The following is a 70,569-nucleotide window of genomic DNA, read 5'->3' on the forward strand; positions in this document are numbered from 1 at the left end:
TGAGGGTGCGCAGGAGGGCAACTTGTCAAGGGCTTTGAAAGCAACATCATTCCTGCTACGAGAGCTAATGTGTCAGGACGAAAATGATGCTCAAAGTAAATACTACTTTGGTTCAAAAGAAGAAGAAAGCTTTCGGGATCCCCCTTTGCCCATTCTAAACATACCTCGGTGTTCTACTTTCATCTTATGTACACATTTTCTTTATGATTATATTTCTATCCTATTGGTATTAGTTTTTTCATTTTTCTGCCCGAGTGTACACTTCCCAAGGACAAGAATCATGTCTAAATGGGATTGTAAACTCTTTTACAATTAGTGTTAGCTACAGTGTTTGAAAATCCAATGTAATAAATTAACTAATGTTGAACATTTGTAATGCTGGTATTTGTATGATGAATGATTAAGTCAGGATAAGAACTTATTCTAAAATACTAATTTCACCATTTTTGAGTGCTATACCTTCAGAGATTATAAAACAGTAAACACATTCTGATTGACTGGCAAGCATTTACTGTGGGTAGAGCATGGTCTCGGCACTACTATGGATGGTATGAAAGAATTGAGCTATGTTATTATTATTATTATTTTTCTTTTATATATCTTTATTGATTCCAGAGAGAGGAAATGAAAGGGACAGAGAGAGATAGAAACATCCATGATGAGAGATTCATTGATCGAGCCCACAACCTGGGCATGTGCCCTGACCGGGAATCGAACCGGGATCTCCTGGATCCCAGGTCGACGCTCAACCGCTGAGCCACGCCCAGCCGGGTTGAGCTATGTTCTTAACATAAGAGCTCCTGACCACTAGTCAGGGAGCCAGACATCCAAGAGCGACCTCAAAAACACACCAGGAAGTGCAAAATAACAGTAATAGTGTGAAATTAAATGCTTAAGAGCTAGGGGTATACTGGAAGAAGAAACTTGAGCCCTTTCCAAGTAAGGTTTTTTTGTTTGTTTTTAAATATATCTTTATTGATTTCAGAGAGAGGAAGGGAGAGGGAGAGAGAAACATCAATGATGAGAGAGTCGTGGATCCCTGCCTCCTGCACTCCCCCCACGGGGGATCGAACCCCGATCTCCTGAGTCCTAGTTGATGCTCAACCGCTGAGTCACGCCCGGCAGGGCGCCAAATAAGTTCTTAGGTGCAGTTCAACTTAAGTAGGTTATTCAAAGGTATTTATGCTAAATACTAAAGCTGCCCGTGTTAATACCGGCCCAGGATATCCCCAAGGAGAGTGCTGGCTAAAGGTCAGGAACTTTAACTCTTCGGAGTCCTCGGTTTAGCACATCAATCAGATGTTTACCGTGTTGCTTTGTTCCTTAGCTTAGCTCGGCAGCTGGGGGAAATCTGCACTTTAGTTTGCCTCGGGTGAAAGTGGGATCCACGATCCTAAATTAATGACTGAGCTTGCCTAGGTTCCACTCGGTCGCTCGTGGCCAAGCTTTGGTCGCCTCAAGGCTTTTCCTCCAGCGAGTTTAAACTCTCAACGCCTACGCTCCGCTTCCCACCCTTTTCTTATGGCTCTTCTTCCAGCCCAACATCCTTGACCAACTTCTTCCTAGGGCCTCGCAAAGCAGGCCCTATTATTTAAAACATCCATGCCTTGTTTTTTAGGCTCCAGCTTCATTAAAAATATTCCTTCCTCTTCTTCCCTCCCCCAACTCCTGGCTCAAGCATCTGATTTCCAGGGGTCACTTGGGCTAAAATGGGGTTTATCGCTTCTCCGATCCCGGTAGGGCACCCCGCCCCCGCGGGCCACCCAGGCCTCTCAGACCCATACGGAGTGGGGGAAGGGGGTGGATGCTCACCACAAAGCTAAATTGGGAATTGTTTGGAGCTACAGCTTCTGGCCAATGGTTCTGTTTCCTTCCGCGACGTGACTGACTTGCTGTTCGCTAAGAGCAAGGACAGTGTCTCCTCTACCAGACAAAAAATTTCCGGATTATGGACGCTACCCTTTCGTTTCGTTTACAAGCCTTCATTCTTACCACTCTGAGACACAAGACGACTCTTAAAAATAGTTTTTTGTGTGAAGTATCCCTTCTTAACTTTGAGTTTATATGAGAAAAGGAAATGTCCTTTAGCCAATTAGGCAACGAAGGGGTTAAATAACAACCTGATGAATTCTAAGGGATTCCTTCCTCGACTTCAGAACTTAAAACTACCGGGAAGAGGAATTTTGCCCAAGGTAAAGATGAGACCCGTTAACTTCAACTGTAAGGCTTCTGCCCCAAATAAGAATGGCTCCCCAGGCCCACAAAGGGTGCCATTCCCCTAACTAAAAATCGCTGGCCCCGTTTGTACTTTGTGCCCAAATCCAAAATGGCGCTCTCTAGCCTCACTATCAGAAGCGAACTTCCCAGCACACCATCTGGCCCGTAACGTCAGGTGACGCGAGCCTCAGCCGGAAGTGAAGGAAAAAGCGCCTCAGCCCGCGGCGCCTGCGCAGAAGGCTGTAGACGCTGTGGAGCAGGAGGCACTTGGGATCGTCCGCAGGATTGGGACTGCTACAGAGGCCGCCACGGAGCCCGCCGGAGCCACCGTTCCTCTTGCTGCTGCCGCCGCTGCCCGAATCGGAACCGTCGGGCCGCAGCCGCCGGCAATGCCGCGAAGGAAGGTGAGAGGAACGGGACCATAGGGATGGCGGGTGTCTAGGACTGTGGATTGAGCAACGTGACGCAGTTGGTCACGCTTCACAGCCCCTGAGTTCCAACTTCTCGCTCCCCCGCACCTATCTCGGCAACTCTCTCTTCAATCCACATCCAACAGAAAAATGTGGGCCCGACTCTGGCCTCGGCCTGTGCTTGCAACTATTCCCGCCCTCTGCTTGCCTGGCTCGGAGGCGTTCTTCTCGTTAATTGGTCGCTGAAACATCTAGGAGCATATTGATTGGCTGGTGACACCGCCCATTTGGGCCCAACGGTTACCTCCCCGCGTGCGGGGGAGGTGTCTGGACCTGGCCTACAGCTCTCGGACTAGCTGTAGAGAACGATACCTCCTCTCTTGATTGGCTGATTTTGGCAGTCTGTCCCGTGGGGGTGCGGTTTACCGTGACTAGGATTGGGTGGCACGAATCCCCGCCCTTCGGGCTGGTGATGCTGTAGATGGAGAGGCGGGGTTTTGGAGCATCCTTCCTTTCTGGGCGGGGGTCACAACAAAGCAGGGAGGACTGGGTGGTAGAGAACCAGCGCCTACTCCCAAGGGATCCCACCCACTGTGGCCTGTTGCACCCAAGCCGTAATTTTTCCTTATTTGCTTAATTGGACAGCGCCTAGCAAATGCAGTTTGTAAAATCAGAAACTTTGTAGAATTACATGGGACTTAGAGATCATCTTGGGACACCCCGACCCCTTCTTTTTACAGCTGAACAGAGGCATAAAGGAGAGCCCCAAGCTACTCAGTTAGGCAGTGGCTGAGCAGCACTATAGAACAAATGTAATTCAACAGATTTTTATTGACTACTTGCTATGTGCTGATTGCTGAGGATTCAAAAATTAGACATAATCCCTGGCTTTAAAAAAAAAGATCACAGTCTGATGGGGGGGAGGGGAGACATAAATAACTGTAGAAGGATCTAGTATATACTCAAGTGTGTGTGTGTGTGTGTGTGTGTGTGTGTATTTACATAGTGTTGTGGGAAGGAAGTGTGGGAGCAAGTAAATCTGCACTACTGTAGGATGAGGAGTAGATTGGTGAAAATCAGAGAGACAAGGTCAAGCCAGGAAAGGATGGTCAGAGGTGATAGTGATTCAGATACCTGGGTAACTGGACTAGATGACCTTTAACTACTACCCTCCCACCCCCACCCCCTTCATCCTATTGATTTACCGTGACACTGGGGCCTCCCATCATTTCTGGGCACATTACCCTTGAACTATTTGGAAAGCTGAGTGGTATTCTTGCTGATTTCTGCAGAAATCTTTCTCTTCACAGAGGCTTTCAAATAAAATATTTACACTTTTTAGTGTCTGCTAAAACAACCTACATTAGTAGGTGTTTATGTTAAGGCTCACCAAATGCAGGAATAGTATTGGTGCCTTGGAATAGGTCCACGGTCTCCCCAAATACAAAGGGCTCTTGAAAATGTAAGTTTGTTCTTTGTAACTTATTTGGTGGCAAGACCTGTCCTAAACTGTCCCAGGCTACTTACAGTTTTTGCATGTCTTCTTTAGTGTGATTGTTTACATACTTTGCTGCAGAAATAGTAATATATCTGATTATGGTGTGTTATTTGCAGGATATATGCAAAGTATTCCCTTTCCAAAAATCTAAAAGATTCTGAATTCTAAACACAAAAGGCCATAAGGGTTTTGAATGAAGATTAGGGGACTTGTAGTGTCTTTTTTTTTTGCAAATGCTCTTTCCTTTCTGGTTTAGTAAAGGGTATATAGTGTTAATGCCCAACTGATCAAAGTTATTCTTAAAATAATTATTAATTAAAAAGACGATAAAAAGTTTCTGTTTCTGAATACCTACAAGTTTTCTTGTACAAGCTGCCTTTTTTTTTTTTTTTTTTTATTCTCACCTGAGGATATTTTTTCCATTGCTAGTCAAACTGGCTAGGGCCTTTTTTTTTTTTTAAAGCCCTTTTGGTATTCATATGGAGAAGCTTCAAAGGCAGATAACATAAGGAGGAAGAACTTTACTCTTTTTCTGCTTAAATTCTTTTAGGATCAGAGTTGTGGACCATGATATTTTGAATTAGTGTATGAATTTTTAAACTGTGATAGACATTCATGGAGACTTTGAACAAAAACTACCCTAAAGTTAAATGGAGCCAAGCACTAACATATTTCTCATTACCTTGGACTTTATATATAAATGAATGGGTGTTATGTCAGCCAGGCCATTTTCAGTTGGATACTTTTATTTCCAGTTTATGATACTGACCTCCAAATGGACTTGTTTTAGAATTAGTCTTTTTTTTTTTTTTAAACATATCTTTATTGATTTCAGAGAGAGGAAAGGAGGGGGAGAGAGAGAGATAGCAACATCAATGATGAGAGAGTCACTGATCGGCTGCCTAGCCCGCAACCTGGGCATGTGCCCTGACCGGGAATTGAACCCCGATCTCCTGGATCCTAGGTCGATGCTCAACCGCTGAGCCATGCCCGACCGGGCTAGAATTAGTCTTAATACAGGAAGAATTAATTCTCTTTCTTCAATTATTTAATAAGGATACATTATTTGTAGGTTATTCATTTAAACATTCTAAATAAAGGGAAGTTGACTGTTGAATTCTTTCTTAGGTTTGAACTTCGTGTTTTCAGCATCACGGTTCGTTTTATTTCCAGTGTTAATACAAACCCACAGAGTAAATGCTTCTGTGCTAATGTCTGGATCTATGGTGTTACAGAGGAATGCAGGCAGTAGTTCAGATGGAACCGAAGATTCCGATTTTTCTACAGATCTCGAGCACACAGACAGTTCAGAGAGCGATGGCACATCCCGGCGATCTGCCCGAGTCACCCGCTCCTCAGCCCGGCTGAGCCAGAGTTCCCAAGGTAAAAGGCATCCTTCTTCCTGACCAGGCCTCACAACCTACTAACTGATCATCACATTATTGTGTTAATGTGGAAACTGGTCCCTTGACTTGATGTAGATGACAGAATCTGGTGAAGTGCAGAGTAAATGACAACAGAAATATCAGATCCTTAAAAAATGGTTCTGTTGGGGAGTAGGGAGGGCAGGGGCAGGGTGAAGGTGGGCAAAGGGCTGCAAATGGGAGACATCTGTAATAGTGTCAACAATAAAAAAAAATTAACAAAAACATAAGAATGGTTCAGTTTTGTTGGGGGTGCTGTCCAACTTTGAGATCCAAAGGAACTATGTCTGGTATAATGGATGTGTAGCACATGTATGCCTTGAATTTAACTTTTTTTAGATTACAGTTTTTCTATCAGTAAAATGGGAATGTTATGTCACTTTCTGTTAGAATGGTTTAGACTTAGGGACTTAAAGTAGTCTCCTGACAATTGTTACTGGAAGGGGGGCCTGATACTTCTAAAACTACATTTAATTCCATAATATAGTCAGATACACAATTAATAGATATAAATAGTTGACTGAATTTGTAAATACCCAGAATTTTGCTTTGGTAGTAAAGAGTAGAGAATCTTGGTGTTAAAAGTTTCTTTAGTGCAATTAGCCATCTGGGCTTAGATTTGGAAGGTACCTCAGACCCCTTCTGGTTCTGCTTGAGATTCGCTGGAGAAGAAAGAAGATTGCAGTTAATCCAGAAAGCTGATGATCAATAGTTGATTTTATATATATATATATATATATATATATATATATGTTTTATTTTTTTAAAAGATATATCTTTACTGATTTCAGAGAGAGGAAAGGAGAGGGAGAGAAAGCGATAGAAACATCAATGATGAGAGAGCCCCCGATCGGCCGCCTCCTGCACGCCCTTGACTGGGGACCGAGCCCACAACCTGGGCATGTGCCCTGATCGGGAATTGAACCCTGATCTCCTGGATCCCAGGTCGATGCTCAACTGCTGAGCCACGCATGGCCGGACAGCAATAATATATTAAGGGGGGAAAATGTAATATACTTTGAGCCATTAAATAGTGCTGATTTGGTTATCACTTGTGAGCATGAGAGAAAAACATCAGTTTTTCAAGCAAGAAAGTGGGAATATTCTCTTAACAACTGTTCCTAACTTTACTTTTCAGTTTAACATTTCAGTTGAATTATAGCTGTTTTTGATTTCTCAGCTTTTAAGTTTTATTGCTAGCACAAAAGGAATATTGATAAATGGCTACTGTAATTCAGGTACTTTGTTATGAACTGGAATGTCATGATAGAAAAATCAGTTTCTGCCCTCAAGGACTGCTCAGTTTAGTGCAAGATATAGATATGTAAATTGACCATTGTAATGCATTGTGGTAAGGACTCAGAGGTTTACTTGGATTACTAAGGAAGCTAAGAAATGGGGCAGCCGGATGAGGGCAGGACTCCCAGATGGAAATTTTAAAGAATTTAGTAGAAATTTACAAGTTAAAAGGTGGAAAAGTGTTGTTATAGGCTAAAGGAACAGTATATTCAAAGGAAAGGGCACAGTGTTCTTAGAAAGTATAATTGGTCATGCCCTGGATACTTAAAAGTTTTAAGTATTCAAAACAGCTAGGAAACACATGAGCTCTGGCTCTCTTCCTTGTTATACTTCATGACCACAGAGTGGTACAACTCCTGGGGACACCATTCACAATGTAGTCTATGTAAGGCGGCCCTCTCTAAGGAAAATGTAGACTATGTTTTAAATGTAGCCCCCTGAAGGTGTGCAAACTGATAACCTGTGTGCTGACTTACACAAAAGTTTGAGAATTTAAGTTTTCTCCTTGTTTAAAATATGCTTTAATTTTAGCTTTGAATTTCTTTTATTCCTTTTTCAAGTGTCATCAGTTTGGAAATATAGAAAGGCTGCTGAGTGCTTCAGAATAGGTTTTGCCATCCAAAAGAATTTAAAAAGCTGTATTATTGCATTATCCTTTATGAATCTACTATGATTTCTCTTCAGGGCTTCAGAGAGGGTAATCAGGAAGAAAAAAGAGATCCCTAAGGAAAGGAAGTACTTGTATATTGTTATACTTTTAGTAATAGAATATCTGTTTTATGGTGGGTTAGAGTAAGGGAAGAGAGGATGCAGCTATTATTTATAAAGCACTAGATCTATGTACCAGGCATCACATTAAGTCCTTTACATAAATTATCTCACATTCCTCACAACAAACATGAAGAATATGCTGCTAGTATTTTCCCTTTTTTTAAGGATAAGGAAACAGGGTTGGAGAGATTAACTTGACCTAAGTGCCACAGCTGGTTGGTATGATAGAGTGGAATTGAATCATGTTTAGCCTTGATTTCACAACCTACATTATTAATTTTAAATGATATTTCATCTCTATGCCTGATCTAGGCTCTTTTGCTTATGTTTTATTTAATAAAATAGATATTTTAAAGATTTGTTGGATTTTGTGAAATATGAAGAGGAGTGCGTACATGCTAATAAATCATATGGATGTGAAATAGATTCCATGTTTTTTCTTTAATTATTTTATTATCTTTTCAGATTCCAGCCCTGTTCGAAATTTGCAGTCTTTTGGCACTGAGGAGCCTGCTTATTCTACCAGGAGAGTGACCCGTAGTCAGCAGCAGCCTGCCCCAGTGACTCCGAAAAAATACCCGCTTCGGCAGACTCGTTCGTCTGGCTCAGAAACTGAGCAAGTGGTTGACTTTTCGGATAGAGGTGAGTGGGTATGGTATGATTTGGACCCATTACAGAGAGGGTGTGGTCAACATCTTTGTAAGGAATGCTTGGGGCCCACTGCAGATAGATGCCTAATACTGACAAAATTTCAGCTAGGTGAATGCGGTTTACCTGATTCCTTTCTTATGTCTTGCTGAGGACAGTTGGTACTGAAGTATTCTTGAGGTACAGAATAGCTGGATCTATTAGATTGGACCTACATTAGGCAAAGGGTGTAGGTACCTCTTACAGATGATGAAGGCTTAGACCAGATTTTCTTTTTTTAATTAACTTTAAAATTTTATTTTTCAATTACAGTTGACATTCAGTATTATTTTATATTAGTTTCAGGTGTACATCATAGTAGTTAGACAGTTATATAATTTACTAAGTGATCCTCCTGAACATTCTAGTACCCACCTGGCGTCATATATAGTTATTGAAACGTTATTGGCTATATTCCTTATGCTGTACTCTACATTCCTATGACCGTTTTCTAACTACCAACTTGTACTTTTTAATCCCATCACCTTTTTTCCCAGTCCCCCAACCCTCTCCCATCTGGTAACCTTCAGTTTGTTCTTTATATCTATGAGTTTCTTTATATTTTGTTTATTTTGTTCTTTAGCATCCACAAATAAGTGAAATCAAACGGTATTTGTTCTTCTCTGTCTGACTTATTTTGCTTAATGTAATACTCTCTAGGTCCATTGTGTTTATGGACCAGATTTTCTTACAGCCATGCTTATCAGTCCATTTATCTCTGAATCTCTGAGGTGTCCTTTAGTAATGGGGATGGTAAGCTATTGAGTTTGTGATTCACCAGCCCAAATCAGAGGCCTTTGAGCAGAGGTTATAGACTGGTGAGCTTCTAGCCTGCCAACATGGTTGTTTGGTTTACTTGCACAATATTTAAATTTTAAAAAAATCTGGCTCTAGCTTAGTGGTTAGTGTGTCGGCCTGAGGACTAATGGGTCCCTGGGTTCAATTCTGGTCAAGGGCATGTACCTCAGTTGCAGGCTCAAACACCTGCCCCAGTCGGGGTGCATGCAGGAAGCAACCAATTGATGTATCTCTTTCACATTGATGCATCTTTCTCCCTTCCACTTTCTCTAAAAAGCAATGGAAAAATATCCTTGGGTGGGGATTAAAAAAAAAAAAAAGTTGTTGCCAGTATTTGAAAATACAGAAATTTTATATGAAGAGTTGAGTTACTGGTTTCTTTTACAAAATGGAAAGCTCTGGGAACATTAGGTGGCCATTCACTCACAGTAATAATTGGCTGGAGCTTGAATGGTAGTTGTCGCTTGAGATTGACAATCATCTTTCTGTTTGGCCTTGCTCAGGCCCTGTAGGCATTTGATTTGCAACCCCTGATTTAGAGAGAGAGAAGGCGGGGGAGAGAGAGAGAGAAACATCGATGAGAAAGAGACACATAGATCGATAGCCATCTGTTCTCTGACTGGAGATCAAACCTGCAACCCAGGCATGTGCCCTGACCAGGAATTTAACCTGTGACCTTCCAGTGCACTGGACAGTGCTTCAACCAACTGAGCCATACCAGCCAGAGCTGCAACCCCTGATTGAGAATTTGGAATTGTTAGATTACCAATAGTTAAGAGTTAAGTCTATTTATACTTTCACACCAAGTCTGTTCATTGTCATCCAGAAAGACAAACATTTTCATTTGTTTTCCATCCTGTGTATCTCCTGGAAATAGAGTGGGATGGTAATGTTTTTAAAAATTTATTTCCACCCAGCTTTGATTAGCCATGATTGGGGGCTTAGGAGAAACACAGATAAGTGACATGTATTCAGGAAACCCCAAATTTAATTTTAGTCAGAATTTAAAGTTGCACAAAAGGAACAATGTTTGTTTTTCTTCATTTTCCATTTAGCCTTTGTAGCAGATAAATGGCTGAAAGTTACTGGTCAAATCATAGAGGATCTGGGAATATCATAAACTCTTCTGAATAGTAAACATCTAACTAAGTAAATCCTATTCACAAATTCTACCAATTGCTTTTACTTTAGAAACTAAAAATGCTGCTGATCATGATGAGTCTCCACCTCGAACTCCAACTGGAAACGCACCTTCTTCTGAGTCTGACATAGACATCTCCAGCCCCAACGTGTCTCATGATGAGAGCATTGCCAAGGACATGTCCCTGAAAGACTCAGGCAGTGATCTCTCTCATCGCCCCAAGCGCCGTCGCTTCCATGAAAGCTACAATTTTAATATGAAGTGTCCTACACCAGGCTGTAACTCTCTAGGTAAGAGTACCACAACTTTATGACATCTTGTGTTCTGTGGTTCTTTGTCCCTCTGGGATTAGGATCACCCAGAAATGTTTAGTGTTTTGTTGTGATCTATTTTTTTAAGGCTCTTCAGTGATCACATGCTCAGAGTAACAGTGAATTGCCCACTTGTATAAAAGCATTTATACATGCTTTGTGGCCTATTTTCCATAATAATAGATCTGGAAATTAACTGTGATGCACATTCAGTTTCTTGAGAGCTTTTCCCAGTGAAAAATTCTCTCTTTTTTCTAGCAGAAAATGAAAAAGAATACCAGGTATCTCCCCAAATCTTATTGTATATTAAATAGTACAAGCTTAATGAGGATTAATAGAGTATAAACTAGTGCAGAATAGTGGTTGTATGGCCATAGCTGATAAGGAAGTGAGAAAAACAGATGACTATTTTATCAAGAGGCAATGAAAATAATAGATTACAGCTGAAACTCTGGCCTTTTGTGACCAGTAGCTTTAGCTCTTGTGCCTTTGTGTACTTAGTAATTATAAACTAGATAAATATTTCTTCTCAGATACATGAGTATTTTATTGTTTTCTTATGACAGACTTTGAACCCTTACTCAAGGATTTTACTCTTGTCATGGCTTTAACCTTATTTGTGCTCCCTAGGTAAGCTTAGGTGCAAATGTTGGGCTTAAGCTTTTGTTGTCTAGAGTTGGAAGGTGTTGATTGGGAGATAAAGGACCTTTTACTACTGGGTCTACATCTCAGATTTAGCCTTTGAATGTGGCTAGCAGGTTCAGAAAAAAAAGGTAGAACTGAGTAAGTTGCTGCTTTGGAGGCTACCAGTACATTTTTTCTAGTATTTTTTTTATTTGGATTCTTTCCTGGTCTTAGCAGTTTCTCAAAAAAAATTCAACCCATCAAAATGCATAAAATAGAGCAAAAGTTCCTCTGAATGTCATAATAGTTGTTACTCAATATAACTGTTTCAGGCCTAAATCAGTTTCATGAAAACTAAGACTAGGTGACATTTTATAAACTCCAGTACAAGCAAGAGATAGCTGATGTACTTTATTATTATTATTATTATTTTAAATATATCTTGATTGATTTTAGAGAGAGGAAGGAAGAGGGGGAGAGAGAGAGATAGAAACATCAATGATGAGAGCATCGTCATTGATCGGCTGCCTCCTGCACTCCCCCTACTGGGGATTGAGCCTGCAACCTGGGCATGTGCCCTGACGGGGAACCGAACCGCTGTCTCTTGGATCCTAGGCTGATGCTCAACTGCTGAGCCACACCCGGCCGGGTGCTAATGTACTTTAAGAGGATTAAGGGGATCCACTTGCCACACAGCAAGGGAAGGAACTTTGCTCAGCTCTGCTAGTCACTGTCCATGTATTCCTAAATTGTACTTTTATTTTATGTGCTATGTTTAACCAGTCATTCAGTAAATACTTATTGAATATTTGCTGTGCGCCAGACACTTTTTTAAGTTCTGGTGATATAGCTGTGAATTTGTTGAAATCCCAGCCCTCTTGGAGGTGACTAACCAGGGAAGGCAAACCCGATAGATACACATTCATCAACTAGAAATACGTGCTTTGGGGGAAAGTAAGTATGGCATGCACAGAGGGTAGGGTATGTTTTGTGCATGTGCACACAGTAGGTTAGGGAAAGCCACTCTGACATTTGAGCAGAAACCTGAAAGCAGTGAGAAAGCCATATGCCTCTCTGGGTAATAAGCAATAAACTTAGAGGCAACAGCAAGTGCAGTGGGTCTGGGGCAGGAGAATTTTTAAGCAGTGAGGCATACTTTGGGGCCCATATGCCTGGGGCAGAGTGACCAAAGTGGAGAGGAGGAGAGGAGGTCAGAGTAGGGGTCTGATTGTGTGTTAGTTATGCCCAGGACTTAGCCCTCTTATTGAGATAAACCAGAGGATAAATATAAATCTCTTGTGTCGGAGGAAAGTTTATTTTTACTTTTGGTTTTAATGTACTGGCAGAGCTTGAAAAGTATGAACCTGAGCTTCCAAAATTATGCTTGCTCTTTTTCCACTCTTTAATTTAGGCAAAATAATGGCATTAACTTTAAAAAATATAATTTTGATATAAAAGTATTATTTGCCTGTGAAAAGTTAAAACCCTACAGGAGAACTTGAAATGCATAAGTAAAGTTCTTCACTCATATGCCCCAGGTGTAAAACTACTGTTGGTTATTTTATGAATGCTTCTGTTAAGTTTCTATACATGAATAAGCACACATGCATATGAACATAGATTTCTTTTTTGTTGGTATTCATAAGAAGGAAAATATACTATGGTTGGTTTGGCATCTTAGATATTTTCATTATGAGCACTCAGAGGATACAGAGAATTCCATTGTGTCAATAGTTCAGAAATTATTTAAATTGTCCTATGTTGAATGACATTTAGATTATTTCTCTTTTTTACCTATTGTGAACAGTGCAGTAATGGATAGCCTTGTATGTATGTATTTTTGTGTCTTTCAAGAAAATCTACTGGATAAATTCATAGCAGTGGAATTGCTAGGTCAATAGATCAGCTACCATTTAAACGTTTTTAATATAGACACATTAAATTAGTTTTAGCTTACCTATAAAATATGACTTGAATAATTTACTTAGAAGTTATAAATGTATAATATCTAAAAAGGCTCACCATATCAGTGACATTTTGTTTTATATATAGTGTTTGACCACTGGAGGTAGTTTTTTGTGCCCAAGATAAATCGTATGGATTTCTAAAATTGTATTTTTAATAATATAGTTCCAGAGAAATGGCAGCCTGTATATCATAACACCCCTCTCCCTCAGAACTTGGACTGTTTTTGCCCTTTAAAACTTATTCTATAAGTCATGTGTAGTTTTTTAAATCCTAGTGCCTCCTTTACTCAAAATTAAATGTTGTCTTTCATGAAAGAAAGATAAAGATATTTGTAGACTTGCAATTTAACTTAGCCAATTTATCTTTTTATCCCTAGCATTGTCTCACCATTCCTCTCAATCCTAGGTGTTTTATAAACCTTTGGTTGAGGAGACGTTTAAAAAGGAAATAATGTTCAGTTCCCTGTGTTTTCATCACATGAAAAATAGAAAAATGAAGAGATTCCCCTTTAGATAAAAAAGAGCCTTTCTGTATTACTATTCCTAACATTTTCTCCTCATAAGAGGGCCTTGTGCCAACTTTAAAAGTTTGATTATGGAAGAAGCCTAAATCTTTAAATAAACCCCCCCCCCCAAATGAATATATTTAATTTGGTCCAAAATTATCAAAATATGTTTACTTATAATAGAAAAGGCTATTTCCTTCTCCATTTTTTTATGTTTCTGTTGATTATTAAAACAAGTTCATCAGGTAGGATAGAATTGTGTAATAGAAAGTACACTTGTTACACAAATGACTTGATCAGTTTAGCATAGGAGAGTTAAATTCTACCAAAAGAGAATATCTCAGTGTGTGATTTTGTGCCTTATTATAACTGTATGGCTTTATGATATTTTGGATTTTTATTTTTTTTTAATCCTCACCTGAGGATATTTTTTCCATTGCTTTCAGAGAGAGTTGAAGGGGGAGAGAGAGAGAGAGAGAGAGAGAAACATCGATGTGAGAGAGACACATCGATTGGTTGCCTCCCACACGGGCCCCCGACCAGCGGGGGATCAAGCCTGCAACCAAGGTATGTGCCCTTGGCTGGAATGGAACCCAGGACCCTTCAGTCCTTGGGCCGACGCTCTAACCAATGAGCCAAACTGGCTAGGGCAATATTTTGGAACTTGAGAAATACATCAGAACAGGAGGAGTTACAATTTATATTGAATGTACACAAGTATGTTCAAATATTGCCAGATCTAACCTGTGGAAGAAAAGAATTTATTGTGCCCAACCTATGGCCCTTAACAGCACTTAACTTCTATGGATTCAGTCTGTTTGATTCAATCTCTTTGACCAGGCATATATTTGATAAAAATTATACAGCATTAAACCAGGTTTGTTGTGGAGAAAAATAGCACTTTCTAAGCTTAAATCTTCTATCTTGAGATTTAGTTTTCCCCTCCTTTAACAGGACATCTTACAGGAAAACATGAGAGACATTTCTCAATCTCAGGATGCCCGCTCTATCACAACCTCTCAGCTGACGAATGCAAGGTAATTGTGTTCTCATTTATTCAATATGTACTTATCGAGTGCTTACCATTTGCCAGGCACTTTGCTAAATAGTGGAGATCCAATGTGGACAATGGGCAAGGTTCTTGCTCTTAAATTCTAGTGGAGGAAACATATAAAACAACTGTGTTTTAAAAACAATAGTTAATGAAACAGATAAAAGAGTTAATTATAGTTTGTAATGAGTGCTTTGAAAGAAATTAACAAGATTATGGAATATTTGGAACATCACCCTCTAGTGCATTATTTTTCATTGAAAGTTATAAAGACTTGAATGAATGAAAAAAGTTACAAAGACTGCTAGAGACCTTTTTCACTAAGGACTTATTTGCATAAATATGTGGTCTCAATATCTATGTATTAGGTTCTTGTCTTATAAATCTATGAAGACATTTTACTTTTCAAAAGTTTTTCATAATTCTTTTTTTCTATTTCTGTGGAATACTCTTCCTTTTTATTACTCTCAATCACATCCATTCTTAGCTAAATCTTGTTTTAAATTCTTGAAAAATATAATCTTAAATAACCTTTGAGATTTTAGCATAATGGATTTAGGAGTAGAACCTAAGATCCTATTTTATATGTTTCCTTGTGGGTTGCTCTTACCAAGGATGGAACCAGAAAACTAATTCTGATTGCTCGGATAGTATTTTGGACAGGTTATCCAAGCCAGTTAAACCAAAGTTTTGTTTTTGTGGTGGTTATTTTATTAATAAGTCCATGGTCACAGGTTTATTCCTGTCTGAGGCAGTTTCATTCCTGAGAAAAAGTAGATTCCCCAGCTAGCGTTACTTCTCTCTGATTCAGGAATTTATTCTCATATATACAAGTCAACCACAGGATGGAAAGTTTCTTTATGTGTTCATTCTTTCAGCAAAGTAGTATACAGTCAATGCTTATATGGATTTTAAGGTTGAGGATACTTTCGTTTTTTTCATTCCAAATCTCTTGTGTAATAAGCAAGGCAATTTCTTCTGCTCTATGTAAGAGTGTTAGGTCTACCCATTAGTCTGAGACCAAGTCAAAACAGAAACAGCTCCCCCAACATCTGCATCAAAGCTGACAAAGCATTATGTACTTCTTTCTCTGAAAATAGCTGTGAGCTGTTTTTTAAGAGTTGTCCTCTATCTCTTGTTTCTAAATAGAATGATCTGAGACTGTCAATGGTTTTACATAAAAGCCTTCTTAAGGTATTACTTAAAATTGTTGGCCTGTAGCAATGTGAACATGCTACCTTAAGCAATTCATTTTTTAAAAGAAAAATAGAATTTTCCATTGTGGAAGAAAATTCTAAAAAAAAGGAAAGCATTACCTGAATTTTCCCTCTTTTGTGCTTTTCTTTTCAAGGGGAGTCAAGCTCAGCATAATCCATCTTTACCACTGGAACATGTATTGGAGGATCAGGAGACTTTCTGAAAGATACATATTTTTATTATATTTAGAATCCCAAATGGAAAGATTAGACTAGTTCCTGGCATTTATTAAAAGCTCTAGCATTTTGTAAAGTAATTGCATATACATGATTACTCTGAGTTTCCTGGTAAATGATTGCCATCAGTGATATGACCATTTTTATTCAGTCCTAGATTTCTGTGACTGCTTGTGCCAAACACTGTTGTTGGTATCTAAGGATTCTGTGAATGAGATAAAAGGCTACTGCATTCAAGGAGTTTACCTTCTCATTGTGGGAGGCAAAATCAACATATAAATTAATAAGTAAACAAGAATTTCTTGTAGTGAAAAATGGTGTGAAAAACAAAAAGACACTAACGATATAGAAAATGACTGCTTTGAGGATGATGAAGGGGTAGGTATGGCACTGCTTTTGCTTGGGTCATTAGGAAGACCTTTTGTAGGTTTTGGCATTTGATCTGAATCATGGCTGACGACAGAGGCAGTTGTGTCAGGATCTAGGAGGAGAGATCTAAGTAGAAGGTTGAACAAGCACAGAGGTCGTGAGGTGGGGATAAACTGTTGGTTTTGAGGGACCAAAAGTTGGCCAGTGTGGCTGGAGCATGATGGAAAATGAGGAAGCCGGATCCAGATCATAAAGGACTTGTAGGACTTGGCACAAGGAGTATGTTTGTATTCTGATGGCTGCGGGAAGCATCTGGAGGGCTTTCCCAGAGGCGTGATGCATTTTCATAAACGCTTTTCAAAGATCTCAGCTTGCTAGTGTGCAGAGAATGGACTGGAGGGGCAAGAGTTGGTTCAGGCTGCTTCATGGCTCAGGCAGTAGGTGGTGGCCTGGACTGGTGCTGTATAAGTGGAGATAGTAAACATTAGTTGGATTCAGGATATATTTTGGAGGGGAGCAGCCTAATAGACTTGCTGGTGGATTCAATGTGAGCTGTGAGAGAGAGTCCAGCATGGCCAAGTTTTTTACCTGATCACTTGTTTAGAAAGTGTTGCTCTTTATTGATGTAGGGAAGTTTTGGGTGGGGCAGATCTGTGGGAGAATGTCAGTCTTCTGTTTTGACCACGATGAGTTGTGTGTTGAATAAACAGTAGTATATGAGTCCTCAATTACTAGAAGATGAAACTGAAACTATTGGAGAGCTGATGTGATTTATCTAAGATCACATAACTATAGTTGTGTCGCTGTAGACTTGACCCCAGGTATCTAACCTTTTCTTTGTACTTCTTCACTCTGTTCTTACACTTCTTCTTTCCTGCATTGTTTCTTTTTCATTGTACAGTGGAAAGAGTCCAGGTTCAGAGTCATCAATTAAACTTTACATTCTTAGTTTTATCATGATTTAGTTGTAATTGTTTCACTTCTCTGATTCTCAGTTAATGGCTGGGATGATGGAATGTGAAGCTTGCCTTATCTATATCTTATAGATTTTGTGATAATAAATGTGAAGACTCTTTGAAAGTAAAAGTACCACATACATTCAGAGAATTTATTCTTGTGTTCTTATGCATTAAGTAAACATAGTTGTAGAAGCAGGTGGATTTATTGACGTTGTTGATGGTTGCAGGTGAGAGCACAGAGCCGGGATAAGCAGATAGAAGAAAGGATGCTGTCCCACAGGCAAGATGACAACAACAGGCATGCAACCAGGCATCAGGTACGGGCCTTGTTAAAGCTCTGGCCATTCCCAATTTGGGAGCCAAGTCTTGGATATCCTCTGCCCATGAGTGTCTTTAGGTATTCCATGCCTCTTGTTTCCTATGGTATGTTTAAATAACTGGTCTTTAGTCAAACTCAGAATCATATTTGTTTTTCAAATAGTAAATTTTTATCAAACACTTCTACATCATAAATGAAGGAATCATGCACTTTATAATAATCATCATAATAATATACTATTAATAAAATATAACCCTGACTATTTGAAAGATTATACCTGCTGCTTTATTTCCTCGTTTTGCATCTACTTTTTAACCCGTTGTAATTTACCTTCAAACCCTTCCACTCTGCTGGCATATTTCCAAGATCACCAGTGACTTTTCCTTGGTATTTGACATTTGTTGATGATGTAGTTTTTCTTCTACTTCTCTCTTCCCTAGAATTCCAGGATGCTGCTTTACCCTAATCCTCTGCCTGTCTGAACATTCATACCCATTGATTACACTTAATTCCTTGTTCCTCCCTGAATGCCTTTGGTCTTTACTCTTGCTGGTTTTCTGCCCCCAACTCTATACCTATACCAAGAAGAAATTGTATTTATCTTTCAAGGTCTTGTGCAACTCTCAGCTGTTGTAGGAATTCTTTTCAAAAATTCTCCTACCATTAATGAATTTCTTCATGCGTTCCCACTGTAATGTTCTCAGAATGTTAGTTTAGCTCTTGTCACGTGTTATATATACACAGCTCATCATATGCCTGTCTTTGTGGTTAGATTAATGGATAGCAGAGGAAGCATGGCGATGAGGGAGAAGTTTGGCTTTGGAGCCAAACAGATCTGGATTTGAATACTGTGATTCTTTTATTCTAGCAGTGTGGTCTTGGGCAAGTCAGCTAACTTCCCTAAACTTTATTTCCTTGTTAATAAAAAGGAGTGAATAATACCTACATGTGTACAAGGTACCTATCCCCAGTGCTTGGCAGGTAATACGCACTCTGTAAGTGGTAGCTACACTTCTCTTCATTGTCTGTGTTCAGTTCTGTTCTTACTCAGTTTTTAAATTTTTATTTTTATATCAGCCCTTGGAAACAGTAAGCTTTCAATAATACTGAATTGAAATGATCTTTATTTTATTCCTTTTCCTTTGGTGGAGACTTTCACCCTTAATTTGTATTCTGTTTAGGTTAATATTAAAGTAAGAACATTCCTGAACTTATATTAACTGACAGAGTAGTGGTCTGTGTGACAAGGGCACTTGATTTGGAATTTTCGAATTGCCAATAGTTTTAACATGGTGGCTGTAACACATCGGACTCCTCCCCACCCCATTTTGTGTTGTTACTTTCATTTTGAAACTAATTACACAATGAGTTTTCTACCCAGCTTATCAGTTTTCTCCTTTTTCCTTTTAGGCACCAACAGAGAGGCAGCTGCGATACAAGGAAAAGGTTGCTGAACTCAGGAAGAAAAGAAATTCTGGGCTGAGTAAAGAACAGAAAGAGAAATATATGGTGAGAAAAAGTTAAATACTTAGCTGGCTTGAACTGCTTTTGGCTTCTAAGCTTCCGTTTTTCAGATTTGCCATTTGGCGTTCTCTATAGGTAGAAGGGCTCTTCTCTGGCAGTTAGAGTTTACTAACCCCCAAACCAGCTGTTCAGAGTGGAAACCGAAACCTTCTAAAAGCAAAATGTACTGTTAGAATTTAGATGGAAAAAAAAGTTCAATCCTCTAGTTGTTTGTAAATGTTAGCTTCAAAGGGTTAAATTACTCACTCAAATGCCATGATAATGGAGATACCTGTTTAAGGAAAAATATTCAAGCTAAGCAATAGTCCACTTAGTTTAATGGAAAAAGAAAATTCCTACATAACAAAAGGTGTATTAACTCTATGATATAGTCTATAAATTTTTTTGTAGTATTTTAACTTTTTTTCTAGTTTTAAAAGTAATACATTTTTAATAGAAAATACAGAACAATTAGGAAAAGTATACAGAAATAAACATTAATCCTACTACCTAAAAATAACCAGTTAGCATTGTGGCATGTGTTCTAGCTTTTTACAAAATGCCTTATTTAAATAACTTGGTTATTACTGTAAGTACAGATTTGAATTTTGTTTTCATTTTAATATCTTGAACTAATTTCCTCATTTTGTTAAAAATTCTTCAAAAACCTTTTGCATAAATTTAATTTTTAAGTAAAGACTTACTTTATTATCAACAAAGCTTACTACTGAAAATACCAAAAAAAAATAGAGAAGAAAAATTCCAATAAAAATTACCCTCTAAGGTATAAACCACTGTTTATATTTTGGCATGTAATCACTCAGTCTTTTTCTGATGTATATTTTTCTTTTAATTGTTTCTTGGAGGTAGAATATTTGCGTATTTAGTCATTCGAGAAGGTTATTAAAAATATGGCTTGTGACTACTTAGGCAGTCAGCATGGCTTCACTAAGACAAAAATATGCCAGACTATTTACTTTTTTGGTAGTCATCACTGTCTTGAATATGACCTTATGAATAAATGGAGTCGGGCCATTGTGAGATGAGTTATGGGGTCAATTTGTAGCTAAACACCCACACCAGACTGTGGGGTTTGTGGAGGAAGCGCACTAGTAGGCTGTAGAGTTGCAAGGTTGTATTCTTCTGTCTTGTTCAGTGATTTTTATCTACAAATTGGGTAGAGGTGTAATGATACAGCAATACGTAATGCCATTTTTTGAGTGCTTGTAGTAGGCACTATGGTTATGTTGCTCCCATAATCTGTAGCAAAGATGAGTGGTTTTTCACCTATTTTATAGATGGGAAACAGGTTTAGAGAGCTGATTTGTTCAGAACTATACAGGTAGGAAGAGTGCCTGAAATAAAAGCTCCTGAAATTTATCTTACAAACATCTGCTTTCCAGTAGTTTGGCTGAGGTTATTTGGACCCAACCTTCCTGGTACAAATGCTGGATAGGATTTTTTAAGCTTAAAAAAAAAAGTTCATGAAACTAGAAGAAATAACTAATGCTTAGAACCTAAATCTTAGATGACAGAGCCCAAATTCAAAAAGATATCCAAAGGACTCGGACAATGGTGGAGAGAGGGACTGGGGAGGGGGTGGGATGGGGTGGAGTGGGTCATTGGGAGAAAAAGGGACATCTGTAATATTTTAAACAAAAATTAAATTAAAAAAAAAAAAGATATCCATCAGATGGGCCCAGGTTAACCATAAGAAATTTTACTAGGAGTAAAGGTACTGGTGAATGGTTTCTTCATATGCTAATATATGTGTGAAATCTGTAATGTTTTTTCTGGGATGAGCCATTCTCTCCACCTAACTGCCAGTATCTTCTATTCTCTGGGTGGGAGGTGGAGTGTAGGATGGAGTGGGAAGGGCTAAAGTCAAAGGTTTAAAAGGGAAGTTTCCCTCGTAGAAATTCTTTCCTGTGAAAGGATACTTCTAGTGAGTACCATGGTAAGATTTAGTACTTATTTAAAACTGGATTATTTTTATGCTTCAAATTTTCTGTGACTGTTCCCTCCTTTGTTCTTGCTTAATATTTAGTAATATGTTTTTCAAAGAGGTGAGCGTATTTTTTGTACACATTTGGGCTGGAGTAAGCATAACAATGCATTTGGCAGTGTGATAGCGCAGCAGTTCAAGGGGAAGAATTTACAAAAGACTTTCATCCAACTGTCCCTTTCTACCTGCAGATTTTTCTTTCAGTCTAAAATCTCAGACTCTTAGGCTTAAAGATTTGTGTGTGTTTTTTGTGTATTGTTTTTAAATTAGGGAGTATCCACCAAGGTTCCTTCCAGATCTCAGGATTCTAGGAATCTGTAGTGCCTTAGGGTCTGTTATATTTATTTGTATTGTGCACATTTTCAGAGGGAGAAATGGAGGTATAGGGTTTTGATCCTTGAGGTGCTCATTTGGAGATAGAGAAGAATGAAACTCCCTTTTGGAGAGGTTGTAAGAGCATTTCCTTTCCAAGAACCACCAGGGTGGGTAATGGACATCTTCTGGCATTAAACTGATGAATAGTATGTGTCTAGTCAATAGTGCCTAGTGTAATGCTTGGCATATAGTAGGCACTGAAAAAATAGCTTGGCCCTCTCATTGGCATAAATTGAAATGAAATAGATGATGTGTTCTTACAAGCAGAAAATATCATATTCTGGTTATTTTCCTAGGAACACAGGCAGACCTATGGGAACACACGGGAACCTCTCTTGGAAAACCTGACTAGCGAGTATGACTTAGATCTTTTCCGAAGAGCACAAGCTCGGGCTTCAGAGGATTTGGTGAGTATTAAAACCTCTAGCTGAGAACCGACTACTTGTGAGAGCACTTTGCCCAAGAAAAATGATTAGCAATCAGTTTGATGGGAATTAAATGTACCTTGCTGCTTGAATCTCTCCCCTTCCCCTAGCTCTCCTTATTTTAAACTGTCACCCTTCCCATTCATATTTAAAATTAATTGCCCCTCCTCCCATCTTTTAGAATTTTCCCCCTCCACCTCAGTTCCGGGAAGGACTTTTTTGGTGGAGTTGGTTAGCTGGGTAAAACAATAGGTGCCCCTTTGTCTCCGTTGAGTAATTTGCAATTCTAAGAACCGGTAGACTAGGAGATACCCCCTGTGGTTCTCTTAATCCAAACAGGAACTCCCCTTGCAGGGCTGCCTCAGCCCTTCAGTACAGCTATAAAAGAATAAAAAGAATAGTGAAGAGAAATAATGGGAAAGGCTGTTGTCTGACATTTTAGGATTAATCTTTGACAAATTCAAGTTTTACATATTAAGCTGATTTTCTGTTCTGATTTTTATTAACAGTTAACAGTTTTGATACTATAGGCAGAATTCTCAACAAGTTTGCTTTATGAAAACTCTGATTAAATGGGTTCAGGGAACCTCTGTAAAGTGAATCTCTTCCTCTTTTTATAAAAAAAATGTTACTGAATACTTTTAAAAATCCTCTAATAGGCTTGTTGAAAGTTTTGTAGTCGGTGGGGCTGGCTAGCTGCTCTTGGCTGGGATGGGCTGATGCTGCTAGTTTTCTGTAGATGTACTCATGAACCAGAGTATTTCCCAGGCTAGCCTTTCTCAATGTTCCACTTGGTTATGCTTAAAAATTCTATAGCCAACTTATAGCCACTTTAGATTTTCACAGTTAAAGCATTGTCCATGTTTCAAAAATATTAAGGTTTTCAGGTGTATCAGGGTTGTGGTTTCCACTGATTGATTGGTAGGAATCATGGCAGGGGGTCATTATCCAATGCTGCTTGGTCCTGAGGTCAGCTGTGGCTGGTTTGGTGGTGGTTCTGGGCCTGGAGCGGAAATACAGCTGAGGCCTAGATGTTATCTCTGGGGAGGAAAGGCCATCCTGGGGGCAAGGTCTCACCCTGCAATTGTCCTTTGCTAGGCATCCAGGACTTTCCATCCTGGTGACTTTCTGTTCCTGGCCCATCACCCTTGCTCTTCTTTTGTCTGTCTAACGGCCTATCACAGTTTGGTTCAGGCTGATAAAAATTTTTTACCGGAGACTTGTTCTGTTATTCAAGAGATGAGACCCTAAGTGTTGTAGGTAGCAGAGAAAAGCTGTTTGTTATTGGGACCTGTACTAAGCCTTTCTGATTATCTATGCCCATGTAGCCTTTCAGTTTCTCATGAGTTTAGAAGCCAAATGCGTCTTTTTTTCCATAGCCTAGCATGGTGGCATGCACAACAAGCTTACAGAAACAAAGGTAATTATAGTTGACACAGGTTTGAACTATGCAGGTCCACTTAAACATGGATGTTTTTCAATAAATGCTGCAAATGTATTTTCTTTTCCTTATGATTTTCTTAAGCTTACATTATTGTAAGACCGCAGTGTATAATATAACATACAAAATATGTGTTAATTGACTGTATGTCAACATTAGACTGTTGGTATTTACGTTTTGGTGGAGTCAAAAGTTATACGCTAGTTTTCGACTGCATGGGGGGGTTGGTGTCCCTAACCCCCTATATTGTTCAAGCGTGAACTGTAATTCTAATCCTTCTTTGACTCTTGATTTCTTTGTACAATAGGAGAAGTTAAGGCTTCAAGGCCAAATCACAGAGGGGAGCAACATGATTAAAACAATTGCTTTTGGTCGCTATGAGCTTGATACGTGGTACCATTCTCCCTATCCTGAAGAATATGCACGACTGGGACGACTCTATATGTGTGAATTCTGTTTAAAATACATGAAGAGCCAAACGATACTCCGCCGGCACATGGTAAGTTGCCTGGTGTTTCATGAATATGTTGGCAATAAGCTGTTGGATCTAAATTTTGACATATATCTAAGCATCTCTCAGTGGTCCACAGTAATGGGATGAAGGCATAGGAAAGCAGCCTGTGCCATGGCTGGTGCTGGGTGACACCTAAAGCAGCTGATGGCCCTTATGCACTCCTGTCATACACATCTCCATGTCTTTTTTCTTGCTGCCTGCTCTTTTCCATTTCTTCCTTTGCATATGAATTGCCTCTGCCCTTAGTATTTATGTGTCCCAAATTAGATGAAAATAATTAGACTTCATTAACAGAATGGGTCCTTTGATGCCTTCCCAAGTTGTTTAGTATTTTTTGGTTTTTGAATATTGTTCTTCCTTCAGGAAAAAGACTTGAGTCTGATTTTATTGTTGCCAGGTATGCTTACTAACTATTTTGCAGCTTTAAGCCACCTTTCTTTCCCTAGTTGTGGAACAAAAAGTCTTAAAGGGGCTTCTGCCATGGAATAGGGATGGGGAAAGGGTAAGAGACAGAGATGAGTCTTTTAGACAGGGAAACCTTTCTTTTTTCTTATTTCTATAGTCATAATTTGGCTCTAAGGCCTTTTAGGGTATCTTATCTCCTTCTTCTTCCATCTTTATTTCCCATGATTTCCATATGCTGAGCCTCTATAACCCAGGCTTCCCATGGTTTCTCCCTAGTTTGGTGATACTACTTTTTTGTGTTTCCAACTCTGGAGCACACAGTCTATAGTGTTGTGGCCCAAAACCACTCGTATGAATGAAGCCCTTCAGACTCTGGCACACTTGACTTGGGGTGAGGATAGAGTGTTGGAGGGGAGATGATAGGCAAAGACTGGTGGGGGACACTAGGGCATGGGATGATGGTATCAGAAGGACTAGTCTCCATAGTTATTGACCATAGAGATTAACTAAAAGATGGTTTTGCTATGTAAAAGTAAGACTGGTATTTTTCTTAACGTGAACTGCTTATCATTTCTGCCCTTTTTCTTCCTGTTTCTGGTTAGTTCATGGCACTAAAAAACAGCCAAAGGGAGCAAGAAATAGTAGTAGGTGGAGAAAACAAAGGGTCTGGATAAATCTAAGGGTCAAGTAAACATTCTGGATTTTTGAGTTACAAAAACCAAACTTCAGGAAATAAAGACCTGTTTTAATCCATACTTCTGATTGCTGTTGCTTCAGGCACAATCACTGAAATGAGCCTCATTTGGCCAACAGTTTGGTTTCTGATTCTCAACGAATAATTGTTGTGTTAGTTTGGCTATTGTTGGGGTAAACCATGCCAGTAAAGGGGTGGTGATAGGGACAAACTATAGGTGGAGCTTTCTCAAAGCAATCCTAGTTAATACTTGGATTTCCATGTGACATATTATGTCATGATTCTTGAGTTAACCAAAAATCACAATAAAATTTAATCGAAAAAGTTCTGGATATATACATATGCTTTTTAAATGTGTATGCATAAAACTTTTCAAGAATTCACCTATTTACTGCAGTGATTTTCAACCAGTGTGCCGCAAGAATTTTTAAAACATGCAGTACCTGACTATTTAGTTAGGGGCAGGGGCACTGACCTCTTTTCCCTTAGATTGTCAAATAAAAAAAAAAATGACAACAGCCAGCATAACAATAGCTGTCTGGTGTGAATGCCCGTCTTGAATCATGAATATATACGTCATAGGGTAGAGTCGAATTTTATTGGTCATTTTGCATAATAAGGTTGTGTCTGATTGATTAATATTTGGTACCAGAAATCCTTTATGTATAAGTACAGGCACCTGATTTTTTTTTTAAAAGGCACTTTGAGGCAAAAAGTGTAGGTAGTTACTATTACTATTATTTTTTTGTAAACCAATCAAAATTACACCCTTTTTTGGCCAGATTGGCAAAAAACATTTTTTGTTGTGCCATGGAATTTTAGTAATTAGTTTATGTGTGCCATGAGATGAAAAAGGTTGAAAATTATCAATGTACAGCAGTGGCTGGTGGCTGACTACTTTAAATTTATTAGCCAAGTTCCCCTGGGATGCTGGGCTGCTTCCCTCTTCCACAAAGACTTGCTCCTATTTCCCTATACAACAAAGAGGACACTTGGGGGCAACCAGAGCAGTTACTGGTAAAGGTGAGAGAGTAAAGTATTCCTATCTTAGTGACTAAGCTGCTTGAAATAAGCTGCTTAAGAATTTCCTGTTGTCGCAAGGCATTTTCTATTAAGCAAGGGTATTTCTTATTTATCTGGCTTTTGCATAGTAGATGGTTTTAATCTCCTGGATTGAAACGATGCCAGAATATAATCCAGAAAACTTGTTCCAAACTGCTGTAAAATATCATAAATATATTAGAGTGATTTAGAAGCCTTAAATTGTTTTACTGAAAAAGTCTGTTTTGCTGCATGTTCTCAAGTGTGTCCAACTGTCTGTCATCTCAGCTTACTAAAGTTGACCTGTGGTTCTTTTTCCCTTTTGAGTAGCAAGCTTGCTGGAAAGGTTTGTTTCCCTGATGTGAATTCTGTTCTCTTACAGGCTAAGTGTGTGTGGAAACACCCACCTGGTGATGAGATATATCGCAAAGGTTCAATATCCGTGTTTGAAGTGGATGGCAAGAAAAACAAGGTAAAAAGTGGTTACCTAAGAAAGAGGTTTCAGAATAAATTTGTTTTGTGTCTATCTCACCTTGTAAAGAAGATAGAACTCTTCCGTTGGCCAAAATACACAATTTCTGCTTCATTAACAATAGTGGTATGATCTTAAATTTTAGGCCTTTATCTGATAAGTTCAGGAATCACTGGCCCACACATGAACTCTGTTTTTCTGCTTCCAGATCTATTGCCAAAACCTGTGCCTGTTGGCCAAGCTTTTTCTGGACCACAAGACATTATATTATGATGTGGAGCCCTTCCTGTTCTATGTTATGACAGAAGCGGACAACACTGGCTGTCACCTGATTGGATATTTTTCCAAGGTCAGCAGGATCTGGAGATTAAGAAGCTTAATGGTCAGAAGAGAGTGATTGATGTTGGCACATGGGGCCCAAAACAGTGGTAGGAAAAGGCAGTACTCTGGACAGTGATGACAACCCTTCCCTTTTTAAAAAAAAAAAAAAAAAAAGGAAAATCTATATCAAAGATTGTTTAATGAAAATGTGCTGTTCTTTATTAAAAGTTTCTGATTTATTCATTTCTGGACTTGTGGGTTGGAGCTGACTATTAATTACTGGCCAGAGCCCTGCCTGCAAACCCTAAAGCCCCACATCTAGTAGTCAAGCCAACCCTCCTGGCTTTGCCCTCTTCTGTTATTAGCTCAAAACCAGGAGTATATTCCGTTTGCCCTTTTTTTTTTTTTTTTTAAAGTTGGCTTCTTTCAATGATGATGCCACAGTGCCTTTAAAGACTCAAAGCCAGAATGTGTTTATGACTTTTTAATATAACAAATTTATTAAAAATATAATTCCTATACCATATAATTCATTCAAAGTGCACAGTGGTTTTTAATCTAGTCACAGAATTGTGCAACTGCTGCATAATCATGGCATCAATTTTTGTTACCACAGTAAGAAAGCTTACACCCATAAGTAATACTCCTGATTTCCACTCAGTGGCTCCCAGCCCTTCTGTCTATAAATTTGCCTGTTCTGGACATTTCGCATAAACGAAATCATACAGTATGTGATTTGATTATTTTGACCCCCTTTCGGAATGGGGGGCTCACTGGGATCCCTCCCTTCTCCTGTAGGCAGCCCCCTTTTGAGAAATTGCTTTTGTAGAAGGCTGCTGTAGCTTGACTGCAGTCTGATTCTTTTTGCCTTGCTGTGACTATAAAGAACCCAGGCTCAGGCCTCGCCGGGTGTGGCTCAGCAGCTGAGCATGGACCTATGATCTAGGAGATCACGGTTCTATTCCCAGTCAGGGCACATGCCCGGGTTGCGGGCTCAATCCCCAGTAGGGGGCATGCAGGAGGCAGCCAATCAACGACTGATCATTGATGTTTCTATCTCCCTCTTCCTCTCTCTAAAATCAATAAAGATATATTTGAAAAACAAATCCAGGGTCAGCCCCCTTAAAATGAGACTGGAGGTCTCAGAGCTACAGAGCCCCTGGGATTAATGGCTTTGGCCATGGTAAAGAGTGTGTAACAGCTGTGAGCTAGACAGCCACTTGCAGGACTGGTTAGCCAGATACTTTGTAAGCAGCCTTATTTTGTATCTGTGGGACTGCTGACACCTTTGGTTCTGAACCCGTATTACCCGCTCATCTGTTTCTCCTTGATTTTAGGAGAAGAATTCATTCCTCAACTACAATGTATCCTGTATCCTTACTATGCCTCAGTACATGAGACAGGGCTATGGCAAGATGCTCATTGATTTCAGTAAGTGAAACTGCTAAGCTGCATATAGCGAGGGACCATGTGAATATTGTTTTTTTTCTTCCTGTTGTCTCTACAGTTCCTGGCTTGTAACCAATGTATACTGATATTAAGTGAATGAGTAAGTGGGCAAAACCTGAACATCATCAGTTCCCTGATGATATATGTTGAATACTCAGTGAATATAGGACCGTGAGCTTGGTGCCTGATAGTAGGAGATATAGGGGAGAATAAAGTAAGGTTGTTAGGATTACCCCAGTTTGAGACTAATGAACCTCACGTATATGCATGAGGCTTCAAATCTGTTCATGGATGTTGGGGATTTGAGTTTTGTAAGGACTTTTCTGGAGGTAACCATATAGCTGGCTTTGGGCCTCATTAATTGTGGCATCTGCACTTGGGAATTTGCCTACTCACTAGAATTTTATTTGTAGCCCCAAAATCAATACTCTTGGCACTTTTCGCTGTCATTCGTGGATATGTGCACAGCAGCAAAAAATAAGTCACCACACATTTCCAGTCGAGGTCAAACAAGGTGCCTTGTTTCAGCTCTCAATAAGTATTCTTTCCACAGTCTATTAGTGCCACGTTTTTCATGTTTTTGTGTTTTTTGTTGCTGATTTTAAGTGGCCCCTAAATGTAGTGCTGAAAGATTGAAATGTACGTACTGTCTAGAAAAGCTTTGTGCCTTACAGAGAAAAAATATGTATTAGGCTTCACTCAGAATAGGTTATTGTGCCGTTGGCCCTGAGTTCAATCAACCATATATATTAAATAAGGTGTTGTTAAACAGAAATACATAAACAAGGCTGCGTATTGATTGGTTGACAAAAATGTAATCAAAGACTTGCAGGAACCTAACTATTTCCCTAGGAGCGATGGTTCGGTATTCGCTAATTCATTGTTCACAGTGACTTCATAGAACATAACTACATTAAGTCACGAGAACTACCAGTTTATTGAAGGATATGATAAGGATATATATGTGAACGTCAAAGTGGAAGAGGTGGTACACAGGGCAAGGTATGAGGAAAGAGTGGGGAGCTTCCGTGCCCTCTCCAGGCACACCGTTCTCCCTGTATCTCCAAACGTTCACCAACCCCAAAACCCTGATACTCTATTCTTAAAGTTAAAAATTTGAAAAATAGAAACTATATAATGAAATGGTTTCCCATCCCAGCTCTACCCTATTCCCAGCACACGCCTGCAGATAACCATTGCTATTAAAGTTTCTGTTGAAGCCTTCCAGAGTTTTTAAGCGTCTATGATAGTAAATGCAGATACGCATTCTCCCCTTTTGCTTGTACAAAGGCAGCATCTACAACAGGTACATAGCGTCCCATTAAATGAATGGAATTAACTGAACCCTAATTGATACTGCAAAGTGTTGTACTTTTTATGCCTTCTTTCATATTGGCACATTGTTCTTTTCTATTAGGATGAGACAGTATTGCTAAAACAGTCTGTGTGTGTGTTTCTTGGCAGGTTATTTGCTTTCCAAAGTGGAAGAAAAAGTTGGCTCCCCAGAACGCCCCCTCTCAGATCTGGGGCTCATAAGCTATCGCAGTTACTGGAAAGAAGTACTCCTTCGTTACCTACATAATTTCCAAGGCAAAGAGATTTCTATCAAAGGTTGGTTTTTGACTCTAGAATGGTTGTTACCCAAGATGTTAACTTCACTGAATAATTTTACTTTTCACTTGGCCCTGTTCATGCATAGTAACCTGCAAAGATAATACTCCATACTGTGTTTTATCTGAATATAACAGAAGGCCCACTGAATATGGGCCACTGCAGAGACCGTTAAAGGTGCCTAAGGATTCTGGAGCACTTGGCTCTTGGAACTGGTTATATGATTTGGTTTCTCAAATCTCAGGTTGCTAACATTTTAATTCTTAACAAAAGTTCAAAAATGAGGAAAGATCAAGTCTTTTGGCACATATAGGAGCTTCTAAAACATCCCTGTATATTTATGCAAAGGTAGAAGAATTTACCTGTGGTAGGTCTTTGACCTTGATTTCTGTAGCAGCCAAGAGTGGTTTCTTGCTGTAATATCCATTTTCTGTAGTTATCTGGACTGGTCAAATGAATGCTTCATAAGCTTTTTCTCAGCAGGTTGAGTATCAAAGACCCCAACCATTTGGAGTCTTTGGATATATCCTGTAAGGGAGGGGGTGTAGTGGGGAGGTCTGGGAGACTTGATTAGGGAGTCTACACTTTGGCCAAGTTCTTAGTAGCTTTTCTGTTTCAGAAATTAGCCAGGAGACAGCTGTAAATCCTGTGGACATTGTCAGCACCCTGCAAGCCCTTCAGATGCTCAAGTATTGGAAGGGAAAACACCTAGTTTTAAAGAGACAGGTAAAGTTTTTATCAGCTGCTTGCTTATTGCTGAATGTCCCTTGAGGCCTACCAGAGCAAAGTGGGGCTTTAACACCTGAAAGGTAACCATCCTTTCTTAAAGGAGTTTGACTGTGTGCACCTTTTAATATGGTCTCATTTCTTTAGTGTGCAGTGATGCCTCCGTTAGGCTTAACTCCTTCCTTACCCTATCAGAAGCTTTTGGCAAGCTACTATCTCATTTAGATGGCACAGGTTAAGCAGCTGTGTATTGTACAGCACTTCTATCGTTCGATGATTTTGTTAGATTAAAGAAAAGTGTTCATCTGTAGAGGGGATCAAACTCTAGGGCTCCTGGAAGTGGTTTTTTTGTTAACTCACATTTTTCGTTATGGAAGATGAATAATGATTTTCACGTCTTATGAGGGTGTAGTAGGAAGGAATGGATTAGTTAGGAAAGCATTTTGAAAGTCAAAGATAATTTTTTTACACCTTAGTGTATTATTAAACCTTTGGTGATTCCTTTTTGCTAACAGTCATTTAGGAATCCATATGTAAAGCCATTTTAGTTGAATGTGTATAATAATAATTCCTATTGTTCTCCTCTAGGACCTGATTGATGAGTGGATAGCCAAAGAGGCCAAGAGATCCAACTCCAATAAAACCATGGATCCCAGCTGTTTAAAATGGACCCCTCCCAAGGGCACTTAAAGTGACCTGTTACTCTGAGCCAGCGAACCCCAGCAGTAGGAATCCGTACCCTAGGGATCTGTCTGTCATTTCTGTTGCTCTTGTGATTGGCAAGTACAGTATCCTTTGGGAAGGCCATCCCCTCAGGACTGTCCTGGCTCCGACCTTCATGTACACTGCAGACGCTGGTTCTGAGGAACTGTTGTTTCGGCCTCAGTGAGGTTGCCCGGATGGGATCTATATTAGACTTGAGTGCAGGTCCCTCGTAGCACTGACCCAAGGTGTTCTGTTTGGTACTGTACCTGTCCAGTCACCGGTTCTCTCCTCATGTTCTCTAGCTCCATGAGGTTGTGTTGTGTCTTCTAAACTTTGTAATAGTGCTTCTTGCCACCTGGTCGCCAGACCTCCAAATATAGTTGCCACTTCCGGGACCTTTCCAATTATTCCTTACATGTGTTTTTGGATGGGCAGGGAAGAGGTAACACTTATGAGTGTGTGTGCTGGGAGGATTCCATTCCCTTTGGATTTCATCTCACTTTAAATATTTTCCTCCATTTTTATGGGAAGACCTGTTTTGATCAGTAGCAGGCTGACCAGAGCCAAATATTTTTGAAGCCTCACCCAGGGATTATTCTTGGTAACAGCCCATCATTGATCTGAATGAGATGGAGAGAAGAGGTGTGATTCTGTACTTTGTGTGGAGTTCACCTGTGGGCAGTGGGCCATGTCTTGGTGGAAGGGAATGGATACTTTTTGCCTCACCAGAAAGTGCCCAATAGTTTTCTTCCCTCTTGACTCCATGCCCCTTTTTACGTTTGCAGGTGCCAAAATAATTTCCAGTTCTCCCTTTCATGCTGCATGTTAACTGGTCCATTAACTGCAAAAACCTTTTCACCAGTACCAGTCTGACATAGCACACCTATACTTCCACATAAGTTGCACTGATTTTGTCTGAACGTCCTCGGAGAAGTAGAAACTGATTGAAATATCTCTCAGTCCATGACTCAAGGTAGAATGGCTACCCCGCCAAGGTTTGCTTCTCTTTTCAACGGTGCCTCACCCTCCCTTTAGGACTAAAGTGCTTATGCCCTTCCAAGAACTCCTCCTCCATTTCCTTTTTGGGATTTGCCACCATCCCCCTACTCTCTGGTCTCCTATTTTTGGTGGTGTTTAAGTAAAGGAAGAGATGCTCCCTCTAATTTCTCTCTAGCCCATTATAACCTGCTATCTTGGGGCAGCTTTTGATGTATGACATGTCACCCTTCCCAACTTTGTCGCCTACAACACTTCTGTCTTCATGTGGAGCCCTCACCACAATCCTGACTCTGGTCATTTGTGCCTTTCTCTTGTCATCTCTGTACACTACTTATATTCACTGTGGGTTGGGGGGAGCTAATTTTAAGCATGTTCAGTGGCAGCTCCCTGCCAGTTTCAGTGTCACTGTTAAAATTTATCCAAAAGCAACTTCACTGGGGGTTTTCTTAAGGGGTAAAGGCCTTTTACAGAAGCTAACCCTTCCCCACATGTGGTAGAATGTGCTGTTCTATATCTACTCAATAAAGCATGTTCTCTGCTCAAGTCTGTTTCACTCAGGAGCTCTCATTTATTATGAAAACGGTGCAGCTGACCTGCTACTAATAGGAAATGCACTTGGGATCTGTTTTCCTAGCAGTAAACTTGAGGAATGTGGTTTGTGGCTATGGAGTTTTTTCTTTTCCCTCTGTGTTGTAGGCTGTCTGCAGAGGGTGTGCTTACTCTGAACTTCTCCGGTTGGTGGGATAAATTCTCTCTGCCTCACTTTGGTTCCAACTAATAGGTATGCATGGCAAGGATTACTCAGTATTCATTCTTTCATTAAGTTCATTTTCCTCTGATTTCAGGGCAGAGTCCTGTGTCACGGGTGGAGGGGGATGACATGAAGAGAAGCTTATGGTTATATAAAAAGACCTTTAACATTTACCTTAGAATGATGTGTGCCCAAATCTCCCTGTTCTAGGTATTTGCATCAAAGGGAAATTATGCTCTTGCATTTTGAAAAAGTTGAAGTAGGTAATATTGACCATGAGAATGAAATGGTGAGAAGTCAAGGTACCAAAACCAGTTTTATCATAGGCTAGTCAGTATAAACAAGAGTTCAGTTTTATCCTGGCCTGTGGGCTTACTTTGTTGGGCATCCTACCATGCACGGAGAGGTTGCTGGTTTGATTTCAGGTTAGGGCACATGCCCGGGTTGTAGGCTCGATCTCCAGTAGGGGGTATGCAGGAGGCAGCCAATCGATGTTGCACTCTTACATCGATGTTTCTTCCTTTCTAAAAATCAATAAATATTCTTTTTTTTTTTTAAAAAAAAAGTTAAGTTTCTGTGGAATCTCAACTACTTAAAATGAAATAGCATTGAATGAAATGTTATTCAAGGACCTGCTGTGAAAGGAAGATTTCTCTGGTTTCAATCACAGGTCTAGGAACGGAGTGTTACACTTTCTTGTCACCTTTGAGTAAGACTGTCTATCCCCTCTGAGTCCTGTTTTACTTGCACAAAAGCAGCTCAGCTGCTTAGGCTCCTTCATGAGATGAACAAGTCTGGAGTTGGATCTAGCTCCTGAAACCCTCTAAGTGAAAGCACTTTGTGTCTAGAGGAAGATGTGAGCCCTAGCATGTGCTGGCTGCCTTCTGTATGTTTGGCACTGTGCTGGCTACCTTCACACTGCCTGTTTGACCCTCATATTAGCCCTGTGCAGTAGACATTCACACTGGTTTTGCAGAAGGAAACCTGGAACCCAAGGTCACTGTAAGCAACGAAGCTGGAAATCTCATTTTGGTCTGTCTAACTTGAGAACCCACACTTTCCCCTCTACCATTTGCTTCCTCAGTTTTCTTGACTGTTTAATGATTAATCATCCTCGCTTTAGCCACAGGCTCCCATGCTTCTAGTGGCTTCCAGTGCAAGAAAATGGAACTGGTGAAAAGTTGGACAAAAGGATTTTAATTGATTCTATAAGCAGCAGTTGGGGGCTACAGACCTAATCCAGGTAGTAAAAGCTGTGCCTCATTCTAGTTCTGCTGCTGATTTAGGAATAATAAACTGTTTAGTAAGCTCGGTCCCTTACATAGTTTCCTTCAGTCCTCACCACTGTAAGGTGGCTATTCTATCCCATTTTTACATGAGAAAATTTGAGGCTCAGGTCTTGCTGCTTGAGATAGGAATAGAATGAGAGCCCTGCTTCTCTGATACCAAATTCCATACTTGACTGCTGTCCGAAGTCACCTGATGACTTCTGTCTGGTTTCCTATTTCTCACCAGGAAATGAGTCATTAAGTAATTTTTAACAATATGGTGTACTTTTTATATAGCAAGATGATGCTTTTGACTTGTCCTCAGCTTTGGTTTGTCCCTGTAGTTCTGGGCAGGTTGCGTGGCTGGGATTAGGAATGTCCTCAAATGGGGTGCAAGATAAAGTTTGGGACTACATATGAAAAGCCAGTATAGAAAAGTAGACTACAGCTTGGAATACACATTCCTTTCTGGTCTATGAAACAAATGAGAAATGGCTTTTTGGATGCATATTGGTGACTTCCAGGGTGGTCATTAACATGCCTGCGAGCCTTTCAAGGGCAATTGAGAAGCCAAGTGACATTAAAGGAACTTGGTTTATAAGAGGTGTTAAGATCAAGCAACAGCTCAGCAGTGATCCTTGCTTTTGAGAATCTAAGTATTGGGGTTTGTTTTGTTTTTTTTAGAATTCACATAATGAAACTGTACATCTGTGTATAGTTGAAAATTTGAGCCCTTAGAGTCCATTCCTGGATTGGGGTTAAGAAATAAGATACCCAGTTTGAGAAAGCAGGAATCCTGCTTCCTGCCTGCCTTCAGTCTCTGCAATACCCTAAGCTAGTTCTTGTTGTGTGCAGGCTCTAATAACTTCCCATTCAGGGAGGGGAAATGACTACTTGGGAGGGCCGGCTCGCTAGCTTTCAACATTAGTTTCCTACAGTTTCATAGGTGCACACATGCACAAAGTGCTGTACAGGGGTTTTGCCTGTTAAGAAAGTGAAAACTAAATGTGATGTGTACTAGGAATTCTAGAATTTCATAAACTACCTTTAGCTAGGTATTGGGATCATGCAATTGTAGAATTGGATCTCTACTGGTTTTACCTTGGCACTTTTTGCTACAAACTTGTAATGACAGCCACTTCCAGACTTGTTTCCTACTGTTGGGAGCAGTATAATTGCTCACTTCCTTTGTGGTATCTCCGACAAAATGCAAAAAAATGTTTCTAAGAAGGAAACAAAGGACTGCCCAGTGGTGACTAGTGTTCCTGGCGCTGAAATATCAGTTGGTCTCTTCCATCTTGTGCAATATGGTAGATGCAGGTCATGTCACCACTACTTTGGGGTTTGGGGGTTTGTTTATCTGTGCCCAAGAATGGAGAAAATAACCTATGCTATTGCGTAACTTTGGCTCCATTGCTCCTCAGATGTTTTATGTGAGATATAAACACCTTTATTCTTGACAAGTCATGTTTATTCCAAGAAGTCAGTCTTAACTGGGTATTTGTTTCTGGAAATAGCTCACTTTATATTTATTCCAACGTTATTAGAAACCTACACTCTTAGCGCACAAAGGACGTGTGGTGGATCGTCTCCAGAGGTGGCCCCCAGCAGTTTGTCCCATCCATGTGTGCTGTTCCTTCCAATGATAGATCCGTTTTTCCTTCTTGAGTGTGGGTTGAACTTCTAATTAAATGTGGCAGAAGTAATATTTTGGCAGCATCCACTTTTGCTCTTGGAAACCAGCTGACATGTTCCCAAACCAGAAGCTTGAATTGAACTGTGGTTTATGAGGGACCAAATAAGAGATATCATGTGTAGAACTGAGATGCTGCAGCCAATAGCACCAAAAACCCAAATGCCATCCTCCCAGCTGAACACAGCCTCCTGAGTGACCCCTGCTGAAACCACATGAAGCTAAAAAACATCCAGCTGAGTCCTGCCAACCCAGAAAACTGTGAGCAGCACTCTTACTGTTTTAGGATGGTTTGATAACAGCAGTGGGTAAGTGAAAGAAGACTGTTGGAACTAAAGGCCTGGGATTCAGTTTGGACGTATAGATTCCATTAACCACTTGCCTGTGATTGTAAGCCACGTGTGCCCAGAAAAGTGACACTACCTGTGTAACTCCAGGGGGCACTATTCATATTCCATATAACTGCCCCCTCAGAGCCACTGCAACCTGTTTGGTCATTCAGCATATCTCAGCTTGTCAGTCAAATTTCTTCTCAGCTCCCTGGCTGGTCTTGAAATTCTTGGCTGCCTCCTTAGGGAAGTGGACCAGGAAAAGTGACTCTCCTATCAAGAACTGACATGACTATCACTCATTGGATTAAGTTCACATTCTGGCTTTCAAGTCTTTCCATGAGCCGACTTTGTCTACATAGCTTTCATCATTCCCCTACACATAACTTCACTGTGCAACCAGATTAGTCTCTATCTAGCTCCTTTCCTGTTTCTACTGGGAAAGCCTCCACTTTGACATTCCCCAAAGAATATCTCATTAAACACAAAGTAGTACTATGGACAGAAGGAGTAACTGGAAAACACTGAGTTTAAGTTGGAAGTATGTTTCTTGACTTTAGAGTTTTTCAAAACCTCCCTCTTGGGATTTCCATGAGGGAGAGACAGAATGTAACATTTCCTGAAGTGATTTGATCTGGAAGGAGCCTCTTGAGAGCCCAGTGTGCTGGGTTTTGGGACAGGCATTTGGAACTTTCTTTCCTACCTATTCAAATAGGCCTAGCTGAAAAGGAATTAATTCCTTATGAGTCCTATAATTCCACCTGGGACTTGTCTGTATGATTACATCATAGACCAAGGAAGTGTAGGGGTTGAGTGTGTTTGGAGTGAAGGCACCTTGGCTCCAATCCTCGCTCTGCCATTTCCTGTGGAACTTCAGGCATGTGTAGCATGAGGATAGTAATTGGGAAGGTAAATTGTCTTTCAGAATGCCTGATGTGTATATATTTTTTTCATTGAGTATTTGGAAACTGGATACTTAGTGGTACCCCAAAGATGTGGAACTTGCAATCTCCTGGAGGAGACATTCATAGGATTTCTAGTTGTGATTAGTGCTATGAATGGGAAAGGACAAGGCGTGTAAGCATAACTGAAGGGAACTAGTTGAACTTGGTTATCAAGGAAGCCCTGTCTGAGGAAGGGTCTTTATCCTGGGACCTGAAAGATGAGTTTGCCAACGGAGGAGTGGAGGGATGAAAGGATGGGGACAGTGTTCAGACAGGAGAGTCCTTTGTCAAAGCGCTCTTAGATGCCAGGCACTATTGTTGGCACTGGGGAAAACGTAAGTAAGGTTTGTCCCATGTACTTGAGGAGATAAACCATTATAACAACAGATAAAGTGCTGTAATGGAAGAATGCAAAGTGCTTCAGGAACTCAGAGGAGGGAGCCAATGTTCAGTGCCGGGGCTGGGGAATTTCTGCAGAGACATTGACCTCTGAGTAAGAATTCACCAGAATGGGAAGAGAGTGGCATGTGCAGAAACCGGAAGCTTGAGTGAACACAGTGAGCTTGAGAAAGATGACTGGAGAGCAGGGCATGGCCTTTGCACCAAGTGAGTCCATCTCCACTGCACTCTAAGGTTGTTAGTTTTTCAAGGACAAGTTCTAGTCTCATTTCAAACTCCCAGTCCCACCTGAATTTCTAGTGAAGTGCTGGCACATAGAGGAAACTGACTAAATATCTGGTGAATTTAGTTTTTTCTAAACATCCCAAACTTCAAACACAAGAATAAAATCTTTAACCCTCTTGCCGAGGCTTCAGGTTGGGTTATTAGTGAACCACCTCCCAGGACTGAACACAGTATGGGGTGCGGCGAGGTGGAGAAGACAGCGGGGATGCCTGGTGGGTCAGGAGGGCAGGAGCGGATGGGACGAGAGGCATAGTAACGGAAATTTTGCAGTAGTGTCAGCAGCAGGCTTGTGCTGTTCCCACCCCCATATTTCTCACTGGACATGGGGAAGGTGTGAGAATGGAGAAAAGAGGCCTGAGGTTTATTCAGGGCTTATGACAAACAGTCAAAACAGACTGTTTCACCACAGGTTGAATAGAAGAATCTTGCTGGTCGTGCTGACATCATTGGCCTCCGCCGCCTCTGCTTGTCTAAAACCCTTGGCACCAGATGAAAGGCCTGCCCTCTCCTTTCCACCAATGCCTCCTCTCCCATCTTCTCTTCCATTTATTTGTTTTTTATTATATATATATATATAATTTTTTTTTATTTTTTAGGGCAAGTGGAATGGAGAGGGTGAGAGAGAGAGAAACTGATCAGTTGCCTCTTGTACGCACCCTGACTGGGGACTGAACCCGCAGCCTAGGTATGTGGCCTGACAGTGAATTGAACCTGGGATGATGCTCTACCAACTGAGCCACACCAGCCAGGGCTCATCTTCCCTTTTAAATAGCTTAATCCCCCCCCCCCCCCCCCCCCCCAAGAATCAGATGCCCCAAAACATTTATAACCCATTTCCTTCTTTTTGGAGAGGAACGGAGAAGGTCAATGTTACGTAGCCTAGTGAATTAATGAACCTCCTTTACTGCTGAACCCACAAAACTCCCAACTCATTCAACACCTTGATGTTTATTCCCTAAGTTTGCCCTCTATGATTTTATTCTGGTTGATGTGGCCCTTTCTAAGCATTCTGGGGTCCTCTGTCTCACCTGCCTATAAACCACCAGGCAGGGACAATGGTCTCCCTATCAGGCAGGGGGCTCCCTGAGGCTGGGAAGTGTTTCCTCTGGAGCACTTCCGAGTGCTCAGGGGATGACTGATTGCCTGTGTCCCAGCAGCCAAGCAGTTACCTCATACAAGAGAACTGATGAAGAACCTGGGACCCAATTCTTCTCCAACTCGGAAGACACATAGATTTGGGTCCTTGGGATCATGACTGAGTAGGGAGAGGGTGTCTGCGTTCAGGCTGAGCCTTTCGTCCTTACCTGTGTTGCAAATCTGTTTTCCCATTCGAGGGTAGGGACCAGGGCTATAGTATTGCCCTTGGCAATTCTGGAAAGGGCCTCCTGGCCTGCTGGTGTGACAGCTGCCTGGCAGGGTGCAGAGCCCAGGCCATTCCTGCTCTCTGCCCTATACTGGAGAAGAAGCCCATCACTGTTCATTCATTTATTGAGCTCCTGTTATGTTCTGGGCACAGGAGACAGAGAAAGGGGAAGACTCAATCCTGCTAGGCAGTGAAATAAGAGCTCTTGAATGCTAAGGGAGGGCAAGGTCACTCCAGCTTGAGATTGTGACGACAGTGCACACTTATGCACAACCACTTCTTGAGACCACAGGTCCTGGAAGGAACCCCACTGAGTTCATTGTGAGCCTGGTGGGACATGCTAGTCAGTGCTGAGCACAGGACACACACAGAGGAGAGAGTTGGCTGGCCTGGCTGGCCTGGCTGGCCGGTCAGCTGTAACGTCCAGGTATGAAGAAGGGGTTTCATTCTCTGGGAGGCATGCAGCGGGCTCTCACTCTGATCCATGGTCCTCGTGTTCTCTGCCTGGGAAGAGTTATGTACATGGACAGTGGTTAGGGGAGCCTTGCCTGGCTCCCCCACGGAGGCCTTCCCTACTCCGCGTAAGGCCCTCCATTTCCCTAGCTCATGTTTCTCCGGCTGCAGATATCTGGGGTGATCAAGTTACAGGTTCACTTTCCATATCTTCCATTATTCAGCCCTACGTGCCTCCAGAGCATGGGCAGAGCTAACCCTGTTATCCTGCCTAAAGGAAGAGAAGTGGTATCCAGTATTTAAAATCCCCAAGGCCCCCCCGAGGACATGGGAAGTGCCTTGGACAGGGAAGAGGAGACACAGCTTTTAGTCCTGGCTCTGTTATTAGCTCACTGTGTGACTGGGCACGTTGCTTTCCATCCCTGAAAGATGACTTAGCTTCCTTGCCCATACTCTGCACAAGGGACATTCATTTCCATTTGGGTATTGGGGTGACTTCCATGGCCATTCAAATGGAGTGGCTCACTTAGGAAAAAATCGGGGCTGGGGGAGATAGAGGGTTTCCCCATCTTTATTCCCAAGAGCCTATGTTGGGAGGAGTAGGTATTCTGTTAGGAAAGTGAGGGGGAGAGGGGTCCAGAAGTCTGCAGCTCCTGGGGCAGGGGTCAGGCATCAGCAAAGGCATCCTGGAGCTCAGGATTTCTGACCGACTGGGATGCCCCTGCCCTCTGTCTTGTTTTGGCTTGAGCTTTCGATCTTTCCCCCAGATTGATTTATTTATCTACTTTCATGCCTGTTCATTTACTGAGCACCCTTGGACCCTTTAGGGTGTGGTGTTAGTTGATAACTGCTTAGGGTGTTGCCCATCCCAGGGTGATTTACACTTATGTACAATTGTTGACGACAGAAAATGTCTTAAGACTAAAGGCACAACTTTCTAATGATCAATGATTAGTGAGGGAGAGGGGGATGCTCCAGGACCTGGGAAACCACATCATTCTCTGTGGCTTCTGCTGGCCCTGAGGGCAGAGGGCAGAGTGCACCTGGGTGTGTTGGGGGTGGGGAGGGTGCAGCTTCAGGCCAGGATCATCAAAGGGACGGCCTCCCTGTACCTCAACTGCTTTCTTCTGTGGGGCTTTGCCTACTGGCTTGTGGGGAGCCTGTTCTGACTGTTCAGCGGCCTGGCCCCCGCCATGGAGACTGACAGCAAAGTATCTGGTCACTTTCTCGAGATGCCCTTGCAATTCACTGGAGGCTCTCACCTACCTTCTGTAGATGGTCCTCTCCTGTGTAGGAGGTCCTGGCCCATCTGTCCTCATTGATGCCCTGGTGATGGAGAGAGAAGAGACAGAGAAGAAAGAGGGAAAATGCAGTAGAAGAAGGTTGTCTTGGGAACCAAGAAGGGCAGGGATGGGGCCAGAGTGGGGGCTTCATAAATGGGGTCATTTTTCAATCACTCTGAGAGTTGAGGAAAACCGTGGATTGGTTCATTCACTCACTGATTCATTCATTGATTCTGCTTTCTCTTCCATTCTCCCTCTTTTGTCCTTCCTTCCACAAACACCCAGTGGAAACTAGCTAGGTGTTGTGGATACAGAGGAGATGAGAGCTGCAGCCTGACTGTGGCAGGCTTTCCACTCTAGGGACCCCAGCCATGTGACCCAGCAGGACGGTGCGGTATGCCAAGGGCAGCATCATGCCCAGGCCATAGAGACAAGCCCTGTCTGGGTAGGGCAGGTGGTCAGGGAAGGAGAAATGGGGCTACAAGTCAAGTCGGCAAGGCGGCCCCCGAGGAAGCAGTGAGTCCTTAAGGGATTGGCCTTGATCCTGAGAGGGTGAGGGGTGAAGAGGTAGAGGGTGGGTAAAGGTTGGCTGCTTTTCTTTTGGTTTTGGTTTTCATTGTTTTAGGCTGCTCAGATTTGCACTTTTAAGATCCTTGAGGGTGTGAGGTGGGAAATGGATTAATTTTTCTAATTTCAGGCTTTAGGTAAAAGTTACCCAAGGTAATTTTGAACCTTTGGCAGAACCGAATCACCCCCTTCCTTATCCCTGCACCTACTCCCTGGGCATGCACAGACCACCCCTCTGAGGAAACAACCGGGAAGCTGAGCACATGGCCAGACCACACTGGCCCCACCCTCGGCAATGCCAACCCAGCATGTGTGCCCCTAGCCAGAGCTTCTCCCCCCACCTCCCTGACTTGTTGGAGGCCCGGACAACTCAACCCTCCCCAGGGAGCATGCTGAGGGAAAGGTCTGGACAACACTGACCCATTTTTCTCTCTATATGGATAGGAGGTATTCCTGGGGGAAAGAGAAAGAAGGAATGAGGGCTGCACCGGTTCCCTGGGTCTCAGTGACATAGGAAGAGCTCATGGCTCTTTGGGGCTCGATGCCTGTGTTGGGTCTTCAGTGGAATTCCAGGGACTCTCCATTGTCCTCCTGTGGCTGAGCCACTTGGCTGCTCCTGCCAGGAGGCAGTGTGAAGGAGTGGGAAGTCGTCGGCACCTGGCACCAGCTGGGCATCCTTGTAAAAGCATTTAACCCATCTGAACCTTAGTTTCCTCACTCATTGTGAAGAGGCTATCGTTGCGAGATTTAATCATATGTGGGCGTAGTAGGTGCTCAATAAATATGTCTCTTATACTCCTGTCCCCTGCTTCTCATGGGCTGTTGGGTTTGGAAGAGAACTCTGAAATGGCCCAGTCCAAAACTCATTTTGTTGAGGAGGAAACTAAGGCCAAAAGTGTTTGGTCACAAGTTGGTTTTCTCTATTTTTATATGCATAGTTTTAATTATAAAAGCAGTCTTTGAATACTTGTCCACTATAAAAAAGAATCAAGTAATGTAGAGGCTTGTACAGTAAAAATTAAAGTCCCTCTACTCTCTCTCCCTCACCTCCACTTCCTGTTCTAGATATAATCACTGTTGACAGTTTACTAATTATCCTTCTAAAACTTTCCCTATGCATGTGTATGTATGTTTGTGAGTGTGTCATTTTTAAAAAAACAAGTAGGCTCCTGTCATACATATTGTCATATAACTTGCCTTTTCCACTTCACTGGAATCCTGGAGATCATTCTGTATCTTTCCACAGATCTGCCTCATCCTTTTCAATGGCCACAAAGACTGTGGGTGTGCCTGATATATTCTGATCATTCCTTTACTGGTGGTTTTTACGTTATTTCTAAATTCTTGCTATTACAGACAAGTTGTCAATGAATGCTCAGGTACAGTCTCAGGGCTCACCTGATAGATTCCCTGAAGTGAAACTTGGAAAAAGGCATGAGCATTTCCAACTTTGATGGCCACTGTCAGCATTTCCTCCAAATAGGTTATAAAAGTGCCAGGTCCTGCATACCCTCACCAACACCACTTAAAAATATATATAATGTTGACAGTAAGAAAGAAAACTGCTCTCTGTCCAGACTATTTTATCATTGTCCCCCCTCAGGGAACACAGGTTCATTTTAATAATTCTATTCAAAACAAACAGAACTAGAAAGCTTGGCCTGTGACTTCGCTCACATCTAGACGCTGATCTGTAGCTCCGCCACCACTCTCCAAATCCATTCATAGAGTCGAAGATAAGGACACCAGCAGGCGCAAAGCATTTGCTTCTACGCATAGGGTGACTATGTTCCGTGTGCCAGAGACAGCCCAGGTTTTCCTGGCATGATTAATACTCTCCGAAGTGCCCTGGTTTGGATGATAATGATGTGGACGCCCTGCCCCACCCCATAGCGTGAGCGACCCCTGCTGGCCTGGAGTAACGCACTCTGAGTCCGGGCTTTAAGCCGGGACCCCTGCTTGGTGCAGCAACCCGCGCAGAGTCACTCCGCCATGGGCACTGCCCACCTTTGTCACTCACCTTCCCACCTTCTTCCCCATCAGCCCAAAGAACTGGCTCTCTTTGCCCCTCTTCACCTCCTGAAGCTGGAGCCGAATGCTGGGGACAACACCTTCCTGAAAAAGCAGAGATTGTTAGAGTTAGAGTTGGAGGAAGCTGGCGAGAAGGAGACAGGAGGGCCGCCTGACCAGGAACAGTTTCAAGCTTGGCCAGGGTGGCTCAGTGGTGGAGCACATGCCTGGGTTGCAGACTCCATCCCCAGTAGGGGGCATGCAGGAGGCAGCCAATCAGTGACTCATCACTGATGTTTCTCTCTCTCCCCCTCCCTTCCTCTCTCTGAAATCAATAAAGAATATTTTAAAAATTAAAAGATAAAATAATAAAATGTTTTTAAAAACCAGTTTCAATAACACTTGCTCTGTGCTGGCACTGGGCTCTTTTGCATATTTTACACAATACTATGCAGTAATAATAATTTATAATCAACATTTCACCTCCTATGTTCCTGGCTCTGTTCTAAGCACTTAAACATATTAATTCCATTTAATCCTCACCCAAACCCCATGAAGTAAGTACTATTATTGTCACCATTTTATAGATGAAAGCACCGAGGCACAGAGAGAATGAATAATTTGTCCAAGGTCACCAGCTAGGAAATGAGAGATGACACCAGGACTTGAAGCTGTCATCTGCCTCAGAGGCTCGAACACAACAGTCATAATTTCATTAACTCTTCAAACCACCATAGGAAGCAGGGACTATGATTTATACCCATTTTGTAGATGGGGAAACTGAGTGCTATGGAGGTTAGGTGATTTGTCCAAGATCACACAGAAAGTGGTAGATCCAGGATTTAAACTCAGGAAGTCTGGCTCCAGAGTCTGGGTTCTGCTCCACCTTGGGAAATGTCTCCAACATAGATGAGGAGGGGCAGCTGATGGACTCAGGGTGGGCACCCAATAGGCAAGGTGAGACCAATTCCTCTCCTAACCCCACTCTGGTCTCCTCTCTTTCCCCAGTATCCCCCCATTGTCCCAGATTTATCCCACCCTGGAGCCTGGGCCTCCCATGAGGAACATGACACGTGGCCTGGGTGGAGGCCACGACTCTGGGCAAAGACATTTTCGTTCTTGAGCTAATGTGGTGAAAGTTCTGGCCAAAGTTTTCTCCCTGGAGCTCCAGGAGCCAGCAGGGGCCTGGCTGGCATGCAGAGGAAACCCCTGTACCTCTCATAGTTCATTTCGTCCCAACTTTCAGGAGCAGGAGTGGATTTTTTTCTAAGACTTGGACTAATTTAGTCACTTCCAATCTGTGTCCTCCCCAGGATGTCAGTGGCTGGGGCAGCTGTCTTGGGCTGGAGTCGCCTGCCTGGCCAGGAACCAGAAAAATATCTGGAGATTTGGACCCATTTCTGAAAAGCTCATGAAAACCACTTTGCCCTGGTAAAAGGCAGCTGTCAAATGCCGGCTGGGGAGAATGACTATAAATTAAATAAGATTCACCTTTCTCTCACCCACTGTGTTTCTGGGGAGCCCTTAGGGGTCATCCTTCCCTTTCACTCTGGAAGGACTCCTGCCTCCCTCTAAGCCTTCTTTTTATTCATTTAACCCAAACCACCCTTGAAAGCACTGAGGAATAACTGCAGGCAGGGGACACCTGAGAGCTAGGGAGGTGATCAGTTGATCCCTGACAGTGCTTCCATTCCTTCTGTTACCTTACTCATCTTAATGGTTCCTATATTCTAAGCGCCGTGTCTCGGGAAGTGGAGGGATGTTTAATGAGAGTGAAGGAGACTAAGCCATAGACCTGGCTGCAGGGTGAGGTGCCTGCAGGTGGAGAGCCCAGCAGCACCAGTTGAAGTTGATGATGCTTCTGTGTGGCTGCGTAGAGAGCTCCCTGTCACAGCTTGGCTGCCCTGTGCCTGGGTCAGGTCCCCTGATGTTTGGCAAGACTCTGTAAAGCTTGGGAAATACTCTGGGGATTAGGGTATTTCTCCCCATTTTACAGGTGAGGAAACTGATGTCCAGAGAGTAGCAGTGACCTTCCCAAGGTCACATGGAGTCAGTGGAGAAGCCGAGACTTGAACCCAGGCCTCCCCATCCTGTTGTCTTCTCAGCTGCACACACTTGCACGTTCAGACAAACCAGGAAGGAAACCACCACAAATGGCTGTTCATTCGATGGATGATTCTGTGGCCCCAGTGTCCTCACCATCCTGGGACTAGGAGCCAGGCTTGGCCTTGTCCCACTGTCCCCCTCCTGGAAGGCTTCCCTGAGCACTGGTCCTGCCTTCTCTGGCCTGTTGGTCTCTCTCCCCCATCTGATTAGAAGTCCCCCAAGATCAGGATCTTTGTCTCCCCTACCACACGGGGTGAGGTGCAGGTGCTAGGCCTCTAACCTCTCGATTTGTCCCTGTCAGCACTGTCAGTCTAGTAGAAGAGATCGGCAGTCAAACCAGAACTTGTCAGGGAATGAGGATTTCTACATTGGAGACAAAACAGTGATCCTGCCCAAGTCGCTCCCTTTGAAATTCTAGAAAATGTCCTCTGACACCCAGATACATAGGATCAGACCTTGGGCGAGGCGTGCAGTTTTGCTTTTGAGGGTGCGCAACCTGAGACAAACTACTTGACCTTTCTGTGCTTGTTTCTTCATCTATGAAATGGTACTTTCCCCATAAAGTTGATATGAGAATTAAATGGGTTAATGTTTATGAGGCATTTAGGACATATATGTTAAATAAGTGTTAAATTCTCTCTCTCTCTCTCTCCCCCCCCCCTCTTTGTCACTCCCATAAGCATGCGCCCTTTAAAGCTCAGGCAGTCCAGGGGCCATGGCCTTGAGCCTACCTACAGGGGATATTCAGACAACCTAACTTGCGCTGTATAGCCTGCTCTCCTGGCAGCCACGGAGGGGATCTTCTGCCCCCTTAACCATGGGTCATCCCCAGCCTTTCCCCAAAGTTACCTCCAGGGTCACAGTTACCCATGGCCTTGCTTCAGTGCCACCGAGTGCCAGTTTCTTGTCCCCTGCCACAGTGCACACAGACAGCCCCAGGAGGAGAAGCAGGGTGAGCAGCATGGTGAGCCCTGCTCTGCGCTGGGACCCTCCAGGACTCCCTCTCAGCCTGAAAACACGGCCCCCAGCAGGCCCAGTTCTCTCTCTGGTTCCTTTCCTGTAGGTGAGGGACGCTCCACCGGTTCTTTGTCCTTCCAGCTACCCTGTTTCTTCCTTCAGCTTATCTGACCTCCCAGGGACATTTCCTGTGACTCCCCGCCCTCCTTGTCTGGAAAGGCCAATGATATTGGGAAGCTCAGAGGAGGGTCCAGACCTCATCCATCACCACCCCCAGCACTTGATCCCAGAGCTTAGCACTCTGATGCAACAGCGGCCTCACCCTTGGCTGTGTTCCCTCTGGTGGCAGGTGCACAATGGGGCAGTGTGTGGGACCTGGAAGCTGGAAGCCCCAAGGGCCTTTGTCATCTTGGAAATGGGGAGGGGAACCGTGTGGCTCCTCCCTTCCTGGGGCTGTGCTCCCCTGTAAAAGAGGCCTCTCCCCCAAACGTAGCCAGCATTTCATCACTTGTCTCCCCTTCCCGTCACTGAGCCCCACTTCTTCAGTGTTCCCCCTGTCAATAGTCCCCAAATGTACATAGAAACACAGGTCTTGCCCTCAGAGAAAGAACACAGTGCTTAGCAGAACGAGGCTCCTCACAAGTGAGGAACTGGGATTTGCTAGAGAAACGGCTTCCTGCTTGTGTCATCGGCCCTAAGTTACCTTCCCACTGTTGTCAAAGCGATCTTTCTAAAGCCTTAACCTGACCTGTTTCTCCCCACTTACAAGCTTCCAACATCTCCCCATTGCCCTTGACATAAAGTTCAAGCTCCCTAATATGGCATTCAAGGCAGGCCCTGCTTCACTTAGTTCCGCCCTGTCTCCATCCATCCATCCATCCATCCATCCATCCATCCATCCATCCATCCATCCATCCATCCGTGTAGAACAAGGGACCTGCTTTGCGGTCAGAGAGACCTGAATCCCAGTCCTAGCTCCACCACTAAGTAGCCGTGTGGCCATAGGCACATTACTTAGCCCCTCTAAACCTTAGAACCCTCATCTGTAAAACAAGATTAATAATAGCACTTATTCCAAAGTTGTTTGAAGATGAAATGTGATAATGCATGTGAAGCACTTAGCACAGTGTGGAATGGTAAATATTTAATACCTGTTGACTATTATTACTGTTATAATTATTGACACTGGATGAGGCACTTGGCCACAGAAGATGAATAAGCCACTGTCTCTGTCCTACAGCTTCTCACAGTCCAGGAAAGGAGACTCCTGGTTGGCAGATAAGCTAGGTTCAGCTAGAGCAGGCATAGAGATGGGAGCAAGGGAAGGGCATGTCCCTTCCCAGTTTGCCCTGTAACCATTTCGCTCCAGACAGGTTGAGATTTCTCACCCTCATGGTTTGGCCTTGGATGCTCCCTCTGCCTGGACTTGCCTTTCCACCTGGTAGACTCCCACCCATCCTTAAAGGTCCAGCTTCATGGTCACCTCCTCAGCAGAGTTTTTCTGTCTCTACTCCTAACTCCAGCAAGAATTATTTCGCCCCTTTCCTGGGCTTTCCCAAGCATCTCTCACTTGTATATATGTCTTGCAGCTCTGAGTCCAGGCCAGTGAAGGCAGAGATGAGTAGGGGGGAGTGCGGAGGTTTGAGGGAGGACAACCCCACACACCTTCACCCCTCCTGGGAATCTCCTTGGTGGATCCCAAACTTGGTGGCTTCAGAATCCCTGCATTTGCTAAAATACAGATTCCCAGCCTAGCCCTGTTCTGACACAGCCATCCCTGGTCTGTGGGTCTGTCTCAACACTCCAGGTGGCAGTCAGTCAGCCTCCTGTGGAGCTTCCCAAAGGCAGGGCGCTTAATACCTCACATTCCACTGTGGGTTTTTCACTGTTGTTAAGTTCTTCCTTACAGGAAACAGCTTTGCTTTTTATCACCTTCATTTTACAGATGTGGAAACTGAGGCAGGTTGGGCTTGCTCTAGGTTACACTAAGAATTGGCGGTGGACTAGCATCCGGGACCCCCAGTGGGCTGCTCCCCACCTCCCACTGGGGCCTCTGCCCGCAAGGGCAAGCCTCTGTGCTAAGGAGATGGCTTCCCATTCTGCATGTCCAAAGGGGGTGACCTTAGGAACTAAGGAGTCTCTCTGAGTCTGTTTCTCCACCTGAAAATTGGAGCCGCCCCTCATTGGATGGTGGTAAAGATTTCATGGATTCTCACCCTTCAAGAGCTCAGCACAGGGCACATAGTATGCGCTCAATTAATCCTAACTTTTTGGATTTGAGTGACTATTTGAGCACTCAAACCCTGGACCTCAGAGTCAGTTTCCTGGCCCCCCAGGAACCATCCTGCGTGGGGACAGGATGTGGTGGGTGCACAGCGTGGAGGTGGCAGGGGCCTTGGGGCAGAGGAGAGGGAGGCGGGAAGAAGGGAGAGAGAATCCCAGAGATCCGGAAGGCCTGGAGGACGCAGGGCCCAGGCTGGAAACCGCGGCTATTTACAGCACTGCCCTCGGGCTGCGGTCGGGCTGGCGCTCGCGGCCTTGGCGATGGAGCCCGCCGCCCCGCCCGGTGCCCTCGGCCACCAGGGCACGGCCCTGGCCGGCGCGCCCCGCCTCGCCCGGTCCTCGCAGCCCCGGCGGGGTGGCTGGGGCCCCGCAGCCAGGGAGGGGTGGGACCCTGGGCTGGCTGCCGGTGCACGCGGGTCGGGGTGGTGAGACCCCGGGTGGCTGGGCCAGGGGCGGGCGAGGTCCTTCGAGGCGGGGTGCGCCCGGGAGGCGCTGGGCCGGGCGCGGGCGCGGGCACGGGGGGCGGCCTGGCCGCGCGCGGGGTGGGCTGCGGCGTGGCGGGGCGCCCCTGGGCGCCGGGTGGGCCCTCTGGATTGCTCCAGGCTGCGGTTTGGCTACGATTGCGGAGCCGAGAGGAGAAAGGGCGCAGGAGGAAGGGATCTTTTTTAAAAGCTGAGGCCGAAGAGAGATGAGGGAAACACGAGGAGCCGAGGGCGGGATGCGGGCAGGAAGCTGACGTTTCCTGAGCGCCTACTCTGCCCAAAGTAGATGCGGTGACTGGTCCGCTTTCCCGGGCGGGCGGGGAGGCTGCGCGCCTCGGATAGGCCACCCAGCTCCGAAGCGGCCGAGTCGGGACTCGAGCCCCTCTGGCTCCCACCGGCTGCTCTTCCACCTTGACCCAGAAGCGCAGACGGGAGCGAGAGGGCCTGGCGGGGGCGGCACGAAGAAAGCAGGGCGCCTGGAGGGGCGCAGGAGGGCGGCGCACCAGTGCGGGTCGCGGCTGCTTTCTGGGGACCCTTGAGGGGACGCAGCAGCTGTCTGGTGGACGGCCTGGGTTCCACCACCCCAGCTACTGGGGCCCTGCTTCAGCCCTTCCTCGCCCTTTCAGCGCCCCCATGTGGAAGCTCCTCCTGTCGCCTGAGTCCCCTCCTGGGACTCAGAGTTGGAGGATCCAGGCTAGAGCTCGGGGGTGCACTCCAGGGCTTGTCCCTTGGATAGAGGGCCAGGAGGGGCTGGGCCATCAGGACCTGGGGTGGGGGGGGGGGTAGCCTCCTTGGGGTGGGCGGCAGGGACCTCCCTGAAGGGTGGTGGATGAAAGTGGCCTGGAATGAGTGATCCACACAATAGTCTTTGAGCCTGTGCTTGGACACCTTCCAGCTGCAATGGCTTAACACCTCTGAAAAAGGCAACTGTTTCCCTGGTCTTTGAGTTTATAGTCATGCATTTATTCAGTGATTCGGGATTTACTGAGAGCCTTGCAACAGGGGAGTTGCCCCAGGACAGAGATGAAAGAAACAGACATGCATTATAACAATTTTAACACGGGGTGGAAAGTGCCGTGGCATTTGGAGAGAAACAAAGAATCCTACCTTCACCCACATTTGCAGTGCGGTACACTTCCGACACTTGTCCTAGACAGAACACTTGAATTTGGAAAAGTGGGTCTCTACACCCAGAGTGCAGGTGGAGCACACGGAGCTGTTGCCCTCTGTGCCCAGGGCTTGTGTGGGCAGACTTCTCTCCCTACAGTCATGGCAGATTTGGGCATTTCTAGCCCCTCAGTTATGCCCAGAATAACTCTGGGAGGGTCTGAAAGCATCACCCAGTTTCAGAAAGAAATTCTCTGTGTCCTGAGAATGATTTGAAAGAGTCCTTGACCGTGCCTTTGTCAGCTGGCACCTCCCCCACCATCAAAGGACATCCTGGCTGAGCCCGGGGCCCTGGGAGCTATTCACCCTGTCCCCCTTCCTTCTCCATCACCTTTCTCCATACGGCCCTGGCAACCACCCATATGTGTCCTCTTTGCAGTTAGGCTCTATAAGGAAAGACTAAATGTGCACAGTTGAAGATAATTGTCCACAAGAAGGATTTAAGTCACAGAAGCGAAGCATAGCAAAGCGACTAAGAGTAAGACTCTGGGTTCAAATTCTGACCCCACCACTTACCATCTGTGTGGCGTCAGACTTTCTGAACTTCACTTACCTAATATACTCACTTTAAAAGACTGTTGAAATGTTTAAATGAGATAATGCATAAAAGAACTTAGGGCAGCATTTGGCACATTGTAGGCTCTTAATAGATGACAGCAGTTATTGTTGTTTATAATATAATTAAACAATAACACTCATCCATATTTTATATGAAAGCCCAGATTAAGGAAAGTCATTTTAGGCATTCCCTGATATTTTGCCATCAGATTGAGAGTTTCCCAAGGAGAGGAACTGGTCCCTCCATTAGACTAGGAGCTCTCTGCTGCCAAGACTCTTAGACAAAGCTCAGTGTACCTGAGGTGCAAAGAAGGTGTGGGAAGCCCCCCTTGCTGGGGAAAGTGGGAACTGGCCCTGCCCCTGCCTGAGATGTGGAGGTGAGGACGTTTCTCTCCAAGTGCTTGCTTCTCCCAGGGTCTGTGTGCAATCAAGGCCCCCAGAGCCGCACCCCATCCATTAGTGCAGAAGAAACTCACAATGAAAATCTGCCTTTTCTTCCTGGATCTTGGTTAGCGAGTGTGGGAGAAAAGTGAACTGCTAATTGAAATATAATTATAATGCACTGTCCTTTGTCTACCAAGTGGAGCTTCCAGACCCTTCTGTCTGCAGAACAGTTTGTTTCTTGTGTCGGGAGGACTCCGGAGCCAGCCACGCAGAGACAGCTCCCACGGATTGGGTCTCTTGGCTGGCTGGGCTGGGCATGAGGCTCAGGGTGAACTGTGCCACTCTCTCTGACCGCTGCCTGGACACCTGAGCTTACGGAGCCCCAGAGGAATGCTGAGTTCAGTGAGATCCCGTACAGGCTGCCTGGGAACTGGGGGAGGAAGAGACGAGGCCTTGAATGCCACGCTGAGGGGTGTGGATTTTATCCAGCAGACACTGTGGGGTCCCTGGAAGTTTTAGAGCAAGGAAGTTATGTGAGATTGCTTTTTGCCCTTCATGGGTTCCCAAACCCTCTTCCCCTCAAGGTGATCATGAGGAGGGGCTGGAAGTGGGGAGGAGATAGAGACACGGGAGCCTTTTAGGAGGTAATAGTGAGAGTCTAGCGGTGACCTGGAGGGCCTGGGACTGGGGCAAAGAGGGCTGTCTGTGTCATTGCAGAGGGTGTCAGCAGGTCTGAAAGCTGGCGGGATGGAGAGAGGGAGGCACTGAGATGGCGAAGAGGAAGGAAAGCAGGCTCTGGCAGGGCAGGGAAGAGCTGGTAAGGTGTCAATATGGACAATCTGACAGTTTGGAAGGTCTGCCGGTCCAAGGGGTGGGCCAGGAGGTGCTTGAAGCTCAGGGGACAAGGTTATGAAGCTTTAAGGAGATCAGTGTGCTGGGGTGATGAAGCTAGGGGGACCAAGGTACCCCAGGGAAAGTGAAACTAAAAGGGCTGATGCTGTAGATCTGAGCAGCCTCAATATTTCAGAGGGGTGGGGTGAGAGAGACTGAAAAGGAGAAATTAGAAGGATGGGTGCCTCAGGAGAGAGGAGAGGCGCAGACATCAAGGTGGGAGATACACATGTATATGAACAAACACATACATTATAGTGCCTAGAAACAGCACTGGCAGAATACATATAGGTGGTTGGAAGTGGGTACTTCTAATATATATCCTATATTATTTGAATATTTTACAGTGAGAATATGTGCATGTATTACTTTCACAATTTAAAAGAGATAAAAAGTAATCTACATGTCCATTAACAAGAGAATGGATAGCTCAATTGGGACAGTGGAATACTACATAGCAGTGCAAATAAATGAATTAGAGTGCATGTATCAACAGATAAAACTCATAAAATGTTGAGCATAAAAGGCAAGTTGCAGCAGGACTCCTACAGTATGATTCCATCTATGTAGAATTTAAAAACACGGAAAACATTGAAAATTATAGATAAATACATACATATGTAGTGAATGTATAAAATACAGGAATAATTGATAAGTTCAGGAGAGACCTTACCTCTTAGGGGGAGAGGGTGGGGGAGGGGACACAGGCCACTTCAGTTTCCTCTGTAATAATTTGTTTCTTAGCTGGGTAGTGAGCATTCAGGTTTGCTGTACTATTATCTATACATTTGCATGTGTCTGATATAATTAACACATTTTGAAAAAAGAGACTAGAAGAGAAATATGAAAAACCATGCAGGAGAGATGTTTTAAGAAAGAGAGGGCCCTGGCCTCCCCCACGTCAGAATGGGAGCTCCCTGAGGAGGGGGCAGTATTTGCCACCAGCCCAGGGACTCTCTGCAGATAAGAATGGAGCCCTGGCTGGTGTGGCTCAGTTGGCTGAGTGTCATCCCGTGCACCAAAAGTTCTCTGGTTCGATTCCCGTTCAGAGCACAGGCCCAGGATGCGGGTTCGTTCCAGTCTGAGTGCGTGTGATTGATATTTCTCTCTCACATTGATGTTTCTCTCTCTCTCTTTCTCCCCCTCTCCCTTCTTCTCTCTCTTAAGTCAATAAAAACATTTAAAAGGAAAAGAAAAAGTGTCAACAGTGTGAAATAAGGCAAGTCCTGCAGTGTATGAGGGGCTGGGGCAGAAGCCAGGCTGCCCTGGGGTAGGAGAGCCCTCACCAGCGTTTGGGCCCATAGCAGAGGGTCCACTTTCAGTTTTCCTGCTAAGAGTCCTGACAAGAGGGCCCTGAACCCCCTTATAAGCCAATGGTCCTCCTGGGGATTTCCCACTGTGGCCTGGGCTCCCACCACCTCTGGGACCCATGAGGGAGCACCTAGGGTCCCACCAGAGAGTAAATGGAGTCATTATCCTGAGAGAGACTCTTTTGAGGACCCAAAGGAGTGACAGTGACCCCACCATCAAGTGCAACCCGAGGCAGAGATGGGCCCTGAGGCAGGGAGATGACCATGCTGACTGGCAGGAGTCAGTGAGTCTCTGGCGCCCAGGGGCAGGTGGGCGAGGACAGTGTTGAGGCTTGATGGTTTGAGGAGGCAAAAGCCAACCCCGGTGCCCAGGCAAGGAGAGTGGGCGATGCCCGGGCTTGGCAGACAGAAAGCGGACTGAAAGATGCAGTGCCAAGCTGGGGAGAGGGGCTGCCAGGGCTGGAGATCAGAGGAGCGGATGGGGGAGGGCTGGGCACTGTCAGGGCTTGAAGCAGGAGGCCGCCAGGGGCAGGGAGGTACTGGGGCGGAGTGGGGGGGATCAGTGAAGCCAGGGGGTGGCCGGGAGGAAGTGGGCAGTGCCAAAGGAGCAATGGGAAAGAGTCAGTGCCAGCTTGGGGCTGTGGGGGGTGCGGGGGTGGGGGGAGCTCTCGCCCTTACTCTTTCCCCAGGTCTCATTCTGTTTTGCAACAGAAACAGATGCTTCTGTTGGTAAGTTTGTAAAACCCAAGAGTTTCAGGTTCTGAGGGCCCTCTGGGGTCATCTTTTCCAATCCCTTTTCTCTATAGATGGGGACAGTGATGCCCATAGTGGGGAACTGGCCCTTGCAAAGCTACCAGTGAGTCCAGTGACAGGACCTGGACCGAACCTGCCTGTGTGTGCATGTCTGTGCCACCCCTGGGGGTGTAGGGTTGAGAGCTGGGCGGTGAGGGGGTGACGAGAGTGAAAGTCTCCAGTCTTGGCCAAGGGAGCCGGGGTCTTGTTAGGGAGACAAGGCCAAACACACCTAAACCCAGCCAGCAGTGGAGGGCCATGTGCACCACTGGGAAGATGCTCTGCGGCAGCAGTGGAGTGGACCTCCTGTGAGTTGGGGCCTTTGGAGGAGGGTCCCATGGGACCTCAAATAAGTGTGTGTGTGTGTGGGGGGGGGGCATTTAAATCCATTAGGAATTTATTTTCAAACCAAATGTTCCACAGTACTAGAAGAGACTTTGAAAGACAAAAATATATCACGAAGATGGGATTATTGTTTTCTGTCAAAGGAGCCGACCTTGGTTACTCAGCCATCCTAGGGGTCAGGGTGTGGGTCCTCTGACCAGCAGAGAATCCTGAGGCCTGTGGATCTGCTGGGGAACAGAGCGGGGGAGGGGGTACTCTCAGCCCAGGAGCAGGTACTGTAGGCTGAGGGCAGAGGTCAGCTGGGAAGTGCCCTGGAGAACATTGATCCCCCTCCTCACTTTACAGTGGAGCAGATTGAGGTCCTGGGGGATGTAGTACAATCTCCGACGCAACCTTTTTTTAACATCTCATTTCTTTCCAAGATGTATTTGTGACCTTGCATGTGACAGGAGAAGTGCTTGGCATTCTGGGAGGGCGTTGGCCTGCACTAGGATGCCTCAGAGGGCAGGGAATGTGCCTAGATGGGTGGTCAGGGGAGTGGGCCTGGCTGGGCAGAGACAGAGGAGCGGGCATCTGCCCTGTTGTCCTCTGGCCAGCAGAAGGGCCAGCAGTGGTCTGAACCTGAGGACCCTCCCCACTCCCTGTTTGCCTGACTGCTTTGGAAGGGCAACCCACCATTGGGGGAAGGGTGGGTTGTCCAGCAGCTCCTGGGGGCTGCAGGATGGGAGCCATTCAGCCTCCACAGTCATTTGACCCCCATGACTCAGGCCTGGCCCTGCCCGTGGAGGGCAATGGGCCAGTCTGAGCTCATCACCACTGCCTGGAGCAGAAGTGGTAAACAAGCTCACCCTCTGCCTCCCGCCCCTGAGAGGAAGGGAAGAGGCTGAGGTGAGGCCCCCAAACACTCCCCGAGCTGGCCCAAGAAGTCTGCAGAGCACAGCTGCATATCATGGTGTCCACCATGGGGCTTGCCAGGTGTGTGCCACGGGCGATGTGTTCAGAAGTGTGCTGTCTTCCCACACACCCTCAGGGGAGCTACGGGGCCAAGCTGACCAGGGCTCACTGGGAACCACTTCGCCCTGTCCCTGGAGTCTGGGGACTAACAGTCAAAGGCTGGGGTGTCCCTGTGGAGTCATACCTGGTTTGACCTGCTGGATCTCAGCCTCCTGTCCTCCAGGCCTCACAGCTCAGAGCCATGTTCTAAGAGATCCCTATGCCCTCTGGCAGCCTCAGAGGCAGTAGACAAATGTTTTTTGGGTAGTGTGCCAGCCTGCCTGGGCCCGCAGCAACATGTGAGCCCGTCTTCAGCATCTCCCCTCTTGCTGGGGTTCCCTGGCCCCTTCTCTCCTTCTGTCTCACTCTCTCCTCCCCTCCTCTCTCCTTCAGGCCTTTCTCTGTCTCTGTCCTTTCCTTTCACACCCCTTTCCCGATCTTTCCCCCCTCTCAACACAGTGACTGGCATTGCTATCTGTAAACGCCAGATGGCACCAGTGTCTCATGTGTCTCCTCCATGCTGGGGTTACCACCACCCCCCACCCCGCCCCTAAAGACCAGGATGATTAACCACCCTTAACCCTTCACAACACCCACACCCTGCCCTATGCCTTCCTGGGACTTTAAACAAGGAGGAAAACAGGCTGCAAAACATGGGCCAGGCCAGGGTGGGGGCCAGGAGCTCCCAGCTCCCTACGGATGCTCTAATATTCCCTCAGGGTAACACCTCAGAAAGGGTGTTTGTACACATTACAGCACTTACTCCTCGACACCGACACCTCGAGGTCCTGGTTAGCATCCCCACCTTACACAGGGAGAGACCGAAACCCAGAGAAATGAAGTCACTTGCCCAAGGTGGGACCAGGTCTCTTTTCCCCTTTGGTCTCTCCATGCATCTTCATGCTCTGTCTCTTCTAATGAGGCTGAACCGTAGAAGAGGTGGCCCTTCTCTGCCCTCTGGGAGCCCCCAGGCTGATGGGTAAACATAGCCCTGCCCCAGGAGCCAACAGACGGGGGAGACAGAGGTGCAGCTTCTGGGAGCCCCTACTGGTGTTGAGCCAGAGCTAGGTGAAGGTCGTTAAAGCAGGCTTCCTGGAGGGGGCAGGGGCTAGGACTAAGGGAAGGTAGGCGGAGTGAGGGCAATGCCCTCTGTGAATGCTCTCAGGCCAGGAGCTGCTCTGTGACCCTTAGGTGTGGGGAGCAGAGGGGGTGGGCTCTTTCAGCCCTGGAGTCAATGGAAGGGACCAACTTGGGCTAAGCTCCTCTACTAACCCATCCTCCCCCACCCCCTCACTCCCTGTCCCACTGGGAGGCCTGCTGTGGGCTGGGGACAGGAGGCCCAGGGTGGGGTCCCTTCCCCAGGGCCTGAGCAGGATCCTGAGCCGGCTGTGGCAGTGCCCAGGAGCCAGAGAGGAGCCGCCGCCCCCCACCCCCTTGGGCCCCTCTGTAATTAGGGCTATTTTTAGGCCCCTCTTCCTTCCTATTTCAGGCCTCTGGACTGGGCCGGAGAGTGGGCTGTCCTGGGGCCGAGGGCTGGAGCCGCTAAACTGGGCCGCAGCGTGGGAGCTGCAGCCACAGTGCAGACCACAGCCTGGGGCGGAGCCCTGGCGGGGGAGGGGAGCCCGGGACGTGGCCAGGCCTTGGGCAGGGCCATGGGGGCGTTCCTTGGCTCCTCTGACCCCTCCCTGGGCCCCTCACTGATCTGCCCCACACTGGCCCATCCCTCTGCCTGATGCCCCCAGCCCTGCTGATTTGAGGTGGCTGGCTAGCTCTGGGCCTACATCTCTATCTCTGTGGTTGTCCGAGATTGTGCAACCCCAGCTCCTTCAGGACAGTGCTGCCTCCCTGGGAAGTGTGCCTAGGATGTTCATAATAATGCCCAGCATTTATTGGGCGCTTACTGTGTGCCAGGCACTGTCCCAGAACTTTACCTCTGCTAATTCATTTACTGTGTACAACAACACTACGAGGTCAGTGCTGTTTTATCCCTATTTTACAGATAGAGAAACTGAGGCTCCAAAGTGGCCCTTTTTCGTAGGCCAGGCTTGCTCTCATGTGGCCTGCTTTTAGGGAGCATCTTTGATGGGGGGTTGGGAGAGGGGTGCTGAGAGACATGGCTTTCCTCTCCATCTACTTCCAGGCTCCCCTCTTGCGATGCCATCCGTCCATCGTCTTACGGTCCATGGCCTGTCCTGCAGGCGGAAGGGTGGGTCTTGCCCAGCTGGTTCTAGTTAGGCACAAGAAAGCTGATGAGGGGTATATTTAGCCCTGGTTTCTGGAGGAGCCAGAGGTCTTTCATCCTTGGAGGCGCTGGCCACAGTGGGACTCAGCTTGCCAACGCTGGGCTCATGGGTTGCAGGGCAGACAGGCTTGGGACAGGGAGTGGGGTCAGGGAGGAGAAGGGGCAGATGTGACCCTGCCCATCTCTGTGACCGAGGGGAAAATTGGAAATGCCAGCTTGGGCAACGAGGTCTGACTGCCACACTCAGGATGTGCCTCTGTAGGCTTGAGGGCTCCTGCAGGTGTGGGAGGGCAGGCCTGGGAGACCTGCCACCTGCCTCCTCCTGTCAGGCACGGCCTAGGCCCAGCATGTCCATGGCATGGGGCTTATTCGTGAGGCTTGGCCCTGGCCTGGGAGTCTGGGGACCTGTTCTTAGTCATGAGAGGTGGACAGGGGGCAGAGTTCAAGGGAAGGAAGTAGGTGGCCTTTCCGGTCTCTCTAAGGAGACTGACATGTTTGGCCATCGATGTTTGGAGAAGGTGGGAGGGTTGGGGGGCAGGTATATCACACAAGAGAAAAAGACACAGGCACACAGAGAGGCTTCCACGTGGTGCTAAGTGGAGCTCTGTGCTGTGTGCAGATGTGCAGAGGTGCACATTCAGTTTGACTTAGTGCCACGTGCTTCTGGGCAGTGAGCACTCACGGAGCGCTGTGTGATGAGGCCAGGTTGCTGGGACCCTATACTATGGTGTGACTGTTTTGTGAGATTCTGGCATGCAGGTGTGAGATGACCCACAGGTGACTGGGGCATTGCTCCATTGTGGGTGGCTAGGATAGCGTGTGATCCCAGCATGCTGTTTCTGGGGGGCAGCCTGTGAGTATGGCGGTAGATGGGGGCCTAGAGCTGTTTTAAACTGTACAACTGTGATCTTGCGGGGTTGTGTAATTATCCCCCTGGATGCGGCCTGTGTGTGTGAGACTGCGCGTAAACACATGTGGATTCAGAGTTGGGCTCTGGCTGTGTGTGTGTGTGTGTGTGTGTGTGTGTGCGTGTGCAGTGTCATTCTGGGTGTGAGGGGTATGTGAATGTGTAGCTGGGCTCCCAGTCACCCGCCTGCTCCTGCTGAGGGTTGTGCCCCATTGCCCTTCCGGGGACCCCCACCCCAAAGCCACAGGCCCTCTGAGACTGAGGGAGGGAACCCTCCAAGTTGTAAGCGCCTGTCTCTCCCCTAATCCTCTCAGCCCCACTCCCTCCGACCATCCCCACAGACGGCAGGCTTCTACCTGTCCTGGGGCTGGCGGCAGGGGAGAGAAAGAGGAGCCCGCCCGCCTGCCCGCCGCCCCTCTGTCGTCTCTGCTCAGACAAAGAGCTCACCCTGGTCTCTGTGGGCGTCTGGGAGACGCTGGGGGGATTAGCTGCCCGCACCGCTCTCTCCCCACCTCTTGCCAGCCCACCCGCTGGCACCAACACCTCTGAGCCCAGGGTTGGTGCCCTCATCACAGCCGGTGCAGCCCCCAAGTGTGTGTGTGTGTGTGTGTGTGTGTGTGTGTGTGTGTGTGTGTGTGTGTCCTGCCCCTGCACAGTGGTGGAGGCAGAGGTGCAGCCCAGTGAGAAATGGACCCTGGGCACACACCTTCCCCTACTGGCCAGGTCTGCCTTTGGTCACTCCAGCATGTGCTTGGCAGGCTGACATCGTGGGCTCCCCAGTCTTTGGATCTCTCATTCCTGGCCCTTGCACCCATCCCCCACAGTTGACTGCAGCTCTCACCTTCCATTCTTTCCCTCTGCATTCCTGGGGGAGGAAGAGTCAGGCCAGTGAGCACTGAGAGCAAGGGAGGGAGTGGGCTCCCCTCTGGTGAGGGCTTAGCCCACCCTAGAGAGGGAAGCTATTTGTCTCAGTGTGGGGTCAAAGGAGCTCATGGAGGAGACTTGGGAATGATATTGGGTCTGGGTTGTTTGCTGTGTTTCTGTGGCTTCGCTTCCACCAGGGAACATGACTAGTAAGGTTAGAGTCACTGTTTCATGACTTAGAAGCTTTAAGACTAGTGCTTTCTTTGTATCGTGCAAAACTAGAAATGATTCTCCAAGTTCTTTCATGTTTATTCTCATTGGATTTTCTCAACGGATAGTGCAGGTATTGCTACTTTTCCCATTCCAGAGATGTTTAGACTGAGGCTCTGATAGGTTACCCAAAGTCACACACGTGTGAGCAACAGATCCAAGATGGAACCTTGACTCTAACTCTGTAAGTGCCAAAAGAGATTCTTTGGACCCCTCATAATTCCCTTGGCTGGGCCTCTATCCCCTCAGTACCCATCCCTGCCACCCCTGAAGAGCCTGCAGTCTTGGGAAACTCTGGAATGGAGACAGGCCAGTGGGAGCTGAGTGAGGTGACCTGGCCCCTCCCTGAGTCACACCCTACCCTTAAGCAACCAGGGCCCCATTCCATAGACGTTCCTGTAGTCCATCCTGTGCTTTGGGGGTATGTATGGAAACTCCCTTCTCTTCCTGCCAAATGGTTTGGCATCTGCTTTGTTCTTGAAGATCCCTCCATTTTAATCTTTTCTATCGAAATGTTATTCTATAGGTTTAGTGAGGCCTGTCTCCTTCAGTTCAGCCTTTGGTGGAAGCAGTGAGGCACTGGTCCCATCCCAGCCAAGAAGGAAGCTGAGATTTCCCAAGGACTGGGAGAGGACATGGAGGCCAGGGATCTGGCCAGCGCCTTCAACATAAGAGGTGATCAATACATGGAAATGGACACATAGAAGTGAGGGGTGCATAAATATGCATGTAAAAGAGGGTAAATGCCCAGGTGAGTGGGTGGAGGATGCACGTGTGGGATGGTGGGAGAGGGGGCGGATGGATAAGTGAGCAGGTGGGATGTGAGGATGGGCGAGTGGGCAGTGTTTGGATGGATGGGTGGATGGGTGAGCATTCAGGTAAATGGACATATAGGTGAGTGGTTGAATGGATACATTATACATGGTGGATGGAAGATGAATGGATGCATGCATGGAAGGACAGGTGGAAGGAAGAAAGGCTAGATGGATGAGTGGAAGGGTGGGGATGGGTAGGAGAGTGGGTAAATAGGGGTGTGAGGGATTTGTGGCAGAGATTTAGGAGCCTGGAGAAGCCTTTAGGAGACAGGTCTACATAGGAAATGGTTTTGGTCAGCTCTCAATTGCCTGGATTGATGGAGTAAAACCATGTTATGGAAAAATCTAGAAGACACTGGCTGGTTGCAACATGATTTTTGTCACATTCAGGGGCTGGTTTTGGCTCACACCTATGGAGTCTGAGGGCCAGAGCACTTGTGACATGTCAGTCACATACACAGACATGGCTCACCTTGGATGTCCAGCTCTGACTCTCCTCCAGCCTGTCATTGTCCTCTTCCTCCCATGCTGGGAGGCACAGGGTCTCCTCCTAGATGGATACAGAGTGCAGACTGAGCACCTGTGATTCTCTGGAGGGCTCACTCCTTCCCTAGGGCCAGGGAAAAGTGACTGAGCTCTCTGAGGGTCTGGGGCTGTCCCTTCAGTTTCCCTGAGATTCAGTCAACATTAGAGGGACCAGAGTCACAGATGCCATTAGCCTGGCATCTTCCAGGTGGTGTGATGCTGACAATAAATTGACAGTGGCCACACTGCCCCGATGACAGAGGATGGACACTGGAGAAAACACTCTGACCTGGTCTCTAAACGAGAGGAAGCTGTAACAGGACACCTGGAGGTTAGATGCCAGGGAGGGGCTGTGCTTGGTGTGGGGAGGGATGGAGTGGGCTGTGGAATAATTTCTCTGTCCCTTCCCAGGTGCTTGTTCTATTCTTATCTCCAAGAGGACTCTCTTTCGTCCTTTCCTTGGGGAAAATCTTCCCCCGTGGGACTCTGGCTGGCCTGCTTTCCACAACAATTCTAGGAGTCTTGAGCATGAGTGCCTGCTGGATGCCAAGCACCTCATATACATCGTCACATTTAAGTCTCACAATATCCTTTCTAGGTAGGTAGAAGTTCCCCCATTTTACAGATGAGGAAACTGGGGCTCAGAGAGATTAAAGAATGTGCCCATCTAGGAGGTCATAAAATTAGAATTCCTAGTCAAGGTACCTTCTCTGCCCCATGCCACTTCTCATTTCTGAGACCCACCCCCTGCAGTCAGGTCCAGCTGGGGAGAATGGGTCCAAGGAGCAGCAGCTACAAGGACACTTCAAAGGGGTGTAGGTGAGTCCCCCAGAGAAGGCGACAATTCAAGAACAAGGAGAAGGGTCTTGGTGGGGCCCTGTGAGTGTTTCTAGCGATGTTGTGATGAGGCCCACTCGCCTTTATGTGAAATACGAGGCAGCATGCAGGATTTGGGCGAGACCACCAGAAAGACTTTCTGGCCTCGAGGGGTGTAGAACTCTGGAATGGGCCAAAGAGGGAGGGCACAAAGACAGGTCCTCTGCAGAAGCCGTCCTGTGGTGATTCCAGCTCAAGCTGACTTGCTGACCTGAGGCAGGGGTGGTTAGAGGTCATCTTGGGAATCCCTTTGCAGCCAAGAGCCTGCAAGTCCCCTGCTTGGGCTGGAGTTGGGAATCTTGAGAGCTGGAGTTTTCTGGATCCAAGGAAAGGCAAAGCAGGACTGGTGCTGAAATGCTAAAGCTGGAGCTGTTGGGAGCCCACCTCGGGACCCCAAAAGTGGGGGCTGGGAGATGCCAGGGCATACTTCCTGGGAGACAGGGAGGTTGTAGCTGTAGGCACCATGAGGGAAGCCCACCCTGGTCCCCCAGCTAGGCAGTCCCTGGGGTCAGAAGTCTGCCATGCCCCTGGGGATGCCGAGAGGGCAGCGGCGCCAAATGACCCTGAGTCCCAGGCCCATGATGAGGTGGCTCAGACCTCTGTCCAGTCCCGAGCAGCTGGGTGGAGGAGGGCTGGGGGCTGGGGCAGGGTGGGGTGGGACTAGAAGGTCCAGGTGGGCCTGAGCAGAGGGTGGCCCTTCCTAAGTCTCCCCTTGCCCTGCTGGCCTCCCTCCTCTCTCTTTGATGCCTCTCACCACAGACTTCAAACAGGCTGCCCTCTGCTTCCACCCGCCACCCACCCATAATTAGAGCCTCACAGGCTGCCTCTCACCCTCACTCCCTTCCCTGCTCTGGATCCAGCTCTGACTCTCTGTCTTGCCTTTATCTCTCTGCTTTCTCACCCTTTTTCTCTCTCTCCATCTCTCTTCCCTCTGTTTCTGGTTCTCTGGCTCTGCATCTCTCTCTGATGCTCTATCTGGATCAGGAACTAGCTCCAGACTGGCCCCCTGGCCTCCCCAGGCTGCTGTTTCCTTCCCTTCTCTTCTTTTGTCTCTTCTCTGACTGTGGGCTTGACTTTTCTGTCTTTATCACCCTAGTTTTTCTCCGTCTCTCTCTATCAAGCCCTGTCTCTGTCTCTCTCCCTTCCTTTTAATGTGATCTGCACCCCCTCCCCACATCGAAGGCTGCTCTCATCTGTGCCCTTCCCGCCCAGAACCTGGGACTTGGGCCTCCACCTGTCCCCTGGCTCCCAGTTGAGACTGACCCTGGGGCAATCTGCAGGCAACCAGCTGAGCCAGCTTCAGGCGGTTGCCTCCTCCCTGGCTGGTGCCCTCTGGGCTCTGGGCACAACTTCAGTGCCTCCCACTCCTCCCTGAACTGCCTTCAGGCCCTTCCCGAGTCTGGTTTTTCTGGCCAGGCTGACCTCCCACCCAGTGGGCCTTTGTGGCCCTGTGGCTTGTGGAGCCATGTCTATTCTCTCTCCTAGGAGGAAGGGGGCCTGGCCAGGAGCCTCTTCATGGCTTGATATGGGAATCCTACAAATCTCTGCCCCCACAAGGCAGTGGGGCTCCGGCTGGACCTGGACCCCTACCAGGACCCAGGCATCTCTAGCAGGATCTGCCAGTCATGTGTGGGAGTTTCATCCCAAAAAGAAGAGGCTAGAAATGACCTTCCTCTCACCCCCAGGGTACCTGGTGCCACAGATCTGGGCTCTCTTGGAGGAACTGGCCTTGAGGGGAAACCCTGGGCAGTGAGTGGTTTGTATGTGGACGGACCCCCAGGGCTGAGAGAGCTGGTTTGAGCCTCCCTGATGCTATAGCTCTGACGTGGCCTCCCTGGGCCTGCTCCCAAGGACGCTATGAGGAGGGGCGATAATAGGAAAGACATGACTAACCTCCCGGTTGGACACAATGTTTTCCAGCTGACAGTGCCCTTCCTTGGTCACGTGGGAGCCTCATGACCTCCATCAAGGGCGTGGAATGGGATGAGCACATTCTTTATACGGATGAGGACACTGAGGCACAGGTATCCTCAGGTGCTCTCTCCAGGGCCCCTCCTGGAGGGGGAGGGGGAACAGACTGGGGTGGGGGCAGGCAGGACACATGTTCCTGCTTGGAGCCTCATGTCCCTCAGGCCTAGGTGATTCTGGCCATTTCTAGGTTCTAGGCAAATGTGGGTGCCCCCTGGGTGGATGGGAGCTCAGGAATTGAAGGACTACAGCCAGGACCCCAGTATTGGGAGTTTCTGGATTGGTCCCAGGAGAGGCCAGGCCTGGGGGATGCACAAGGGATCAGGCACTTGATGGGCTGGAGGAGCACCCCCTGAGCTCGCCAGACGGGCACAGGGGGCTTGGCCTGGCACCCCAAGGATGTGTGAGTGTGTGTGAGTGTGTGCATATGTGAAAGTGTGCATTCGAGCACGAGTGACAGCGGGAGGGTGTGCTGTGTGTGGGCGTGTGGGCTGCGTGTGTGCGCACACTCAGTGTGCATGCGAGTGAGGGCTCCTGACTGTAGATGTGAGTGACAAGGTGGTTATGTGAGTGCACGCAAGCATGTGGGGTGTTTCTGAGTGAATGAGTGAGAGCAACGGTGTCTGCGTGTGAGCCCTGAGTATGTGAGTGTGTGTGTGTGTGTGTGTGTGTATGTGTGTGTGTGTGTGTGTGTGTGTGAATTGACTGGGGTCTCTGATGGTGAGAGAACATCCACACACATGAATACAGAGCGGGAGGGAACAAACAGCTGTGAGAATACGTGTGCACGTGTGTGCGCATAAGTGTGCTTATGTGTGAGTGTGTGCACATGTCCGGGGTTCCCTTCCCACCTTTGGGGGCAGCGAAACCTCGCCCCTCCCTCTTCTGTCCTTCCTTCCCATATTCCTCCCATTTCTCCTTTCTCCCCTCCCTGCTCAGCCACTCTTTGGGCACCAAATGCCAGGACCACTCCCCAATTCCGGAGGCACCCTGGGACACTCTCTTTGCTGTCAGGAAGGGGGGTCCTCAGAACCCAGGTGGGGGTGGTTGGTTCAGAGGGAAGGGCATGGTGGTCTCCATCTCTGAAGCCTGGGTACGAAGGAGGAGTGGAGGAAAGTGGCCTCCTGGTCCCCTTCTCCCCCACTGTCCCAAGGCCCAGTGTGGGATTGGGGATGAGAGAGTGGTGGCTCAGCGTCAGCATCTGAGTCCCCAGTGTGTGTGACTGTAGGTCAGGAGGAGGCTCCAGCCTCTGCCCTGCATGTGGCCTGGGTTTTGCTGGCTCCTGTCTCTCTGGGCCTTGGCTCCTCACCTGTGGAGGCTTCTCCTCCTGGTTCTAACATCTGGCTCCCTGGTTCTCACCCTCTCCCTTACCCCAGGTACTGTGGCCTGGTTTCCCAGCTCTGCCAACTTGGCAGGGCCTCCAGTCTGAGGTTCTTGGCTGGGGAGAAGTCTGGAGGAGTGAGGGAATTTATTTTGCCTTTAGAAATTGGGGATTTGGGCTGAGGTTGGTGTGCTCAGACAGACTTGTCTGAGCACACCTCTGCTTCAGGAGGGAGAGGTCCTCCTGCCCCCCTGCCCTGAGGGTGATCCTCTGAGCAGGACACGCAGCGCTTATTCTGGGGAGCCCTAAGCAGCTCTGGCTTGGGGACCCCTCAGTTTGATGGGAGAGATGAGACATAATTGAAACCCAGAGAGTTGGATCTACACAGACAATAACGACAATTCCCAGCCAGCCAGAACCACGAGATCCACAGCTCTTGTTGAGGCTGGGCTAAAAGTAGCCACTCAATTCTTTGAATAAATGAAAGAAAAAAAAGAAGGGAGGAGGAAGGAGGGAGGGAGGGAGGAGGAAGGACACCAGAGCAGGAGGGGACAGAGGGGGCAGGCGGAGTAGAGCTGTGAGGCCCTGGGCAGCTTCCTGAAGGCTACTAGGATACAAGGACATTCATTCACCCTGAAACTCTGGATGCCTGGGCCTCTGGCATTTATTTTGACCATTTCTCCAGGACCCTGGAGCCGAGCCCCTGTGAGAATCCCTTTTTAGTTCTTTCTGCCTCAGTCTCCCACTAATATTTTGGGGAGACTCCCCCAGCAGCCCAAAGGGCTATGAAGGGACTCCTTCCCTGCCCTCCTTGGAGAGCTTACTAAGCTTTTGAGGAAGAAGCAGGGTCCTCAGGCAGGGGCCCCCACCTTCTCAACATCTGGCTCCCTCCTTCCCTCCCCAGGCCCAGGAAATCCTGACCTGCCAGGCTATCTCCTCCCTGATACTATCCCTGTCCTCAGCACAGGGAGGAATGCAAAGTAGGGTGACAGCGGGGAGAGCCACAAGATCATCTTTGCATCTGACCCCATGCCCTAGGCTCTGGGCTAGGGGCTTCTGTGGGGAAGCTCGGGAGGACAGAGCCCCTGGGGATGTCTGGGACCCATCCATTCCCAGGTAGCCTCCTTGGCTGCAGCCTCAAATGTCAGGCTCAGAGAGCCCCAGAGGTGAGTGGGAGGGAAGCAGGCTCCAGGCCACTCCCTCTTGGATGGTTCGAACCTCTCGGACCTGCTGTGCCTCCCTGTGACCTGCTCTGTGTCCTGCTCTGTGCCCTGTCTTGGAATCAGATGAGGGAGGGGGCCAGGGGACAGGCCCCCAAACCAGAGACTGGTTCTCCCCCTTTTATATCCCCATCTGACTGGTTCCAGCTTCAAGGAAGAGAGAGGTGGTGCATGTGAGCAAGGGTAGATGATCTAGAATTAAATCCTGATGGTAGATGGGCTCCTTCCCTCCTCGGTGGAAGATCGAGGTTCTGGAAGGCTGAGAGTGGGCTGGCCCTCCCTGGATGTTGAAAGCTCCATCTGACCTAAATGAGCATGTGTAACAATTGCTCCAATAGCTGTATTTGCAATTGATTGACACAGTGCATCTCAAGTAGGAGCTGCTTGAGCTTGTGAGCACTTGACAGTTTACCCAGTCACGCCTGATCCCATTTGGAGACCTGGACAATCCTGAGGTGCAGGCAGGAGTGTGGTGAAGTGTCTCCCCACTTTGTAGGTGAGGAAATAGAAGGGAGCACCTGAGGTTCAGGAATGGTGCCAGGTTCTGGGATCCCAGGCCCCTTCTTTCTTGCTTTGTCTTAATATTTATTACATTCGGGAAATAATTTGGTTTGGTCCTCACAGCCAGGAAAGCCTTGGGTTCCTCGTGGGTAGGCTGTGTGTCTGGTTCAGACCAGGGGACAGGAATGGGTGGGTTCATCCCAGGCTGAGTCCAGGCCTCTCCTCATCCTGACACAGCGGTCAGCCCCTCAGAGCTGGGGCCATAGCAGCCTCTGCACACAGGCTTCCTTCTGGGGAAGTCCCACTTGGTAGCTGCCCTCTCTCTTCCAGGGGCAGGACCTGGCAGCCCTGCCAGCATCTTGTGGTGTGCACCCTGGCTCTGGGGCCTACTGGGAGCTGGTGGGAGGCATGGGCTTCTGGTCTAGGCCTAGGTAGAGCTGCCCCTCCATGGGTGGATGGGAGATCAGAATGGGAAGTAGGACCTGGTGCCATTTTACTCTGGGAGCTGAGTGCCAGTGTGGCCCCCTGCTGGCAGGTGGCCAGGCCACTCCAGAGCACGTTTTTCTCTGGGTGACAGCCTCCTCCCCACCCTGACCCCTGACAAGAGACCCCTCCCTTCACACCCACCCAACAACCCAGACGCCTCAACGCACCATCTGAGAACTCCCCCTCTGCCTTCTTCCCTGCTCTGTGTTGAGTTCCTACTGCTGCCAGGCGCCTAGTGGGTACTTTACCCAGGTGACCTCATTGCACCTGCCTGAGAGTAGGTACCATTAGCCCCATTTTATGGATGAGGAGCTGAGGCCCAGGGAGGCAGAGTGATCCCACAGCACCATGGAAAGTGTACAAGGCTACGATCCCCCCGCCCTCCTAAAAGGGACCTACAGTTGCTCACTTGGGTAGCTCTACGCTGGGAAAAGGAAAATACTAAGACATTTTGAGGGCTAGTGGACAGGATTCCAAGTTGACTTTGATACCTGGAGACTTGAAGCAATATGGCCCCTCTGTTTTGCGTGGAAGTAAGGTACTCAGTGGAATTCTGGCCCAGGTCTGGCTCACAGTGGATCACTGGGTCCACAGACCCACCCACTGGTCATTTCAATGGGCCCTGTGTGGGTATCTTGAGTGGACATTCTTAGTAGTTGGCAAGTCTTTCGCATCCCAGGGACAGTGACAGAGATAAATGCCAAGACAAATACTTTAGAGGGTTTGGTATGTCGCTGAGCTTACTGAGGTCACATAGCTAGGGACCTGGCAGAGGTGGGATTCAGCCTGTCGGGCTCCAAGGAGGGTGCAGGCGGAGGGGACGCTGCAGAGGGAGCTCAGGAAGGGCTTTGAATGCCTCACCGAGGAGCCTCAGCTTGATTTTGTAGGCGAAGGGTTTTTAAACAGGGAAGTTACACAACAAGAGCAGAGAGCCAGACTGCTTGGGTCCAAATCCTGCCCTGAACACCTAGCTGTGTGACCTTGGGCAAGTTCTCTCTGCCTCCTATTATTACCTGTGAAAAGGGAATGGTAATAGTGCCTGCCTCATAGATTGCTATTAGGATTAGGTGAGTTAATGAGCCTAAGGCACTTCGGGTGGAGAGTAGTGCAGGACACACTAAGCACTTTATCTTTGCATTGGTACTGGTGGCTCCTCACCAGACCTCCTCTCTTTTTCTACACGCCCCCTCCTCTCTCTGAGGAATGAGAGATGCTGCCTTGAGTAACTGAGCCTGCAACCTGCTGTGGGCAGAGGTCCCCCTGTGCCCTGCCAGCTGCCCGAAGCCCCCGCCCATGTTTTGTTATGTCTGGTAGGTGCCTGGTAGGCAGAAGATATATTTGAGACACGTGAGGAAAGGAAGGGAAAAAGGAAAAGTAGGGTAAAATAGCCTTTCGAACAACTGGATGTGGCCCTCAGGGTGCAGTAGAGGCATGAAGGGGGCTGTCTCCTTGTCCAGGCTGCAGGGTGAGGGGAGCTGGGGCCGGCTTCCGGAGGGAGGGCAGGAGTAGCTGGGCTGAGAAGGAGGGAGGGGTAGGCTAGGGAGAGGCAGGGGACGGGTGGGAGGGGACTGAAACCCACCCAGGGCGGGGAGGTTGAGGGCAGGCCTGCAGGCAGAGGAGGCCTGGCAGACAGAAAGGCAGAGACAGCGCCACAGCCCAGGTGGGGAGATGAAAGTGTCTGGAGAGGCTCCCGCGCCACCTGTCGTGTCCCCTAATCCCTGATGGCTCCTCCAGGGGCTGGGGCATTCTCCCCAGAGCTCCATGGCTCCCCAGCCTGCCCCCTCTCACCTCTCAGGAGCATGCCCCACCCACCCCAGCTGGAGCCAGGAGTGGGGCTGTGGGCAAGGGGCAGGCGAGATCACAGATCCGGGGGCTGGTCTCCTGGGTGAGCCGGGCTGGTGGGGTGTCCCAGGGCCTGAGAAGCACATGGCCATTGCTGACAGTGGGCGAGGGTAGGGGGTTGGGGAGGCTGACCTCCTCAGCTGTAGATAAAGGGGCGTTTCCTGGTGGGAATTCATAGAAAAGTAGCCTGATCCCTCCCCTCCCACCCCTTCCCTGCCCCTCCCCGCCCTTTATTCTTTTTCTAGTGCTGAGTACAGTGCCTGACATGTAGTAGGAATTTAATAATTATTTGAATTCATAAGCAGAGTTAAGAATGTGAATTCTATGGTTTCTGTTAATTAATGACCCCATGCCAGGACCCAGCTCCTTGGCAGGGAATGGTGATGGTGATGGTGATGGTGATGGTGATGGTGATGGTGATGGTGATGGTGATGGTGATGGTGTTGGTGATGGTGGGGAGGTGAGGGGTTGAGACAAGATGTAGGGGGGAGACTCCAGCTGCAGACCCAGTGAGGATGAGCCACTTGTCCTGGTCTTTCCTCAACAGCTAGGATTGGGCAGAGGAAAGCCAGGGAAATGGATGGAGGGCTGGAATATGGCTGGAGATATGAATGGAAACATTCTTTTACTTTTACATTAATCTTCATAA

The 70,569-nt window shown here is 46.3% G+C and overlaps 2 protein-coding genes across 5 annotated transcripts; one reads left to right on the forward strand and one right to left on the reverse strand.

The window, feature by feature from the left end:
- Nucleotides 1-2,489: 2,489 nt before the first annotated feature.
- KAT7 (lysine acetyltransferase 7) lies at nt 2,490-33,013 on the forward strand. 4 transcript variants are annotated; one of them, XM_016215607.2, is made up of 15 exons: nt 2,490-2,621; nt 5,361-5,508; nt 8,085-8,261; nt 10,296-10,535; nt 14,608-14,690; nt 17,693-17,782; nt 19,195-19,293; nt 21,964-22,074; nt 23,841-24,032; nt 26,570-26,659; nt 26,868-27,008; nt 28,318-28,411; nt 29,894-30,040; nt 30,660-30,766; nt 31,355-33,013. In XM_016215607.2, the coding sequence occupies exons 1-15, from the start codon at nt 2,607-2,609 to the stop codon at nt 31,454-31,456; spliced, it is 1,836 nt and encodes a 611-aa protein (XP_016071093.1). In that variant the 5' UTR covers nt 2,490-2,606; the 3' UTR covers nt 31,457-33,013. The 4 variants fall into 4 exon arrangements, with proteins under 4 accessions (XP_016071093.1, XP_016071095.1, XP_016071092.1 ...); XM_016215609.2 differs by lacking the exon at nt 17,693-17,782 and having other exon boundaries at nt 2,492-2,621; XM_016215606.2 differs by lacking the exon at nt 2,490-2,621 and having other exon boundaries at nt 5,104-5,508.
- Nucleotides 33,014-41,217: 8,204 nt separating this feature from the next.
- Nucleotides 41,218-46,884, reverse strand: TAC4 (tachykinin precursor 4). Its single transcript, XM_087826500.1, has 4 exons — nt 46,771-46,884; nt 43,829-43,920; nt 42,226-42,260; nt 41,218-41,264 (listed from the first exon to the last, which is right to left on the reverse strand). The coding sequence occupies exons 1-4, from the start codon at nt 46,882-46,884 to the stop codon at nt 41,218-41,220; spliced, it is 288 nt and encodes a 95-aa protein (XP_087682626.1).
- Nucleotides 46,885-70,569: the final 23,685 nt, after the last annotated feature.

Source organism: Miniopterus natalensis, chromosome 17 (assembly GCF_054644295.1).
Source record: "Miniopterus natalensis isolate mMinNat1 chromosome 17, mMinNat1.hap1, whole genome shotgun sequence".
Classification (NCBI taxonomy): Eukaryota; Metazoa; Chordata; class Mammalia; order Chiroptera; family Miniopteridae; genus Miniopterus; species Miniopterus natalensis.

Bases quoted from the DNA above. Each gene is read 5' to 3' on its own strand.
- KAT7 (XM_016215606.2), top strand. From the start codon at position 5,337: ATGTCTGGATCTATGGTGTTACAGAGGAATGCAGGCAGTAGTTCAGAT. The intron at 14,691-17,692 runs GTAATTGTGTTC...TGATGGTTGCAG, and splicing joins TCTCAGCTGACGAATGCAAG to GTGAGAGCACAGAGCCGGGA. The intron at 17,783-19,194 runs GTACGGGCCTTG...TTTTCCTTTTAG, and splicing joins GGCATGCAACCAGGCATCAG to GCACCAACAGAGAGGCAGCT.
- TAC4 (XM_087826500.1), bottom strand. From the start codon at position 46,884: ATGCTGCTCACCCTGCTTCTCCTCCTGGGGCTGTCTGTGTGCACTGTG. The intron at 43,921-46,770 runs GTAACTTTGGGG...CTGCTTTTTCAG, and splicing joins GGGTAACTGTGACCCTGGAG to GAAGGTGTTGTCCCCAGCAT. The intron at 42,261-43,828 runs AAGGTGAGTGAC...TCTCTTTCCCCC, and splicing joins CTGATGGGGAAGAAGGTGGG to AGGAATACCTCCTATCCATA.